At 35.9% G+C, this 72089-nt stretch overlaps 1 protein-coding gene across 1 annotated transcript; it reads right to left on the bottom strand.

Moving 5' to 3' along the window:
- Window positions 1–36521: 36521 nt before the first annotated feature.
- RASSF9 (Ras association domain family member 9) lies at window positions 36522–65059 on the bottom strand. Its single transcript, XM_065743214.1, has 2 exons — window positions 64819–65059; window positions 36522–38914 (listed from the first exon to the last, which is right to left on the bottom strand). The coding sequence occupies exons 1-2, from the start codon at window positions 64863–64865 to the stop codon at window positions 37639–37641; spliced, it is 1323 nt and encodes a 440-aa protein (XP_065599286.1). The 5' UTR covers window positions 64866–65059; the 3' UTR covers window positions 36522–37638.
- Between the last annotated feature and the right edge of the window lie 7030 nt (window positions 65060–72089).

Here is a 72089-nt window from a genome sequence, read left to right as displayed (position 1 = left end):
AAGGTGAGCTCATACCAACATTTAATCTATTGGGAGAATTACCTATTTTGATCAAGATAGCTATGCTATGTTTAATGCATCCCAAAATGCAGATTGCCATCTTGGATGCCAGAGTTTACTACTAACTCACACTAAGTGTACTATTGACAGAATATCATTTTGTGTGAATGAAAATTTATGTAAATATGAAAAATATAGGATAATTGGGCAAGAATATTCCTTTTTTATATTAAACAAAGAGAGTCATGTGGCAATCACAGATCATGTACTGTACCTAACTAAATTACTTAGTCAGTGTTAAAAATGCAAATGTATGGCCACTTAGAATTCTATTCAAAAACAAGTGTTCAAAGAGAAGATCTGATGTGAAAGAGCTGAAAATATTACATAGTTCTAGCAGAATTTTCATCTCCAGATCTCTGTTTCAAATTGTAATCAATAATATCTGAAGACTGAAATGAATTTCTTAGTCCACTCATTCCAGGTGAACATTTGTTAATATCATATTTATTATTCTGAACACAGGATCAAACTGGCTTTGTTCCTAGACTGCATTTTATTGTAAGAAAATGTTTCCTGTAGGATAGGATATGCTTTACCTCTATGAATAGAGCTCTTCATTTGATAGGTATCATTAAATATGATCTCACAAAAAAATGGCAACAGAGGAAAGACTGAAAGATTGCAGTGAAAGTTCAAAAAGAATAGGACTCCATGTAGTTCAATTTAAATAAAGATAAAGATAAGACTTATAGTCAGGATTCCAAATGGTTTCAGGAACAACTATACAAGCAGTAGGATTTGGACAGCTAACAGCGAGGAAAAAGGAGATCATAGGAAATTCGATAGAAATTTCAGCATTCAAAAATAACACAGATAAAATAAAGGATCTGTCTATGCAGTGATATACAGAACTGTGGAGATAGTTTGGAACATTCTAGTGGTTTCTATGCCCCCAGTAAAATCAAATTAGTTTTGATTGGAAGCTGGAAACATTTTATCTTGATCCAAGTGTCCTCCGTCCACCTCCAAATTTAAGGTCAACAAAAAGTCTACAAAAAATTAAAAATAATATGTAGTACTGCTGCTTGCATATGGACAGTCAATGAGGTAAATGTGTTTTGCTGAAATGTTCCACTTACTAAAGCAACAGGTGGAAACCATGTGCAAGCTTTAACTGTTTTTATGTCAGCATTCTCATTACAGAACCACATTCTCTTCCTGAAGTTTCATGTTGTAACTTTATACATCATCTTAATTGACAGAGAGGTTTGGTGTACTCAAAAGATGACTGTGTCCAGGCACAAAAGTTATGTGTCTCTCTATAGTTTAAAGTAGTAGTGTTAAAGGACCGTGTAGATGTATATATAATAGAACTGTCTGCTATATTCAGGACCAAAATACATAGTATATTGAAAGTATAGTACAGGAATCTTTTTATATTAGATTACAAGATCAGCGCAGTAAGTCTTTCTTCCGTGCACACTTCGTTGCATGGTAAATTGTCAGCGCATATTTGAGAAATATTTTTGCAGTTCATTGATTTACATCACTGGTGTAGATGCACTTCAGCTGAGCCCCTTGCCTCATCCCTAATCCCATTATCGCTTCCTTAGGCTCATCTCTAGCAGGCTTGGTTTTATTCTCTTCCCTCTTCACATATAGTTTAAAGCCCACTCTACAAGCCCTGTGAGCTCCTGGACAAGGATCTGTTTCCCCCTTTGAGAGGGGTCCATGTGAGACCCATCACCAGACCTCAGGCCAGGTGAAAACCGCCCCATGATGGAAAAATCCAAAATTCTTGCTTTTGCACCAGTCTCTCAGCCATGTGTTTATAACATGGATTTTTCTGCTCCTCTCAGTGTCCTTCCCTGCCACAGAAGGAATAGAGGAAAATGCTACTTGTATGCATGCTCCATCAACTAACTGTTCCAGTCCCCTGAAAGCATTTTGATAATCCTCAGGCTTCTACCAGTGACCTCATCACTGCCAGCCTGAACTATCAATAAAGGGTAATAATCAGAGGGGTGGATCAGACTGAGGAGTTTTCTAGAAATATCCCTGACCTTCGCCGACTCCTACAGGTAGGGTCAGGCAGACGTACAGGGCCCTTCATTCCTCTCAGAAGGAAGTTGGCTATGACAATCACCCTCCTAATAGTCATCTGTATTGCTTATCTAAATGTCACTCATTCGTTGTGATCAGCTCAACAGTCAGCAGGGAAGAGGTTTTGAGATATGAGAGGCCTGCCAAATATGGGCAGAGGCCCAAATTTCTAAATGACTTTATGTCAGCATGTGGACTTATGCACTTGGCTGAAGATCTGTACTACTGCAAAATACATATTCTAATGATATTTTAGATACCTGAAAGTCTTGGAAGACACTCTGGAGCTCCTTTGCTGATGATAGTTCTATACCATTTACCATAACTGAGAGTCTAAATTTCACTCCAACTTAAGCTTATGTCCCTGGAAAGGTTGAGACTCCCTTCTTGTTATGCAGGTCACTGATAATTAGCTTAAATATGCACTACTAATGATAAACAATAAGCAGCTCCTGTGATTTCCATCTCTAGGAATCATGCCTTTCATATATTGCATATCCTGGTTTTCTGGAAGGTCTAGCATTGATTTACAGCTGTTGATAGTGGAGCATGTTAAATTAAAGAGAGCAGCATTTTCAACCTTAAGGATGAACAGGTGTCTGATGAAAATTTACATTCTCATGAAGGAAAAAAAAGCCCTGAAATTGCACAATGGAATGACAAAATTAGTCCCAATCTTCACCAGCACAACTTCTGAAAGCTTTGTTTATAGATTAGCAGGCTTGTAAGAACTGCTTTTATGCATTAGGAATCACTAAATAATACATCAGGAGATGGCAGTTATTTTTAGCCACCAAAAAGAAATCTCAAAATACAGTGTAGTTGCTCTCAGATAGTTTTCTTTCAGAAAACTGGAAGAAATTAAATATGCTGAAAAGATGCTGAGTTTTTGCCAAGTATTTAAACTTTGGAACTTAGTTGCTAAGATATGAACTGTGATCACTATTTCAGTTGCTTTTGTTACAACTTCTTACATTTCATTTGAAATTTTTTTCAACCAGACCCTAGCAGTCAGATTACTTAGCTATGTACTATGTATTTTTGTCACGTAATTTTTACAGGTAAAATTACCATGCAGTAAAACTTTCCTTCATAGTAATACTAAAAGCTCACACTTATTTTAGGTTTTATTTTTCTCTGAGTTTTGACTGAAAAAAGATGGATAAACAATTATCAATTTTAGTTATAGTTACCAGAAATCACAGTTGTCATAACTGTCTTTTTCCATATAGTCATTTGGTAATTAATCCTAACTCCTTTATTGACTGAATTATTAGAAACTATTTCTCAAATAATTTTTATAGTCCTTGACTGTTCACAGACTGATCACATCAAATATTTGACATTTGATTTTGAGCTTCATCTACACCATGAATTATTGTTCTTATTACTAAAATTTTATTTGCAGTGTTTTAAATAGCATATTGCAGAATAACAAAATTAGTATGATCACTTATATTTACAGTTTTTAAAATTTAGAATTAACTAAAACTTGCACATCATCAACTTTTAATGAGTGACAAAACAATGGATAATATAGGATTCCTTAGAACTCTGTATGAAAAAAAAAGTTTTCTGACAAAAGTAACCTAAATGGGAAAACTTTGACTTAAGTTTGCCTTTTAAATTATTTTTGCAGCTAGGGAAGGAAAGCCAACTTTGAGATTATTTGGGTTTATTTTCTCTTAAAAAAAAAAAAAAAAGAAAAGAAAATTCAAATTATAAGGCATTAGTTCCTTCACTTCAATTTTCTTTGCAAATTTTGAACTTTTGTTTGATTAAAAGCCAAAACAGTAATAAAAGTCTTTTGCCAGAGTGCAGAGTGGTATGTTTTGCCCTAAAACTTCAATTTAAATGATTTTAGCCAGCAGTAGTGAAGAAAATACATCTAAGATGAAAGAATTTGTGCATTTTTTATGTTGTTAGAAGTGTCTTACTGCTATAGCTAATAAAAGATGTATATTTTAGATAATTGATTAGAAGAGTTTAGGTTGGGGGTGGTCAAATAGTTTAACTATGTTTTCACTTTAGTGAAACAGCTTCAGACACACTTCAGCATAGGGAGATTCGAGAATTAAGCATGTGCTTACAAAATATATTAAGCAGGGCCTGAGCTTTTTATGGTACCCGCCCTAGTTTCCCTATCTTCTTAATTTTCTCAGAAGTACTGCATGCCCACAAAGTGTTCTTGTTGAACATTGATTGGTATCATCAGCAACTACAATGCACAATATACTTGCAAATGAAAATGATGAAAGTAAAATTGTACTTTTCTATGTAATTTGCCTTGGGACGTGCTTCTAGGACACTACAGTGCAGACTTTATCATAAAACACTTCAGTGAAGCTAAGGAATGAGCATTAACATTAACTGAAGCATTTTCAAGTATTGCTGTATCACCTCTGCTGATTTCACCAGTACGTATAGGACCAGATAAACAACTATATAAATGTACAGAGCACATAGATAGTATGATACTAGATGCAACAATATCTAACAGTTTTACAAGCTCGTAAAAAATGAGATCATAAATATCCAGATCACTATATCCAGAGGAAAATCATACTGACATGTGAGTGTCATACAAGTGAAAACTCTGTCCTGTCTGCTCTTTACTTGAGCTAACTTACAGTAAATGGCAACTGCAACTCCAGAGTAAAAAGTAATTTTGATAGTGAGTAGTAGGCTCCACTCTACTACTCTCAAGGCACTGACTACACCAGTTTTGCTTGTTCACTAGTGAATTGGATATCTTCTTGTTTTCCAGCTTGAATACCAAGACCAAAATAACAAAAAAAAAACAAAAAAACCAGTCCCATAGTGATTGCTTTGGTGTTAAAGGGAAGCTGGAATGGAACTGCAGTTTCTTCCTCAAAATCCCACAGCAGATACTGTATGTACAATCTTTCAACTGTGAAAGATTACTGTGAAGACTGAAAATATATTTACTTCTGTCAAGTACCTTGTTTAAATAATTATTCTTGCTTTCTCAGAGGGACTCTCTTTAGCTTTCCACAAGCCAAGAGCAAACTATGATCACTGTGTAACAGCCATGACCATTGTGTAGTACATTTTTTTTGTGTGTCTACCTTAAACAGTCAGCATTTAAATATCTGTATGAGAGTTATAATTATGCATGAGATATGGAGCTATGCCCAACACAGAATGCTGAAGAGATTGTATAAATTGACTAATGTTGACTTCTGAATGAGAAATGCACTCCTAGACTTGGGTATAGTAAGTACTTGGACATACACCAGAAAAGATGTTTAGTCTGTATCTACTTTGGGTGGAAGGCTTTGTCAAATAAGAATGCTTCAAAATATCTTTATGATTGGATGAGATGGAAGGGAGAATACATAATTGCTGCAACATAGTTTATGGAACAAGAAGGGAAAGTATATCCGATAGTAGCACATACAAATGAGATATCTAACAGCAAGAGGGATCAGAGAGTGATTACAGTTTACAGAATTTTGCAAGTTGTAGCAGCAAGAAAAGTTAATTGCTTTGAAACATTCAACACATCTATCTGCTGTAAAAAATGAGTAATATTATACACCTGGGGTTTTAGCTCAGTAGTTCACAGAAACAGACTCAATCTATGTTAATCTAATTTAGTTAAATGTCTCAAGCTTTCACTTAGTCCAAAATTCCAATTAATCTAAAAAGCTACAAGATAACATCAAAGTAGGATAAGCTTGGCCAAGATCTAGTTGAACATAATATGAGCTTCACACAGTAAGGAGTCAGTGGCAAACTTACCAGCTACATAATACATGTAAGACTGACAGCCAGACAAATGGAGAATGAGTTGTGGATCTCCTCCTTAGTATACTATTACAAATTCCCAATTTAACTCAGAAAATTGCCAAAAACACTTTGCAAGATTTCTTTCATGAAAATCTCTTATAGAGAGATTAAAAAGAAGTGTGGTGATTGTTAATGAAGATACTGGGTATAGCTGGAAGGAAAGTATTGGAAGGGAAATAAGGATAGGAAAACATTCAAAACTTGCTTAATGAGAAATCTAAAGGCAGAACTAAGGCAGGGATAGAGAAGTAGACTGTTTTATGCGTAGACACCATTATGAAAGAATGAGTGAAAATGAGTGTGAGAAAAGAGGAACAGAGAAGCAATAAATTTTGCAAGCTACCTTAGCATACCAGTAAAAAGAATACATTAGATCATATTGCTACAAACAAAACTTTTATAAATACAAGATGAACATACTGAAGAGAAAACTGACATAGATTACCTCTCTCACAGCTCATTCCTTGAAACTGTTTGATTTTGAACTGGTAGTTTTAGACTATGGAAATACTTCCTTATTCATGGGTTTATAAACTTCCTTTTTGGTTTGAAACCCTTGGATGCCTTCTCTTTTGTCCCTTCTCTTCATCCTCATATGCATGCACCTCCCTGCACTTCATAGGCAAAGTGGAGGCTTGAGGCTGTGGTGGGACTGGGTCTTCTTCAGAAGGCTACCGCAAAGTCAAGAAGGCTAGACCCTGCTGCTTGTTGTCATGGGCACCTGCAACCAAAGAGTGAACAGGAAAGCCACCTGTTCTTCCAGTTCAGTCAGAATAAGCATAGTTGTCACTTCTACTTTCTTCTCTGCAGTCCTTGCCCTATCACTAGTGACCTCTATTATGAGTCATTATCCCTTTTTGCAGTTTTATACTGCTCCTAGATACATTTCTGGTGGAAGTGCACCAACTCCCCTTGTTTGTGGACTTGCTTAGGTTGGTTTCAACACTTCTGTTGCAATTGAAGCTGCTTCAGCATTTTCAGGTAACATAGATATGGGACAGGATGCTAAGTAACAGCTCCTATTTGTACATTCTTTCATGAATCTATTTGGTGTGTGAAGAAGATGATAGCTTGCAAAGAAGGCCAGAAGCTCTCATTTAATTGTTGGAGTCAAAGACAGAAAGCACTATATTTTCTACAGCTCTGTTGAAGGCCACAGAACAGCATTTGTAAAGTCACCTTCGCTCAGAAATCAGCAAACAACATTTTCCACTGCATTCTAAGCTAGAAGTACTCCATTACAGATGTTACAAAAGTAGGATGTCTAGCAGTGCAACTTTAGAAAAAATGTCCCACAGTTAGCATGGACATCTTTAAAGAATGATGGGATCTTGAGATTAGCTGCAATGACATATCCAATTCTTTAGTAATCTGCACTTGAAATTTTGACAAGTGCTGATAAGCAGGGGAAGGAGAGAGGTGGAGCTATCCTTACTGGGTCTTTGTAAATTACTCTCAGCTGTGTTTAAGAATGCTACAGTGTTTAAAGTGTCTTTATAAAGAGGAAATTTGGGAAAGTAACTGAATCATTCACTATGCCCGTCCTGACTGGGAAGTGATCTGGGTAATATGTAACTGGAAATTCTTTGATATGTGAGAAAATTACAAGAGATTTTTTAGGGATCTTTTTATTAATAAAATAAATAGCATTTCTTCTCACTGTAGCCGTTCACCACAACAAGAATTTTTAGTTTGAGTGTTTACAGTACTGCAATACAGACTTATTGTGTAATCTGTTTCCTGCAGAAATAATGGCAGGGGGTTACTAGGCCCAGTTTTCCTTGGCAGCCATAGCAGCGGGAAAGGTGCATCAGAACTGTGTCTTATTGGTCTTGGCTGGAGGGAAATCAAACTGTTTCATTATTGTTGCTGTGCAGCAGCTTTGCTGAACTACCAGGGAATAAAACTGGAAAGCTGCCAATTAAAGGATCTTTTCCTTGTGCTGCTTGTAGATAGCACTGACATGGAGAAGCAGGCCAAGACAAAAAGAGCAGCAGGATGGGAAAAGATGCTGGCAGACACAGCCTTCAAGCAGAGACCATGCCTCTTTCTGGAAATCTGTCTTTGGGTTGTAAAAAAGGCATTAATCACACCAAGATGATCACCAGGGCTCCCTTTGGTCACTTTCAGACTAGGATTTTGTGGAATCTGTGGCCAGAGAGAAGTACTGAAAGAAACATTTTATCAGTCCTAACATCAGAAAATAACACAAAAACAAGAGCCTTGATTTCCATCTCTTCCTGCTGGGATTCACACTACAACGAGCAGGTATTTACATGACATCATCAGATATTAACAAGATATGGACAGAATATCCAGATGATGGTATTCTCTTGGCAAAAAAACATTGATTCAACAACACATACCGTAAACGTAACCGGTAAGTTAAATGGCTTTTAGCTTTCATGCAGGCAGCCTTCATTTTAAACTGAAATTTGCCCAGACTGTTTCAGCTGGCAGTGACATGCCTCTCAGCAGCCTCCTGATCCAGTTGATGGGAAATTTTTCAAACAGCAAAATGCTATTTTCTCTCCTATTATACCCAGATCAAAACAATGGAGTTCTCTGCTCCTGAGGTCATTCATCTGCATTGCAATTTCATTTTCTTCCTGATAGAAAGAAATGGTAAAACTCATACACACAAAAAGTTCTAAAATCCCCAGAGAACTACTTTAGAAAATATGAGATCAAGATCTCTATAGTATGGTCAGTGCTGCACCATAGGAGTTAAGTTAGTTAAGATTTCATTATGGCTTTGGCTATCTCAGATGATTACATAGTTCTGGATTAATTTAAGTAATTCATTTTGAAAATGAATTAACTTTATATTTGGGTTGATTATTTCAGATAGATAAGGTTATTATTTTTTAAGTCCTTTTAAAAAATATTGATTATTTATTCTCTTGTAATTCATGGGGTATATAAAAAAGAGCACTATGAAGCTCTATCACATCTTCCATGGCAAGAACACTATGTATAGTACGCTCCAGTGATCTACATTGATCTTATAACCTTTGTAAATTAAAGTTTGAAATTACTTTTATCAGAATCAGTTGAACTGTTATTAAATTGATTGTATATGCCTGAAAATTGGTCTTTTAGGAAAAAAAAAAAGTCTTTATTTTCACTGAATTTGAAAACAAGACTTATTTAAGAGTTCAAAAACTATTTAAAACTTTTATATTATCTTTGGGAAAAAAGTACTGATGATTAAAAAACAAGTTTAGATTTTAAATTATAATGAGAATTAACAAGTCCAGACACACAAAGTAATTAACATTATCTTTCAAAGGTTGTAAAGAAGCATTGCAATCAGATAGATTTTGTTTGATATAACTTGGTATCTTCCACAGTACTTTAACTGCATAAGAAAAATGCAGTGTTTCTTTTTAGACAAGGCAAGTTCTGAAGTACTAATCTGCTTACAGTAAAATAAAAGAATTTTTTTCATTTTCCAGGTCATAAAGAGGATACATCAGACATTACAAAAACAAAACAAACAAACAAACAAAAAAAACCAGGCTAAATTAGCACTAAAGAGTGATGAGTCATTGGAAGAGAGGATGCCTTCTGTGTTAACTTCTTGCCTCATAGTGGCTTGGCTGAGGAACAAGAGCATGTTAGGCTGGAAAAGGGAAATGTAACATGTTCAATTATGTCATATGCATTTTCCAATGGCACCAACTACTGGGATCTTCCTTGTGTGGAGAACCTCCTAAGAAACCATATTGTGTCAAGCTTGCAAATGGCCCCTGCTGTCAGGAATAGTGGATAACCAAAATATGGTTGTTCTTGACCAGTGGAAATCACACTGAAGAACTATCCAAAAAGAAGCCAAGGTAATTACTCTTTTGTTGTACACCCTGCATGGACAATTAGAGATGGAGGTCACAATTCAAGTCTGTCCTTTATGCCATTAAATCCCAAAATAAGAATGTCACATTAGAGTCACTGTATGTCTAGCCTTTTTTTTTATTATTATTTTAGTTTTCTGTGCAGGTAGGGATAGGCAACATCCACAGCAAATCTTTAAGAACAAGATCTGTCAGTATACCCTTCTGATACTCTTAGACTGAGGGCTGACAATATCACCACCGTCTCTTTCTAACTAGGACTCTAGATGTCAAAGAAAATGATTAAAGTTCCGAAAAATAAAATAAAATAAATTTGAGAATTCTTATTAAATTCTCTGCTCCACTTTAAGAGTCTCTAAATTAGACTACCTCTAAATTCAAGTCTAGCTGCCTTCTGCTTCACTTTCACTAGGAGAAAGCTCCTAGTTTCTGCTGCAATCCAGAGTGGCCTTTCTAAGATTTGACTGGAGAAAGAATTTGCAAAGATAGACTTCATTTCACAATGGTAGAAAAGGTTTTCATCCTAAAATCACCAATTCAGTGAGGCTGAAACACTAGTATGGCTTGCAAACAAATGGCAGGTCCTGGGGGCTTCAGAATGTATTTTTAAAAGAAACATATGCTAATCATGATATGCTCTATATAGCTGAAACTGCAAGATTCACAAGGGAACTTCGTTAGCCCCAGTTCTGAGTAGTGCTAGAACTCTTGGGAGATTCAATAAGCTAGGTGATTATTCATTTATTTATTTATTAAACAGGATTTTTCCTAGTTCAGTCCTCTGGGCTTCCCAGGATTTTTTTTTTTTCATTTCTGTTCTTTTCCATCACTACTTTGCTGTTGCACAGGATATAGTTTGTCATCTAGGAAAAGAGCAGCAGTACTCTCCTCTCTTACTTGAATAGACAGGCAGATCATTAATGCTATACAACAGCCAGCTGAGTACGTCCTGCCTTCTGCAAAATAGACAGGCAACTCATTATTCAAAGGTGAATATATAGGTATGAACATAAAATGTGTCTGAATGATAAACCCAGTGGACCTTATGGAATAAAATTCAGTATTAGTTTGTAAATAACTTGGAATATCATGCCTCAAACTCAATAAAATAATGCTTGCCAATTCATTTTGTTCAGATTCCATTTTAAAATATCACAGAATCATATCATAGAATCATAGAATGGCCTGGGTTGAAAAGGACCTCAAAAATCATTTAGTTTCAACCCCCATGCCATGGGAGGATCGCCAACTACTAGCCCAGGCTGCCCAGAGCCACATCCATCCTTGCCTTGAATGCCTCCAGGGGTGGGGCATCCACAACCTCTCTGGGCAACCTGTTCCAGTGCGTCACCACCCGCTCTTAGGGAAAAACCTAACATCTAACCTGAATCTCCCCTGTCTTAGTTTAAAACCATTCTCGCTTGTTCTATTACTATCAACCCATGTAAACATTTGTTCTCTCTATGGTTTATACATTTCCTTCAAGTACCGGAAGGACACAATGAAGTCTCCCCAGAGATCTCTCAAATCTAAACAAGCCCAGTTCCCTCAACCTTTCTTCATAGGAGAGGAGCTCCATCACTCTGATCATTTTAGTGTCCCTCCTCTGGACCCATTCTAAGAGATCTGTGTCTTTCTTGTGCTGGGGGTCCCAGACCTGGACTCAGTACTCCAGATAGAACCTCAAAGAACTGAGTAGAATGAGACAATCACTTCTGGCTCCATGCTGGCCACTCCTTTTTTAATGCAGCCCAGGATATAGTTGTCCTTCCAGGCTGCAAGCACACACTGCTGGCTCATGTCCAGATTCTCATCCACTAGGACCCCCAAGTCCTTCTCTGCAGGGGTGCTCTCCAGGATTTCTTTCCCCAGTCTGTATAAATACATGGAATTGCCCTGGCCCAAGTGCAACACCGTGTACTTGGCCTTGTTGAACCTCATCAGATTCACATGGGCCTATTTCTCCAGCCTGTCCAGATCCCTCTGGATGGCTTCCCTTCCCTCCAGTGTATCAACTGCACTGCTCAGCTTTGTGTCAGCTGCAAACTTGCTGAGGTTGCACTCAATTCCATTGTCTATGGCATTGACAAATATGTTGAAGAGCACCAGTCTCAAGACTGACCCTTGGGGGACTTCACTTGTGACAGGCCTCCATCCAGATTTAGAACTGTTGGTCACAACCCTTTGGCTGTGACCATCCAACCAGTTCTTAATCCATTGAACAGTCCATCTTTCAAATCCATACCTGTCCAATTAGAGAGAAGGATGTGGTGAGGGATCATATCAAAGGCTCTGCAGAAGTCCTGGTAGATGACATCCGTCACCCTTCCCCTGTCCACCTACGCCAAAACTACATCATAGAAGGCCACCAGATTGATCATGCAAGATCTGCCCTCAGTGAAGCCATGCTGGCTGCCTCGGATCACCTCTTTATCTCGTATGTGCCTTAACATGGTAACTAGGAGGATCTGCTCCGTGATCTTTCCAGGCACAGAGGTGTCTCACCAGCCTGTAGTTCCCTGGATCATCCTTTCTCCCTTTCTTTAAAATGAGAGTCATGTTTCTCTTTTTCCAGTCACTGGAGTTTTCACCCACCAGCCATGATTTTTAAAATATGATGGAGATCACCTCAGCAACCACGTCAGGCTCTTAGAACCCTATGATGCATATCATCTGGTCCCATGGACTTAGATACATTCAGTTTCATGAGGAGGTCTCAGATTTGTTCCTCTATTACAGTGGAATGGAATCTGCTTCTCTCACCCACACCTTGAGGTTCAGATCCTGGCAGACACAGGGAGCCTGAAGGCCACTGAAGACAGGCAAAGCACTTACTGAGCACCTTAGCTTTTTCAGTGTCTGAGGAAGCCAGTTCTCCATCCTCATTTATCAGAGGAGGATACATTGTCTGTTTTGTTTGTTTCTTCCTGTCTACATACCTGTAGAAAAAGATGAATGACTGACAATTTAGTAATGCAGTAGCTATTGTATTCCAGTTTGACTGATAAATTTTTAAGTATAATTTTCACATTCTTTTCCCATTAAGGGGGTATGTTTAGCAAATGGAAATGCAACAGTAGAGAGCAACAGCCAAAAAATGTTAGCAGTGTCACAGGCTCTGTGTAGCATGTAAGTTTGATCTCAAATAGAGAAGCCAAGGGGCAGAAGGAGCTACTGTCCACTCACACGCTGCATTTAAGTCCTAGATCAGCCTCTGTGACAGGAACAAATCCTGAGACACCAAAGCAAACTTACTCCTGGCAGATTTTCAGAGATCAGCCTCAGGGCTCCAGTGATGAATCAGTCCTGCTCCTGATCTGTAAATAAGGACACATGAAAGCTATTCAGGAGTAGGGCATAGTCACTGTGTCTTAACTATCAGGGCTGAGGCCAGAGTGACCAACTGTTCTTTCTTCATTTACCCTGCAAACCTCACTGAGCCCAAGCTGAAGCTCATTTATGTCTCCTGATAAGCTGAAGTACACCCGTGCTGCAGCAGGGAGAATTTGATCTGAAGGCTGTTACCATGGCAGGAGGCAGATGGAGCCTGGCCCCCAGCTCAGGAATGTGAATTCTGGAACCTGTCAAGCCTTTGGTAGTGAGAAATTACCATGTACCCATAGGCCATTAGTCTCATTAATCCAATTCACTTCAACACAAACTGAAGAATTACTCAGCTCTCAGACAGTAAGGTAGATTTTCTGTGTGAGGGAATTAGCAAGACCTACTTCTTTAGAATGATTATAAAACCTACCCAAGGTATTTTAAGTTTCCACATGGCTGCCTCTTCAAATCTTTGTGGGCATTTTGCCATTAAAATTGTCTGCAACAGGAAACCAAACTAAAATCTGTTTGCTAACACTAAGCACTTTTTTTTCTGTACTTATTCTCCAGATGTTATGTGCTCTGTATCTTTCAATCCAAATCCAGTTTAGATTATATGTATTTACTTTATTTATTTGTGAAGAGATGGATAAGCAAGCCACTTGTATGGGGTTTTTATTGTTTTTTGTTTTATTTGTCTGTGTGTGTGTGGGCAGGGGTATTTGGCAATAAAAATAGTGCAGAATTAAATCTCTCTCGTTCATTTTGCTTTCTGTGTGTAAAAAAGATCACACTTTCTATTGATGTTCACTTGAGAATTATGTTGCAGTGTCACACAAGTATTTTCTTGTTTGGTGACTCCAAATTATTTCTCCTCAGCATCCACTACTATATTGATTCACATTCCGTTTCATCAGTCTTTGACAAGTCTCGTTCCCAAGAGTTTTCATCTTTTGCTGTCTTGTCAAGTTCTCACTGACTGTTCTTAGTGTACTTGAAAGGGTGCACTGCAATACAAACTGTTAAAAATAAATATTATATTTGACTGAATATTAAATGGACCTTTCAACAGTAACATGTTGTGATTATGGTAAATTTTCTTTACCATTTATACTGGTTATTTATTCCATTTGAATCTTACTGTTGAAAATATTTTTAATTAAATTTTCCTGCTCAAAATAATTTTAGGTTACTTTGGTAATGAAAAAAAATGACCTAATCGTATTGTTTTCATACCTACCAGGAGTGTAAGACCAGGAAAAGATGTTTTTATTTCACATTGCACTGAATCTAAAGAAAGGACTTGGACAGAAAACCATAAAGTTTGGTAAAATGCAGTGTGTTAGAGCTTTCTAGTCTGGAAAACCTTACCCAGGAATTTGGGTGGATAGAGGAACTATAGTTCACAATAAGAAAGCATCTTAAAGTACTTCACAAAATGAAATTAATAAATGTAAGCTGGTCCACTGAACATAATTTCTAAGCATACATGTTGTAGAGGTCAAAATAATTGTAAAACAGGGCAGGGTTTTTCTATTTATTTACTTTGGTGGAATATTATACTAACAGTAGCGTTTCCCTTCTGCTATGTGTTTGAAGTTTTGTATGAGAGATTTTGGATGATAGTATTGTTGAAAAAGTTTGTCCCATGAGTTGCAGGTAACCGAAACTACTGTTATGTTTACATCTACGCTGAAATAAATGATGGCGTTTCCTGCTTTATATTACGTAAAATCCAGCCATTGTTAATCAAAGGAAACTTCTTTCTCTGGTATCTCACATGAGATCTGATCAGAACATTTCAGAGCGTTGCTAAAGTTGGTGACAGTCCTTTTTGATAGATTTCCTCAGGGTTTCTTGGGAACGTTAGTCTTCAACAAGTTACCTCTGCAAAGGCTGCAGAGCTCAGGGATGGCTGGGCAACCCCTTATGGCTCTCAGGCTCTAGTGTTTTTCTCTGAGGCCCCTCAACTCACAGCTCATGTGAGTAGAGAGCTAGAGAGCAGCTCGAGCACTCTGATGTGAAAGTGACTCATGCATACTAGCTCTTCTTAATATAATCAAAGGTACTAATGTACAATAAATGCCAACTTTAAACCACCTTTTTGAGAAGATGGTATCTTAGCCATTTACCTCTATATTTGCACAGGCAATCAGTATCTTGCAACCCAGAATTAGGAAACTGCATGTGCTACTTCTCACTCATACACAAGTTTTGTCACAGGAAGGGCAGAGTGGTCTAAATAAAATCTATGGACTTTCCAGGGATTCTTCCATTTAACACAGATGAAAACCCAATTGTAAACATTGATTTTTTTTTTCTTTTGATTAAGTTACTACAATCAGAACATAAATTTATGATAATGGCAACTCAAAACAAAACAAAAAGTCATACAGCACAACATTTAAGTTGACTGTCAACTTTAAGGCATCACAAAATTGTATGAATCTCAAATAAGACGTTAGATATAAGCAAAATAATTATTTGCATCTAATACTGCTGTCAAGTAAGAAATAATGAACTGTGAGGGTAATTCTAAGGTACATATTAAGAATAATAACTGTTAAACTGTGGATTGTTTTTGACAATGATGTCGTTATTGAATAATTTAAATGCATGATCTCATATCCGGTTTTATTTAATTTTAAATAACTTAGTCAGAATTCATTTCATATGGGATTCCATTCTCATCTTGTTATTGATTTCTTTCTAATTCAGCTTTTTCTTCTTATTGTGCTGACCTCTCTTTTCTGTTAGTAAATTTACATCCACAACATTTTCATAGTCCTCTTCCTTTCAACATTTCACTGTAGCAGCAATATGTAATATGCAGGACTGATGAAATATTATATATTACATGCAATAAATAAATAAAACCAGCAGAATTTCGTTACCAAAGTATTTTTGTTTTGTTTTGTTTTTCACAGCTAAATGATAGGATCTGAATGCTGTTTATTTTATTTTATTTTATTTTATTTTATTTTATTTTATTTTATTTTATTTTATTTTATTCTTTTTTTTTTTTTTTTAATCAGATGCCCTGGTGGCTGGCTTTTAGAACATTTGAAAACAAACAAACAAACAATTAGGGTCTACAGCAGAAAGCAGTACAAAGGGTCTACAGGAAGAAAACGCAGTCTCAGAGGAGAGATTATAACTCTAAACACCTTTCCCAACTGAAGATTGTTAAACTTGCTTCGTTTTTCCTTGCCTTCTATTTAAGACCTCATCAACATATTTCTGTTTTTTGTTATATATATATAATTTCTTTTTTCAATCTCCATTCCTTTTTGTTCTTGAGAAATAAGCAAGATTAGCCAGGCTTCTAAAAAAAAATTTGAATCCCTCTCTACATGGTATACTTTCAGAGTGATATTATTAAAATGGCTTCCCCATTTTCAAAATTAAATTTGAATTGTTTTACATCTTGCACAACTGATGGAAACAATTTTTTGTTTGATAAATTTTGTTTTTGTGGGCTTTTCTTCTTCATTAGAAGGTATATTAAATAAGAACTATACTCAAGCCTATATTAAAATCTAGGTAAGTATCAATTTCTCATAGAGAAAATGAGAAATATTCAAAGGTAGCTGTTTTCTCCAGACAATTCATGCATTTAATACTTTCTCTGTTGTACTATCCTAAAATTAGTAGCTTCCAAAAGACAGGATCACAGCATGCTTTTCATAGCTCTACTCATCTCATTGGTCTGCCTATACTTTATTACCTGTAGATCAATTAGAAAACTACTTGGAAATTAGATTTCTTGTATGATCTTACAGGACTTGACTCTTAGAGGTAGTAGAACATGTAGTGAAAGTGAAGTTAACTGGATATCTTAGCACCCAGTAGTTCAGGATCTAATTTCCATCAATTTAGGTCCCTAAATGCCATTCAGGATAAGGGCCATAAATCCTTGAAAAATTATCTTTTACTGACACCTAAAAGGTTTCATTTGTAGGACTTTACTGTGAGATATCTTCTTTCAAGTTTCCTGTACTCACTAGCAACTTATACTCTGTTTTTCACATTTTACATTTTACTGTATATAGTAATTTACAAGAAATTGCATATAGCATTAGTTTCTGCCTTTTAAAATTGTCAGTATTAACTCTTCCATCTGTTTGTACATCTCACACTGGACCTCCTTTTTTGTTTAGAGAAATGAATTTCAGAACCCTGCTTGGCATCAGTCAGTGTTACAAAAGTCCTCTATTAATGCTCATGCCTAGCAGGCTGAAAGGAAGGTGCCTCTTGAGTATCTGTGACAGATCATGTACTCTTTGCCTAATGACACTGCAGTAAATGTCCTGCAGAGTAAGATATGAGATAGATTCTTATGTGGTTTTGACTGTTTTGTATTACTGACATTTCTTCCATGTGATGTTTTCTGAATATGATGTAATAAAGGATGTTCCACTAACAAGTGCCATCAAAATTAATTATTCATCTTTATTTGTTACTTAGCAAGGCTTTCCATAAAAGATAAAAGAAATATTATTGTTTCTTCTGTATACTATACTGCAGAAAAGAGCAGTATCTATTTCCATTATGAATCACTGAATTAGAAGGCAACATTAGCCCTTACAAGTGTAAGAGAGGCGTGTGTCCTCCTGTATGGAAGAAGATAGATTCAGAATGCTGGCAATATGAGAAGATTGTGATGTCTGGGAAAAAGCTTCGGGGCAAAAAAATTGGGTGGAGAGAAGAGGGAGGGAATCACCTGAGGATCACTTTATAGCAGTGAACAGGCATGGCTCTAGGTTATTTGAACTATTCTATTTAATTGTATCACAGAAACAAATGACAACTCTAAAATTGTCCCAGAAAAAGCACTGCTGTCTCAACAGTGGTAGCACTGTTGGGAGTAATTTTCAAAGTGAGCACTTTTGAATTTCAATAGGGCAGTTCCACAGAAGAGAATTACAACCCTGCACATTGTGTAACTTTGGACCAGATACCTTATGACAGGAGTTAGGAAAATAATAGAACAAGAGACCAACTATGAAGGTGCTGGCAATGAAAAACAGATCAGTCCTTTAAACAGAAGGTCTGTGTAAAAAGAGAATAGTCCTTTAAAAAAGCAAGAAGGACATCTGTGTGTACTAAAAAAAAATAATAATATGAAAGCATGTGAAATCATCTGGTCAGTTTATAGTAAGTAGAAATTCAGTAATCCTGATGACTGAGAAAATTGAATAGAAAATGAATTTGTAATTTATCTAATATAATTAGGTCAGATTAACCTGGAAGCAATTTTATTTGTCAGAAAGGTATCAACCAATATTTTGCTGGGGAGAGTTCTGGAGAGAATTGTGTTTTGATTAATGAGAAACTGAAGCACTACAACAAGCAGCAGGAGCTTTGAGCTCTGTTCTGATATTAATTACACCATTATGAATAAGACTAACCTTGCTAATGAGTTTTTCAGTGCAAAAATCAGATCACAAATGAGATACTCAAATTTCAGATCTTCCTGGAAGAGGTCAGGAGTGAGTAGAAAGTAAAAACTTATTCTTTAAAATAATGATATTTGAAGAGTCATTACAAAATTTGAAAACAAAAACAAAAACAAGAAACAAACAAACAAATGAAAAAAAACACCTATTATTCCCAAAGGGCATCAGAGAAATGAAATTTCTTAACATGAAGAACATTGTTAGATTGTTGCTTCCGTGGTCACATAATTTACTTTTCATGATAGCAATTATAGCATATTAACTTACACAAGTGTTAAATGGGGTAATGTGATAGAAACAAATGATGTTGGTTTGTTGTTGTTATGCTTTTGGGATATACACATCTCTATATTTACATTAGAAAGCAACAAAATTGCCAGGGGGATAGGGCTCACAGGATGATCTTCTAGGTAAATATGGCCAAAATCCATAGATAATACAGGTAGAGATCTCATCACTGCCCTGGAAAGGGAGAAATTTTTAGCTTTGTTGTCCATGTTTGTGTCCCAGGTTACAGTTTGGGAAATAGTATCTGTACAGAAAGTTGTAGGACTTGAATGACTTCACAGTACACTCCTGAAAAGGTGATTCCATCTACACAATCCACAAGGCTCACAAAAATCTCCCTTTGGTTTCACAAACTTTGAACAGCCTGTGTCACAATCCTACAGTAAGTTGCTAGTATCTTTTTTTTTTTCCATCTTCATCATTCTTTTTCCTGATATTTGTTATTTCTAAGGGGATTTGCACACTAGTCATATTGCCAAAGGCTACTAGACTGTAACTTGCCCTGTACAAGAATTTCAAAAATATTTTAGTCCCTAGAAAAACATCAAAACATCCTTCGTGGTCTTCGGAAAAACAAATGAATTTAAAAAAAAGAAAAAAGTTAATGTTCCTCTTTCTCATGCTAGTTTGAACATATACATAAAATGCTTACAACCTGAAATGCTTCTATCCATTACAGCCACAACAAAGAACACTGCTTTTTCAAATGAGTGGAAAGTCATTTTAAGCATTACATACAAAAATACCTACTTTATCAGCTTTATCCATTTTCAGTGACATTGGAAGTCCTGCATGTGACCACATTAGAGAAACTTTGAAGAGGAATTTCACACATTTCATTGTGTACATTCTTAAAATGGAAGTCAAAATAGTAAATGCATATAATATATTCATGTTCATTGTAATAAGAGAGATCTTCTCATTTGTAATTGCTGCCCAATCCACGAAAGCATTTTTAGCATGTGCTTGCTTGCTTACTATATTCCAAAGTTTTAACATTAATACTCCCACTGGGATTTTTACCATTGACTTCAAAGAGAACCAGATTAGGATTTATAAAGATTTGGCTAGTACTGCTGCTTGTTATTAAAGACTTTCTTTTATGTTGCATAAAACTTTGCCAGACTTTAACTATTTAGGCTGGAATTCCATCTGCTTTGTAGCTGCCTCAGGCTGAACTCTTCTGGAAAACTCCAAACAAAACTATTCTATTATTTTCAAGAGCAAGGACTGACTAGGCAAGATTATAGGAAATCAATGAATGTGACTGGGACTGGGAATGTCTGGAAGAGGAAGCTTGGCCTGACAGTGACAGTAGAAATCTACAATGACTAGGAAAATTTAAGAGGGAGAATCTAGAGATCTATGTAAGAAAAGGACAAACCTGAGCAACTGGGAATAAAGCCTTACAGACAGAACAATATGGCTGAGAGAAGAAACCATGAGTGGGAAAGACACAGAGCTGGGACATGGGTGATAGGTTAAAGAAGCAACAAAGAATGGGCAATAATAATAGAACATCCTGTGCTATTGCAGCATCATCTTTGGAGCTCAGAGCAGAGCTTTGAGTACTGCAACCTCATTGTTCATTCCTCCTGTAGGCAAATAGCTATAAAAGCCACTAGCAAAACTTATCATTTTCCTCTACTGCTAGTCCATGCAGAGGACAAAATTTCCTAGTCCTTCCTTAGACCTCATTATTTTACACATTCTGAAATCCTTTCTTTTATTCTATTTTATTCAATGTAATTCCTACTGCTATTTCTTTTTTCTAGAGAGGAACACTAGTTATGTATTGAAGAGAGATCACTGCCACCATAATCACCACAATGATTGACAACTAAATACTATTGGACAAGGCCAATGGCATCCTGGCTTGTAACAGAAATAGCGTAGCCAACAGGAGAAGTGATCATCCCTCTATATTCAGCCCTGATGAGGCCACATGTTCAGCGTTCAGTTTTGGGCCCCTGACTACAGGAAAGACATGGAGGGCATGGGGTATGTTCAGAGAAGGGCAGTGAAGCTGGTGGAGGGGTCTGAAGCACAAGACTTATAAGGAACAGCTGAGGGAGCTGGGATTATTTAGTCTAGAGAAGAGGAGGTTCAAGGGTGACCATATCTTCCTACTTAAAGGGAGGTTGTGGTAAAGTGGGTGTCAGCCTCTTCTCCCATGTAACTAGGAATAGGACTAGAGCATATGGCCTCAAGTTACACCAGGGGGATTCAGATTGGATGTAAGGAAATCATTCTTCTCCAAGAGAGTGTTCAAGTGCTGGAATGGGCTGCCCAGGGAGGTGATGGAGTCACTGACTCTGGAGGTGTTCAGGAAACGTTTAGATGTTGTACTGAGGGACATGAGCTAGTGGGAAGTATTGGTGATAGGTGGATGGTTGGACTGAGTCATCTTAAGGGTCTTTTCCAACTTTGGTGATTGATTCTATGATTCTATTTGGAAATCAAAGAGAAGATCTCAGAAACCTAATTTGAGATCACAACCCTGCCTCTACCTAGAACCTCCTACTGTGAAAAGTGTATGTCTGATTTATTTGCTTCCAACTTGCATATTATGTTCTCTCTCAGAGTGAGAGGGTCAGGTCGATTCATAAAGAAGACAGGTGAGTACTATTCCTCTTGGTGAGGAGATCATGGACACAACGGAAGCTGAAAGACTGAAGAGAAAAGCAGAAACAAAATGAAGGACAACAAGAAACCAGGAGCACAGGTCACCGTAAAGATCACAGAATGGACAGACATGCATCTAAGACAGTGGAAAGGGAAAATATCTGGGAAATAGTATGAGTTATTTCATTCGTTACATGATCGACTGATAGCAGGCCAGGACCTGCCATCAGCAACATGGTATACAAAGGAAATGGAGCCTTTTCATTTCTCTTCTGTTTCTATTTTATTTGGTGAGGTTGCATTGAGTTTGTGCTTTCACTGGATTTATATTTTATATTTATTTGTTTGAAAGCCTTGGCAAGCACAAAATAAGCAAAAGGTTAGGTAGAGTTGGCTGAAAAATCTGCTAATCTTGGGTACTGACATGACAATGAATTGAACTTGTCAAGGGCAACCAATGATTTTGAACTCATTTCTTTCTGAACAGAAGGAGATTCCATAGGAAGACTGATTGACTTATTTTCTCCCTGGCAAACAGTGTAATTGTACCAAATTCCTAGCCATAGAATCATAAAATGATAGAATCACCAAGGCTTGAAATGATCACCTAGTCCATCCACCTACCACCAGTATTTCTCCAATAAACTGTGTCCCTTAGTAGAACATCTAAAAATTTATTGAATACTTCTAGGGATGGGCCTTGTGCTCTACATCATGTGCTGTGTCTGCAGCATTGTAGCTGCATTGCTCTTTTCCACTGACAACTGGAGGTCTAATTTAAGGAGATTCTAAGAAATCAATGAAATGCAAATAAAATCAATGGAAATCAGAATTTTGAACTTGTCATCGAGGACTATATGTTAATGCTATGAGTCAGGTTCTAAAGAATTCTTGTTAAACACACAATATAAACTGATATGTTTGACTTCAAGCTTTTTGTGCTTGGTCTTCTCTTTTCCTCTTCCCAGAGTGGCTTACAACAGAAGAATTGTGAGTCTTTGCAAATCACTTGTGAATTCCATGGGTGCTTCCCACAGTAAAATCCAGGACTTAATAATTTTTGTAATTATCTGAACAGAATACAGTGCATCGAGCAGAAGATCACAAAGGGAGCAAGGAGAAAATAATATCTGAAACTATGGTCCATTATGAGATAAGTACTTTTCCTGCACTGAACAAAGGAGGATCTTGCTGAAAAATAATATATGTTAATGTGGTTGTGGTGCCTGCATATTATAATGCCTGAAATCAAAAGAATATAATTCATTTTGTGACAGGAAACTAATCCTGTCATTTCAGTGCTTGATGTAGAAGTTAAATAATATATTTTTAAAGTACTTTTCTTGGATAATGTTAAAAAAAAGCTATGATTCTGTAAACTCTATGTGGAAACCCTTTGTGTTACTAGAACAAGTATGAGAAATATAGGCTGCTATTTAAATAACGGAAATGTTAATGACTGAATGGCTGTGTTTATTTGTTTTGTATATAAGTTATCATTTAACATAATATTTCTGCTTAAAACGTATAAGATACTTTAACTTTTAATTATTTGTTTATTTGTTTGTTTATTCTAATCTGGATGTCTTTATAGATGACTCTATACATACACAATTCTTCAAATCCCAGAAAACTGTTGTTGATCTATTTCCCATCACCTTTGTCTATAGATTGGAAGGAAAAAGTAATCTAGAAAAAAAGTAGATTTAAAAACCTCTAGTCCTGGCAACAGCTATGAATGGGAGCTGGTATAAAATAACCTGAATGGGAGCTGGCACAAAATAGAGATGTAGTAATTTCATTACTTTGCCATTGACTGACAGTCTAAGTGATACTGGCCAACTCAGTTCTCTTCTTCTGCCTTGTTTTACCTTGAAAATAGCAATACTAACACATTTCAAAAGATACTGGAAGACCTCAAGATGAAAAGCTTTCCTGAAAGCTTCTACTGAAATGTAGTAAAACTGCTGCTGAATATTATCTTAAAATGTAGGCATTCAAATTTTCACTTCCATCCATCCTCCCCAACATTCACCTACACAGAATTTTTGCACATTCAAAAATATGTTCATGAATTTGTCCCCACACCCATGTGGGTTAAATAGCTTCTGCAGTACATAATGACAGAAGAACTCAACTCTTCTAGCAGATGCTTGAATAATGTGCCTTTTCAGTTCAGATGTATATGAGAAGGAATAGTTTCAGAACGCATTCCCTAGAGTCACAACTCCATAGAGTCAAGTCACAGTCAAGTGACAATGACAGTAACACTGGAAGTTTTGTGTCTTGCTTTTGCTTTGAAACTGTTTCAAGACATGATCCATCAGTGATAGCAAAAGCCACGAGACCCTATTATATTTAAGAGCTACGGCAGACTCTATGACACTTGTTACCACAGCAGGAAACTCTTGAGTATGCCCTAGATGAAGTATCTTAAGGCAGAAAATTCAAAGTGAAACCTATTTGTAGGTCATACATACAGCACATCTTTTGCAGTGGGAAACTAAGTAGTTTCACAAATAAAATAGCAAGCCTGTTGCATGACTCAGCGCATCTGGCAAAAAGCCAGATATTACTTTTGGAAAAATGACTGTGAATATTGAAAAACTTTTGTGCAACAATGCCTTTGGCATGAGGAAGCAATGACTGTCATTTTACTCTGTGTATGACTGACACTAGATGCATAGCTTTCCTGCAGCCTGTGCTTAGCCACAGTGCAGATGCTGGACTCCATGCATGGGGAAAGGCCAGTTTGAGGCCTAGAAAAAGGCTATATGAGGGAGTCTCTTTTTCCTATCAGACAGGGGAACTGAAATTTTCTTTGCACAGAAGTCTCTGTCAATGTTTCCCAGCCTCTTGAGAGCCCAGGGAGGCTATTTTTAGAGAAATAAATCCATGTACATCATTTTTATTCTACCTTCCTCTCCCACACCTTCTTGTTAGAAAGAGGGAATGGACAGAATTTCATTGATAATACTTCCTCCATTCCTAACCATTTCTTCTTCACTGTTAAAAATCTGCTCCCAACCAAAGAGTACAACAGAAGCCTGCTCTGCTGGAGACCCATATAAATGATCCAGATTTTGTAATAATTGCACACTCCAGCAATAGTCCTGTGAACTCTTGCTTCTGAAAGGAACAATTCCATCCTTGTAAATCATCAGGTATCTTAATTGGAGAGTATAGCCAAAGAAGGATCTTGACACTTGAGATGCAGGTGAAATAATATGAATTGCAGTAGATACGCTAACCTGAGCAATCTCTTGTTTATGGTGTCATTCAGGCATGGCTACAATAAAATGTCTATCTACAGATGGCAGATTAAAAAAATCTTAATATATTGACAAACCAATAATTTGTCTAATATGAAAAAATAAGACTTTTTTCTCTTTTATAGATTGACTGTGACCATTCTGATAGCACAGAATCTTTAATTACATCATATTCTGACAACACAGAATGGAAGAAACATCAGTAACATATGAAGTGGTCATTAGACAATTAATCATTTTACCCAGCAAAGAGTTTGAAGAGAGTAGCAAATGAAGAAGCCAGGCAGACATTAAACTATAAGTGAGTTTTTGCCAGTATCTTACTTACTGTTTTTACTTATTTCCCTTGGGTAAAACCTTTTTATTAGAAGTTTCTATTTCCATAACCAGTTCTAAATAGTTATTCCTGAATCTGTTTTCTCTCTAGCACTTCCTCCCAGTGATATATTTATAATATAACTTATGCTCCTTTACTCTTTTGCCTGGCAGCAATAGCTGGCTATGAATGACTTCAATGTCAGTGTTCCTGAGAAATTTTACACTTCTAAGTCTCATGCAAATTATTGACATTTATTTTAAAAATCTATGCAAATACAGGGAACTCACTATTAAAAGAAAAAATAAAAAGGAGGAAAAAAAGTTATGAGGGTTTTCAATTTGTAAAAGGACATCCATAACATTATCCTGGCAATGACACAAAAATTTCATAGAAAACTTGTCTTGAACTACTAGCATTCCAAACTGGGACGTTATGTTTACACTGCAAAACACAAGATGCTTCCACAAAGAAAAAGAAAATATTGCTTCTTTATGCTTGTAGCGTTACAGTTCATTCATCATCACTGTACTTGATGCATCAGCTCTAAAATTGCTTTAGCCATTAATCTTCAGCATAATCTTTGCTGAAAATTGTGCCCTACCTATTTGAGAACTACGTGTTCCAAATTCCTTGCCAATTATGTGAAGTCAGATCACTATTTTCACTTTTCCAACCCTGGAGCAATTCTTCCTAATTTTTAATGCCTTAAGGCTTTTGTAGGCCTCATGGTACAGTTGGATTCCTGAGTACATCAAGTTTTAAGAGACTATCAAAGCAACAATTCCAGTTCTTTTGTTCTCTATTTGTCTGTTCCCAAGATCATTGTATCACTTGCCAAGTTAGGTGAAGAAATGTGTACTTAACTTCATAGATAAGAATGTCATGCAATGCCATGTGAAATAGCTATTCCTTTAAGGGCTAAATTGAGCTTAAATTGCAGATGTTCTTATGCTTTTACATGTAATTTGATGCTCAGCATAAGTATGTATATTCAGAGATCAACACAGTTCTGCAGGGAACTAGTCTGTTTTCAAATAACTTTATTTAATAAATGGCTACTTGAAAAATTACTTTTCAGAGGCTGCTATCAGAAAAGCACATTTTAAGCAATAGTTTGTTATCTCTTTTATATAGTAAATTATCAAATTCCCATAACAACAAATGGAGTTTGCAATTAGATGGCTTCTCATATAGGACCATCTGAATTTTATTAATTGATGCCTATGCTGAAATTAAATCTCAAGAATGCTTTGTAGCATTCTACTTTCTTTGCTCTCTAAATTAGATCTTTTTTTTTTCTATCATTCAGATTAAATGCAATTGTACTGAAAATTTCTTTAAATGAACTACCATTATATTGAACACTTCAAGTGCTAGAACTTCTACCATACAATAAGGAAAGAAATTAATTCTCAGTCTGTTCTTTTTAGTGACTATTTTCCATCACTTGTAGCCCCATTAGGGCTCTTAAACCATGATTTTTGAATGTTAACATTTTATGGTTCTGTGACAGGAAGTTATCAAACACTACACAGTTCTCATTCTTTACCACTTTTTCTAGTTCTGAAATGTACATGATTTCCAACCATGACCAGCTTGTACTGCACAGCTAGCTGGAAGGAAGTTAGTGCAGATCAACAGAGGAATTAATTGGAGAATGGATGGAAGACCTTTTTATCTACATTTTTCTGTGCTGGGTACATCAGAAGGATCCATTGTGTGCAAAATTCTGGAAACTTTCTGAAATAGATAAAAACTCCCTTTTTTCTCTGCTGACACAAGGTATTATTATTATTAGTAGTAGTAGTAGTAGTAATAATAATAATAATAATAGATATTTATTTTCTTTCTGCGCAAGCACAGGAGTCTGGATAAATAGTTTGTGATGTCACTAAAAAGATCTAAGAAAAAATGTTCTCACTTTTGTTCAAAGTACATGTAATGCACATTTTATTTTTCAGTCTTGCAAACAGCTCATTAGAATACTAAGTTATTTAACTGGAAGTGCAAACCTAACATAACATTCTGTTGGTGTTCCTGATGATTTACGGTGAATGTATAAAGAAAAAAAATGTACAAGTAATCTTTGCAGGTGTTGTTTTATAGCACCAAGTTAAAGACACTGCAGACACTGTAACTGCAGAAGGTTTAAATATACTAAGCACAGATTCCAAATCTAATAAAACAAAAACAAGCCTGATTTTTAGAAGTTTAATTCATATAATCACATGCAGCAAAACTGTCCCAAACCTAGACATAAAGAGCGAATAGAAAATTAAGAATTAAAATTGAATTAATTTGGAAATTTGCAATTTATTCTTAAAAAGGATGTGGCATGCAGCTAAAAATAATGCAGAAGAAGCAGACGATAGAATTTATACCTTTCAGCTATGGTATTTCCCTTCTTTTGCACAGATGAAGAAAATTGAAATTTACTTCCTTTTTTTTTAAATATATATTTAAATTTATTTTCTCTTTGCATTCATTCATTTTCCCCATCTTCTTACTTTTTATAAGGTGTCACACACAGTGTTTCCACTTTTAGACATGTGGTAGCATTACAATTTTAAGAGAGGAAAATATGAAAGATTTACTGTGTGCAAAGCTGTAGATACTAGATGACAGAATCTAGATAGGAACAAAGGTCACAACATTACTAGCTTGATATATCCAAACCTAATTCTGTTTATTCGTTGGCTCTGATAGAATTCACAACTTTGAATGAGACAGTCTTTCTGAGCCTAGTTTCTCACTTGTAAGAGGATGATTTTGCATCTGTTTAGACAGTCATTGTGCTAGCAGGTGAATTTCTACATAGTTAACATTAGAGGTGTAGGCAATATCTTAAATTGCAAGGTGGGAGAGCATTAAAGAATTCCCACCTTGTGGTTAATTTTGGTTTTAAATTAGTGTGATGAATGTTTGTTTGTTTTTGAACTGGTAGGCATGGTGATGGCTGTATCCAAGTCCAGGGACATGACATAACTCCAGAACAAGCAGATTTGCCTGTTCTAAAAACAGTAGTGCTTTTATTACAAGGAAAATATTTTAGGGCAGTTTTTCAGGCCTCCTCTTTCCTTTCATCATTTTTTGACAAGGTTTTGTTTCTAAGAAGCTGTAAATTTTGAAGGCAGCTTTTAAGACATAAAGATCATCTGTCTTGATCTTTGCTTAACACAGGCCATAAAAACTCACCAATAATTCTTATAGTAGAAATATCATCTTCCCGTCCTATGTAAGTGAATACTGTCAAGTTCAATAATTTGTGTTTTACTAGAGCATAAAAACATCCTGTCTCAATTTAAAGGAATCCTAGAGATGATATATTTCCTTCTTCTTGACAATGGATGATTACTATCACTGCAGAACATTTGTTTCTAATTTTCCTTTTTAACCAGAAACAAATCTGAGGCGGCCATATGATATGGGTGAATATGGCCTGAGAGTTTGTCACACCCACAACAAGGGAGAAAATACTCTATATCTGGGTGTATGCCTTTGCTCTGCTAGCTTTTTATAACTATGTTTTAAGGGTTTTTATTTTTAGTTATGATTGGCTCCTCTTCAACTTTCACTTTACTTCTATCCTGTTTCATGCTTAACCACACAAGTTCACCTCTCTCTCAGATTTCACAAAAGCTGGCTCAGACCACAGAAAAAGTGAGGCTGAAATTATCTGACATGTCACGGGATGTAACAGTCAGTTGTGTGATGATGGTGTTTCCTGCTCATATAAGATTATGTGTTGGGAGAATAGCTATGGCAGCACAGTTCAATTGTGAGATTCACAGTTACCTGACTTGTGAGCCAAGCATCTGCCAAGCATAAACTACCAGCTTCTGCATAACTCACACTGGGACCTCCACTTCTAAATGCAACTGATCATATCTAAACCTGACTAAACTGACAGTATCAGGCGCATGGGATTGTGGAGGAGAATCTCAGCACAATGAATGCCAGAAATACCAGCACTGTAGAAGGAAAACTTGAAATGAGAGGAAGATGCATACGAATGCGTGATTCATAACAAGCCCATTCCCAGTGTATTTCCATACTTTGTTGTCTCAAGGAGAAAAAAAAAAGCAACCACGCCCTCAAGGAAATTCTAGAGATTGAGTTTCCCTATGGTCTTTATTAGTCAGTGATTTTACATCCACAGTACCAGACTTTCTGTATTTGGTAAAATCATGCAGTTGCCATTAATACACTTCATAAAGTTGATAAAATTTCTGTCTCAGTACTGTAGTCACCACTAACAATCTGAGGTGTCTAGAGCTGTTTGCATTAATTGCAGGTCAAAGTGCTCCTTGAGGAGAGTCATGGCCTAAAAAGATGGAAAATCAGATATGAATAGGTAAAGTAGCGATACAAACAAACTGGAAGACAATAACAACGTATTAGTTAATGAAGTAGTGTATAAAAACTATATTATCATTAAAAAAAACGAATGTAAAGAATGATAAAAAATGAAAATTTTCCAAAATTTTCAAAATGCCAGGTATCTGGATACTCTTTTGATGGAAACATTTTTTGCATACTAATCTGCTGTTCTGTTGTTGTTCAATAAACTTAGGTGTGAAGATTTTTTTTTGAGGCCAATCTGTAGGTTAAAACTACAGAATTACCGAGGCAAGAATTGAAAGACTTTAACAAGACCTCCTCACCATAACATCACATTAAAGATCATAAAAATTTGTTGGTTTTGAAATAGCTTATTGTATTTGATCAAAAATAGCAGAATTTTTTTCAGGCATTGTTCTACAAGTCTACATCAAGAATTCTATTCCCTTCCTCACTCCTGAAAGCAGAGACTCCCATGTATTCACAAAATTCAAGAAGTTAGCAATCAGATTGCAGTTCATAATGCATTCTCTTTCCGAGGTTCAGTTGTAGAAAAACACTTTATTTTCAGCAGATGCTGTGCAATTATTGGCTTCTATGCCATACTAATATATAAGTAATCTCTCTTTCCTGAAGCTCATAGAATTGTACAGCAGTGAAACAGTTACGGAAGCACAGGACTTGGTCTTTTTCTGAATGCCTATGTTGCATAACTCAAATATTGACATAACTACAAACACTCAGTCTGTAATTTTAGACATCAAAACCAAATATATGAATTTTGTCTTAGAAAAGAATGCTGAAACCAGCTATAATATAGAAGTGACTGATCTTTATAGAAGAGAATTGTACAACTTTTCTTAAAAACACTTGTGCTAAAATTTATTTATATCTCCCAGATTTTACTAAGAAATTATAAACAACTGAACACCTTCTTATTAATACAATCCTTCCCAAAGAATAAGAGGGTCTAAATGTATAGGACTCAATTGTTTGCCTAGCAAAATAATAACTCAGATGGAAAAAAATTACAGTCCTCAACATTACGTTACAAGGAAGGTTCTGATTTTTGTGGTTATCAGCAATAACAGTTTCACAGCTATTTCAAGCTTTCACATTTAAACATACCAGAACATTTTAGTAAACATTAGCTAATCTATGTATTGTTGATCTATTATTCTAGAAATGTATTACTCCACAGTATAGCCTTAGGTTTATGATTGACTTGCCCCTTTTTGACATGAAAAGATCAGAAAAGGAATAGTATCAGTTTATAATTTTGCTTTCAGAATTCAGTGTAGCTATAAACAATATAGGAACTACTTCAATCAAATCATGCCTATGCTGTATAAAAGAATCTTCTAATCCATTCAAAGTAAAAAGTAGAATGAAATAAAGGGCAATTTAACATATGTAAACTGTTAGACTAATAGACTTGGTGAACTGGAATTTAATCAGAAATCTTTAAGAAAATTTGCATATCTATTTTATGAATATTTTGTGCAAATTAAAATCTGAAGCAACAGCAGTGTAGCTGTTTAATCTGCAGCTTAATACAAATGTATGCACTCGGAAGTCAGAGCATGAAATAAAGCAGATCCAGTGCAAAATAGGAATAAGCATAAAATAAAAGAGCAATATCTTAGAATCATAGAATCAAAGAATCATCATAGAATCAGAGTCATAGAATGCCTTAGATTGGAAGAGACCTTAAAGATCATCTAGCTCCAAACCCCTTGGCTATGGGTAGGGTTGCCAACCACTAAGTTAGGCAATAGATCAGTTTGCCCAGGACCCTATTCAGTCTGGCATTGAACATCTCCATGGACCTACATGTAACCACAGCTTCTCTGGGAAACCTGTTCCATGGCCTCATCATCCTCTAAGGAAAGAAGTTTATCCTAATATCTATTCTAAATCTTTTAGTTAAAAACATTCCCACTTGTCTTATCACTATCAGAGCATGCTGAAAGTCAGCCTCCTTCCTGTTTATAAGCCCTCTGTAAGTACTGGGAAGCCAAAATGAGGTCTCCCTGAATCGTACACTTCTCCAAGCTAAATAAGCCCAAATCCCACCACCTTTCTTAACAGGTGAAGCATTCCAGCCCTCAGATCTACTTCGTGGCCCTCCTCTGGACCCACTTCAACAGCACCATGCCTTTCTTGTTCTGGGGGCTTCAGGCTTGGACGCAGTACTCCAGGTATGACCTCACAAGGGCAGAGCAGAAGCAAACAACCTCCGTCTCTCTGCTGGCCATCCCTCTTTTGATGCAGCCCAGAAAAGAGTAGGTCTTCCAGGCTGCAGGCACACACTGCTAGTTCATGTCAAACACTTCATCCACCAGAATCCTTAATTACTGTCTTCAATGAGTTCTTCTCCCAGTCTGTGTACATACTTGGGGTTGCCCTGACCCATGTGCAGCACCTTGCACTAGGCCTTGTTGAAACTTACCAGATTTGTCTGAGTCCACTTTTCAAGCCTGTGGAGGTTCCTTTGGGTGACATTCCCACCTCCTGCACCACTCAGCTTGATGTCATCAGCAAAATTGAAGACACTTTTTATTGGAAAATTTCTAAAGAAAATCTGATCTAACCAACTGAATAACTCGGAAAAAAAAATGCAGACATGAACATAAATGAGGAAAATGGCAAAACAAGCTTTATGTTCACAGTCAGTGACAACCTGTAAAAGAATTAAAATTACTGTGCACACTTGGAATTTTTCTGTCTGTATAGTCTAATATGAAAAGATTCTGCACTTCTAGGTCATGTATGACAAAAGATCTCTAAATCAAATCTAAATGAATGCCTAGCAAAAACTCTGAATACAGGTGAAAGGGAATTAACAGTCTCACACAAATAATTCTTTCCTCCTATAATCTGTAATGGAAATACTGACATATACCATCCTCAGGACTGCACTGGTAAAGTGCTCAGATACTTCTGTATACTATTCCAGTGCCTTTCATTGTGGAATAGCATAAATTCTGTATCACAGAAAGTAACTGCATAGCTTTCTCCAGGTAATGTTATATAATCCATCCAACCTCAACACTTTGATCAAACTGATAAAAGTTCACTGACATTGAACTTTTTGTATCAGATAAGCTTTTTATTGTCTCTCTAACTGGATCCTAACAAGATGATCCCCGTACTGATCCTCTCTCCTCCATAAAAAGGTAATTTCCTGAAAAATACTTGCCAGTGAATGGATTGAAGTTCAGAAATCAAGTTTTCAAATATTCAGGTGAATTAAAATCTCATCCAACAGCCTAGTCAAGTAAACTATGCAGACAGTCATCACATATGCAGAAAGACTACATCTCCTACCCTTATACAGGATTCAGCTGACAAAGCAAGCACAGCCAAGTGTTTCTGCCATTCTTACTGAAAATATTTTTGAAAAAACTATGATCATTTTTTCTTTTGATGAATCACTTATGCAAAAAACCTCGAATTCCAGATGAATAAGGTAGAAAACTAGTATGAAATTTAGATTTGAAGGTTTGGAATTTCAATGTGGTTATTTATTTATTTATTTATTTTCTGAAAAACAAACGTAGCATAAAATGTAAGCACTTTTTTCATAATTCAGAAAAAGTGAAACACTGCCCAAACTTAACAATAAGTTCTTATTTGGAAATATTTCCTGTGTGAAACAGTAAGGCTTGTAAAACACTATAAATAGCTCCTGCTGAAATTAGTGACTGGTCCAGCTGAACCTGATCTCTTGGAAAAAGCAGCCATAAATCTTATTCAAAAAAATCAATCTGCAAGCATCACTTGGAAAAATCTATGTTTGATGTAAGGCATATAAATGAAATATTAGAATCTGGTGAGTATTAGGGAAAAAAAAAAAAAAACAACCCTTCCTCTGTGTATTTTATATACCAGCAACACTCTCTCTGTGAGATAATAATTTCAGTCAAAAGGTTTTAAGAAAAGACTATGACACTTTTATATAGTGCAAAATTGTCTGAGTTTCATTTTAAAATAAAAAAAAATGCAAACCGAAACAAAAATGAACTTCTGAATGAGACTATTACATTTTATAAAACCACGTAACTGAGAAAACAAAATATTAAAAAATTAACTATCCTCATTTAAAGAAACTTCAGGAAGAAAGTTTTCACATATGGAAAAAAATACATTATGGACACCTTAAATGTAGTCATATTAGTTCTGAAGTGTTTATGTTGTCAAATAGAGACAAGAGAAAGCCAGTGATAAGCAATTTATTTTCAGAATTTATAAAATGTCAAGTAATTGAGTTGCTTTTTTTCAAATGCTGTAGAAAAAAATACCCTGAAGGATAAACACCTCAGCTCTAGGAAAGGAAAATATTATGCATATAATAATGATTAGCATGCAACTGTTAGTAGAAAAGAGTAATTTATGTTCATGCTTACTAAACTTGCAAAACCAGAAGAGATGATCTAAGGGATGTTTAGAAGGCCTTTCTTTATGTATGTTCCACTTGCACTATTAATGAAAATATTTATCAAACAAGGAATACTTATATATTATTAAAGAACCTATAATAAAGATCAATCACAAATAAAATAATTCAAATTACTATTTGTTTTAAACTATAGATGTATTTTGCTGAATTAAGTTCATGAATCTAGACTTCTGTCCATCCAATGCAATGAACACAATTAAGCAATCAGAATGATATGATTTTGTAATAATGATTTGTTACATTATATCTGTTTATGTCTTTATGCCATTGGAAATATGCAAAAATAACAAATGATGATTCTGGGCATGTAGAGAAATGAAAAGCCTATTAATCTTAGCAGCCTAAAGCTGCAAGTTGAAATACACAGACATGAGAGTTTCAATCTGTCATTATCGTATAATAGAATGTCTTCTGTCAGCAGTCTGTGTATATGTTTGGAGCATAATGCAGCCAGTAAAAGAATCCTTGAATGCACAATCTGAAGGTAAAGATATGATCTTTTAGTTAGAAGTGATACAAGTACCTGGGGATTGCTCAGTTTTCTCAGGGAAATAAAACAACAAAACAAAAACAACAAACGAAACCCACAATAATTTTGTCATAACGCTATAATTTTTAAGTATATAAATGGATGGAAAATACTTTAAATGTATGTACTATAAAATCATAATTATGTTTTGTATTTGTATTGTAAATTAGAGAGTCATCATCAAGGGATTGAAGCAGGTAATTAAATTGACTCATCTGCTTTCATCAAATTTGTAAAAGTACATAGTAAGTCATGCAGAAACATGAAGTTTGGGTTTGTACTTTATTACAGGGAAATTACTATGGAGGTACTATTTAGATATGTAGGAGCCAGTGCATTTTGTATTAGCAAAGTCCATTAATTTCAGTACTCAGATAACAGTCACTGAAGACCTTTGCTTAGGTACATACTGGGAATTAACCTATCCCAACTCTAAAACAACCAGGCTGAGTCTGATACCTATTCACTTCAGTATTTCTTCCACTCTGAAGAAATAACCATTTATTTCAAAACCCTTTAGTATGTGTGAGTGTAACAAAACACACTTCTGTTCATTTCACTTTGGCATTTCACATTTTCTCTCTAGACAGATAGAAAGGGAACTGGCATGAAAGAATGACAGGAAATGAACCCAAATATTTGTTTTTGCACTTTCTTTGAGGAATAAAAAAAGCTGTGTACAGTTGATGCAAAGTAATGAAGATAAAGGATCATACATTTTACTTTAGCACACTAAAAAATGGTTGAACAAATATATGAAAAGTGAAGAAGCAGATAAGCAATAAAGCATGCATACTTCATCATTGTACATTTATCTAATTCAAGAAATAAACTAGTTTTCATGAGATATCAAAGTATAAGATTCAAAACACTGTGAATTTTGTTAATTTATTTTATTAAGAAATATTCTCTCAACCTATTTCTTTCCTATTTTCTTCTTAAAGCACAATAGTACTCAAGATCTACAAATTGCAGGGGATATACAGTCAGGCACATACTGTGGATGAAGATGATGTGAAAATCAGTACAAATTCCTATGAGTAGTATAAATCTGGTAGAGTGTGAGTGGAAATTAGGTCCCACATAGGTATTGTACTGGCATAACATACATAACATAACTGCATAGTTATGTATATTCTTCTGCTTGAACTTTTATCCCCTAAGTGTGTGTGTATATATATATATATATACATATATATATATATATATACAAAGACTCAGTAGAAATAACTACTAGCTACATTCACAAGAACTCAGAGAATACCTTAGCCTACTCTCAGCATTCAAAGCTCTGTTTTCTACTTGTCAAAGTGATATCACAGAGTTTAAAAGATTCTGAGTTGCGTTAATAAATTATTACAAAGATCTGATGCATATTTGAGTTTCCATCAAGAGATGATGAACCTAAATATGACATACTATTCTTGAAGTATTCAAATAACATTGTATGATAAAAACACAAAATATATTAAGGTAACTACCACATATTTCTGGAATAGAAACTCTATATTATCTAGGACTCAAAAATTAAAAAAAAAAAATAGAAAGAAAAGAATACAAAAATTAGCTTTTTAGCTTTTTTTTTCTCCCTCTCTCTTCCTGAATGAAATACATGCTAATCAGCAGTCCTGACACTTCTGTCATTCCAAAATAGAGTTGTTTGACAAACAACTACTTCTCTCTTAACAGAATTAAAGTACAGGAAAAGAAAGCAGTGCATCTGAAAGTATCTTACATTTATACTATCCAGGTATTGCCCTTTCATTTACTTTGTATGCCTTTTCTTTGCAGACTATGTTTGAACTCTGTTGGAGTTAACTTCATTTAGTAACTATTTCTCCATTCAATTCATTTAATCAGGTTTACATTATATTTTCAAAAGCATTATACAAATTGATCTGCAAAATATAAACATAGCAACCCTCAGTGTGCAACCCAGAAATTATTCAGTGTCCTCTTTGTCAGCAGTCTCTAGCTCAGAGTTAGAAACTTTGTTCAGTAACTGAGAAGACTTATATACCTAATTTTGAATTTTCAGCATTCATTGGTGAAGTATTTCAGCTTAATTACTACATTCTAACTGAAATAATTTGACTTAACCACATAATTATAAAAATCTTTTGTTTCCTTTTTTCTGCTTCCTGTTTTCCATTATTGTTCCCTTTGTGGCCCAATATTTAATTAGATATATAACGTGGACCAGCTGTAGTTGTATCCTAAAATCCTTATATCAAGGAGATAACAATTACATGTCTGTATCCCTGCTCCAAACCAGTATCAGACAGAATTTGACAACCTATCTGCTATCTGAGAAGCATAACTACCTGACTGTTGGGAACCAGTAGTCAAAAATGTCTGGTTCCTGCCTGTCGCTTGTGTTATGTTTGATTTCATAGTCATGATCTAAGGAGGCCCAAGTCACTAGATCCTACTGTTGAGATAAGCAGGAGACAGCCTTCCTGAAAATGCCCCTGGGGCTAGGTGTGAGTTTGGGATTTATCAACTTGCAGAAGCAGGAGGCAAGTAGTTCTGACATGCCCTCTGGCAGAAATTGTGTCCATACAGCATCACCACGGCAACTGCAGAGTAAGAGCAGAAGAGTGGGAGTTTCAAGGACTTTACCAGCAGTTGGATGCTGCTGAAAGAAAACAGAAATTAACGATCTTTGTATGTTCATTTTTAAAGTGGGACTTAAGTGTTTCGGAAACTATCATCCTAGTAATTCAAAACTGAGTTGTGTCATATAAACGAAACTGTTTTTTTTGTTTGTTTTATAGCATCATAAATATTAATTTTAATTTAAGAGTCCATATGCTTAATTGTATATTCCTTTAAAGCAGCTTAAAGCCAAGGAAACTCCTGCTGAATAAAGCCACTATAACAGAGCAGAAAATCAAGCTCTTCATCTAATCTCTAATTCACTTTCCCAAAAAGTTAAGAGAGTTGTAGAGGTGGACTTAAAGATTAGGTCAAATCTACAGGCTTTTGGTCCAAACAAGTCAGAATGCTCCTGTTCACTGAGAATCAATATTACAACTAAACAGTCTGTCCTAGTTTACCAAAACCTATGCATCTATTAGCTGTGAATGCATAAGACTGCTTTGAAGCATATAGACACAGTTTACTTTGCTAGAGTTGTGCTACATTTTTAACATATTGAAGGGATGAACTTTCAAGACAAGGCTTGCCTATTCGTTTTAGTGTCCTCCAAAAAATGATTTCTCATAAATGCATGACTGTTTTCAACTATGTTGATAACAGTACCATGTCCCCAGAAGTTATTTCAGAGTCCTGACTGTGTGTAGAACTGATTCCAGTGTCAGAGTCAGTATCATTTATGTCCAAATTAGTCACTCTATGAATGAAATCAGGAACTGCAATGCTGTTAGTGGAGATGCCACTGCCCTTAGGTGGCTCTTCATTTGATGGAAGCCTTACTTCAATGTTGTCTTTAACATGTAGTAAATTAAATTCTTCTGTAAGAAGTTCGTATTCTTTTTCCTTCTTTTGAAGCAGTGAGTCTCTGTAGGTAAGTTCTTTCTGAATGCAGCTCAGGTATGAATTGATTTTCAGACCATCTTTCATACTTTTTTCCAACTCATACTTTACATTGTCCAAATCTGAGTTTTCCAGTTGAGCATTAGTAGCCCCTTCTGTATGTACAACCTCTCCATTTTTTTCAGAGCATATACCATGAACCTCTTTTTCTATTTCAGCACACAGCTTTTCGATTAATTGTTTGTGATGTTTTAATCTCTCCTCAACCTGTAAAATTCCCTCACTTTTGCTGAAATATTCATGCATCTCTTTTGGATCATCTACCCTACTCCCTTGCTGCTCAGCCTCACTTGGATTGATCATTAAATAGGAGTCTTGCACGTAATTTTCTCCATCGTTGGCAACGCGGTCTAAATGGAATTTTGCTTCGCATTTTTCGATTTCCATATCAAGTTCCTTCATTCTAAGGACTTGTTGATGAATTGTATGATCTTGAGATATGATTAAATGAATCAGTGTCTCCATATTATCTCTATCTTGCTGAACACTGTCCTGTTTAAGTTTGGCAAGTTTCCGGAAAGTCTTCCTAACAATTTTCTTTTGCTTGTCAATTGGCAACATCTTCATGTAATTTGCTGGACTGAGTTCCCACTGCTTTTCTATGTTTTGTACTACCTTAGCTTCAGCTGTTTTCCACAATGGAAATGAAAGAAAAGCATCTGACTTTACCAACACAAAGTGTAAATTGGGCTGCTCTTCTCCCCAGGCTTTCCAAAGTCTCAGAATCTTTGTCAAAGGAGGAAGGACTCGCTCGGAGCCTCTCCATTTTTCTACAATACAGTAATCACCAGGTTTTCCAAAGAGGACTTTTTTCTCTCCAAATGTTGCTTGATGTTCCTCAAGCAAAGCCTGAATCACTTCTGCGCATGTTGTACGCTTTGTCAGGCCACATACAATCTTCTCTTCTTGGCAAACCCACACCACAATCTCTCGTTCATTTGAAGCCATGTCTTTGCTGGAAGATCTAGATTAAAAAAAAAAAAAAAAAAGACCAAATTTAAATAACATTTAAATGGCAGATAATTTATTAACAACCACCAGAGTTCTGCTATAACTAATACACTGAAAAATTTCTGTAGTCTTGTACAATACAATATACTTGTTTAAATTACAGGAAAATATGCTTTTGGAATTAGCAACAGAAAAATATATCAATTTCAACTACTGCTCTAACCTTACTACTAGTCTAGATAAATGTTAATTGCCATAGAAATGTCACATCTGTTTTTTGTAAACTTAACAAGTGTTCATTAATAATAAGTAAGAAAATGTGTCTGTCTACATTACCATTCCAAGCTATCCTAAGGTAACATAACTTTCAGATCCATGTATCTGTTCTTATCACATAAATATTGCACAAACTTTTTAAATATCTTACTCTCATCCAGGCTTCTAAAGGGAAGAATCTTGCTGCTAACTATACACTGATACGGGTTTGAAAATGAGAAAAGATAACAGAACACTATTTAAAAGAGCTTGATGTCAAGACAGATCTATAAGTTGGGCATGTTGGCTGCACTCCACAGCTTGGTGTCATCTGCAAACTTGCTGAGGGTGCACTTGATCCCACAGTTGATGTCAATGATGAAGATTTTAATATCATTTCCAGTCCTGACTCCTGAAGGACACCACTTGTCACTGATCTCCACCCACACAGTGTGCCACTGTCCACTAATCCTTGGGTACGATCTTACAACCAGTTTGTCATTTGTTGAGTGGTCCATCCATGTTGTCCATATATTTCCAATTTAGAGAGAAGGATGCTTTGTGAGACCATGTCAAAGACCTTACTAAAGTCCAGATCGATCCCATCAGTGCCTCTTCTATCATCCACTGATGCAGTTATACCATCATAGAAAGTCAGGCAAGACTTGGTGATATAATTAATGTATATAAGTAACTATATTTCTTTATTTTATATGTATTTTTATTAAAGCATAAAAAAGAGGGCAAAAAATGCATAAAATTAGTGGGCTATTATGTCTTATTTTTTTAAGCTAATGTATCAATATCTGCTTCAGATGAAGTGGCTGCAATTCTTAGTGGGTTCTCAAGGTGCTCATCAGAAGTTTTTGATGAAATTTTACTCTTCTGATGCTTCATCCTTGAAAATAATTGACCTTAAATCCCCAAAAGTGATGATATTAATTAAACGTGATTGTGAAGCAAAAGATACTTTTCTCTGGTATGACAGGTCTAGTAGATAGATCAAAATTTTCTTTATGTTGAATGTCCAATTGCAACTCTACATTTGGTTTGAAAACATACAGTAAATGTATCATCTCAACTAAAAAAAATATGTTTCTGTGAGCTTTCTGAGACTATAAGTTTGTCAGCATATCATGAGTATTCTGCATATTTCTTCCTCAGTGAATGTTAATTTATTCAATTGTTTCATGAAATAACACAAGCCCAATTTTAATAATATTAAAACTTATGTGTCTGCTCAATAATAAAAAATGTGTGTCTTCACACATACACACACGTTCACAGATTGAAATATATATAATACACATGGGTTTCAATTGAACTGAATGTGTTTGGTGGTCCCAAGAAGAGGAGTTAGCCCTGTACTGTACCCTTTCTTCCACAATGTACTGCTGTTGCCTGTAGTCTGTGCTTGAGCTGTGCATAACTCACCCATTCAAAATATAAATCACCTAATATTAAAAGATTACGTTCCTTTGGGGCCACATTACTAGATGTCCAAGTGTTCATGCAGCCTGTACTCATGGGTTGGACATGCCTGCTTTGGAGCTTACATTTATGTTTGTCCCCATCTGAGTAGTTCTAGACCACCATGGGCTATATGCTCAGTGACACAAGGTCAATGGAGAAAATTTAGCTAAAAGGAAAGGAGGATGTGATGTCTTGCTGCATGTTTGGATGTGGTGATTAGGCCTCTTGCCTAATGATAAAATAACTAGCTCTCTGAGGAAATACATATTTCTTTGGATTTTCTGGCATCACTTCCTGTTCTTTTGAATAAATGAGGTTTAATCCAGTCTGACAAGGAAGCCTAAAAATGATAATGACAATTTCCACAATACCCTAAGGGCTCAATACCACATTTTTTTTTTCTATCTAGAGCTACTTATTCACTACATTTATAGTTTTTTTCATATATATATATATTTTTTTGAGATCTACTAGGAATGGAGTTTTACTTAGGTTAAAAAGATTAATAGGTTATAACCTGTAATCATTAGAGCAATACAACTTATTTCTTTTCTCTTAAATATTATACAAGACAGAAGAAAAACTGAAGTCCATTAAATTGAACTATGATTGACTCAGCACCAGGTGCCACTCTAACCAGGAGGTAATAATCCTCAAGAGTCAGGAGACTGCAAATGAATACTAATAAAACCCACAAGAGTGATTTCATTAATAGTGTCATACAGGAGAACTCTGTCCAATTGCAGTGCTTCAAGTCTTAGAATATTCTTCTTTAAAATCTGTATTTTGTTAGATAGCTCTGAGTGATAAACTAGTATTCAGAAGAATAATGCATTTTTCCTACACTATTTAAAAAAAATTAAAAGGAATTATCACATATAGAAAATGGCAAAATGAATTTAAAAAATATAAAAATAGTGTTTCAAACGATGTTCCCTACTAATATATAAATAATTGACCTAAAAATAAAAATATATGAATTTCATTTTTAAAAAGTACTGACAGAAAAATAAAAAATGCAATAAGTGCTAAAATTTTCAGAAATACTAGATTGGGGGCATTGAGGCAGTAAGTTCAGAATAGGTTTTTTTTGTTGGTTTTCTTTATCAGTAAATACATTCTAGAGAATGTACATCATTTAGGGCTTTTACCATTCTTCTGAGAGTCACACGATTTGCACATGGAAATTCTTCCAATTTTTTCTCATTCTTGTTTTTGTTGATTGATAAATTGTCTCTTCCTTGGTATTTTCAGTGTGTAAGAGATTATTTGAGTTACACTGAAGTTTACTTTCTCTTTTACTCCTGTAGCCTTTAAAGTTTGTCTATGAAGACATTTTCTCTTTATTATATTTGTAAATCTTCTGAGAAAAAAAAAATTAAAACCCATAGATACCTCATTGCATTTGTGTACTTATGTTGTACACATTTTTTATACGGACTTGTTGCTGACTCCAGCAGGAGTTCAGCGTGCTTCTGATGGAAAGATATCATTTATTGAAAAGCAATTTCTACAAAACCTTTGCAAACTATACTGAAATACAGATACAAAATACAGAGCATTTAGATTGTTATTTCCAATAGTCTTCTAGCTGCTCATCCTCAACTCCCTATCCCCAGTATTTTTTCAGTTACAGTGCACTTGTCCAGCCAGACTCTACATTCAGCTTTCTTTGGAAGGATTTTTCTTTACTTGTTCAAATACAATTATATATAATTATATATTTAAAATACTGAAGTCCATAACTATTAGTAGCATCAGAGGAATGGAAAATTTATACACATACAAAAAGAACTCAAGTAGCTTATACATATGTATATATACTTGTACATGTGTGCATATAACACATATACATCTTGTAATTATACTCCTTTTGCAGAAAAGGAGAGAAGAAAAAAATCTGAACACTATTTTAATTCAGGGATCAAAATAGGTCTGTAAAGTGCAAATTCTGTCATCATTTTTTCCATGTTTGTTACAACATATCCTGATTTTAATTCAGCAGCATTCATGTATTTTAATTATGCTTTTTAATCTCAAATGAACTACTGTGTCATTTATAATCTTACAGTACTATGAAATTCTAATATATTTTAAAAAATCAAACGTGTTCATTATTATCTTCCAGAAAAAAGTAGTAAACTGATGTGACATACCATGGTCCTTTTAAGTAAAATTAATTATGTAATTCTTTATTATATTTAATCCAATTTATGATCCCTCTTCCCCAAAATGAAATTCCAGCATGTCTGTCATAGTGTAACAATTATGAAAGACATGTTTTAGGATGCAAGAAGATTCTAATTCCAGGAATCACTGTTTATTAGTGTTTCTTTATGGAAAATGAAGAGCAGATTCTGTATATATTAAGTGGATTTCATCTCACGTAGACATCCAGAAGTTAAGCCAATATAAATTTGCTATCAAAGCTCCTTGTCATGAAGAAAGAGTAGACCTTCACATGCTAAACCTTATAAGATTTTGGTATGAAACTACAAATGAAACTCTTTCTCTCTTTCATTAACTACAAGAGATCTATGTGGTCACCTTCAACTAAATTCCTCATTTTCAGGTAGCTAAATACACATGAAAATAATCCAATCATACTCTAGTTCATTGTTCAAGAGAAATGTAAAAAATGTAGAATGATTCCTGTAATTTTTCCTGAAATTTAATATTAAAAATAACAATATTCAGCAACAAGATCTTCTTTTAGAGGGTTATATAAAGAGGCAAACTTTCTCATATTTACTGATTCCTTGCCCTTCACATCCTGCAGTTTTGTAAAGGAAAGGAACTGTCATTTTTTAATAACCCATCAATTAGTCAGTAGCAGCTGTTTATCTAGTTAAAATGTTGGGCTTTCTCAAAGAACAGTTTTAGTAACATCTACTTCAAAACTAGCTGAGCAACTTCTTTATTTTTTTAAAGTTTATTGTAGTTGCTGTAAACAGTTTTCAAAGCATTTGAATTATATATCTTTAAACTGATCACTGAAATGTTTTGTCTAACTATCCATGATTTTAAGGTCTTGGTGACAGTGGTAGTATGCAGATCTTTCTTTCTTTCTCTTTCTTTTCTTCTTTCTTTTCTTTTCTTTTCTTTTCTTTTCTTTTCTTTTCTTTTCTTTTCTTTTCTTTTCTTTTCTTTTCTTTTCTTTTCTTTTCTTTTTTCTTTTCTTTTCTTTTCTTTTCTTTTCTTTTCTTTTCTTATCTTTTATCTTTTCTTTTCTTTTCTTTTCTTTTCTTTTCTTTTCTTTTCTTTTCTTTTCTTTTCTTTTCTTTTCTTTTCTTTTCTTATCTTTTATCTTTTCTTTCTTTCTTTCTTTCTTTCTTTCTTTCTTTCTTTCTTTCTTTCTTTCTTTCTTTCTTTCTTTCTTTCTTTCTTTCTTTCTTTCTCTTTCTCTCTTTCTCTTTCTCTCTTTCTCTCTCTCTTTCTCTTTTCTTCCTTTCTTTCTTTCTTTCTTTCTTTCTTTCTTTCTTTCTTTCTTTCTTTCTTTCTTTCTTTCTTTCTTTCTTTCTTTCTTTCTTTCTTTCTTTCTTTCTTTCTTTCTTTCTTTCTTTCTTTCTTTCTTTCTTTCTTTCTTTCTTTCTTTCTTTCTTTTTCTTTCCTTTTCTTCTTCCTTCCTCCCTCCCTCCCTCCCTCTCTCCCTCCCATCCTCCCTTCCTTTCTTCCTCCCTTCCTTCCTCTTCCTTCCTTCCTTCCTAATTCCTTCCGAATTCCTTCCTTCCATCTTTCTTCCATCAGAATCACTTATTGTGCAGAAACAGATGAGAATTTAAAATTAATAACGGTCAAAAGTACATTTCCATTCTTTCTTGTTTGTTTGGACTTTTAGTTTTATGCCTTCTACTTTTTGCTTCTCCTCATTACCATCCAAAAAATACATTAATCATATTACAGACCTCACACAAAATCTTTATTGTGTCAGCAGAAGCTGATTGTGTCATGTCAGGTATACACTTCATTAATTTAATATTCAGGCCTAGGGGAAGAAAAGTCATACATTCCAGCAGCATATAGACAAAATAAAAACACATGCTTCTGTTGCACAGAGTCAAAATATGAAATAACTTAAGCACTTCACTAAAGAGATGACAGGCACAAAAGAAAAAACACGCATATCCAAAACGTATTTCTTTTCCCTCTTGAAAATGTTTACACCTTTACTAAATACGGAACACACAGCTTTACAAGCATTCAAGCCAATCAAATAAGGAATTTCCTCTTTTTGGAATTATACCTTTATGCTAAAATGCTCATTTGTCCTTACTAATTTCACTTTATGCTGGGTCTGGATTGCTTACTCATTATATTGATAAAAGCTTAATACAGTGTTGCTAAAATATCAATGGCACACACAAACATAATTTTTTGTTCACTGAGAAAAAATAAACCTACAGATACAATTATTCTTTTCCTTTACTACAATAAATTCTTTTCATACTTTCACATCAAAATAAAATGGAATTTCTTTCAGAATATTTCTAATTTTTATCTACTTGTCCCAAGAAACTAAACTAACTGAGTAACTCAAAAGTATATAGGTAATGGCTAGAAATTTCAAAACATTTTTGTGAGCCCCTTACTGCCACTAATGCTTAATTCTTTACTAATTTTAAATCAGTATGACAAATTTCCTACACAAAAGCTTTTTTCGTAGTATAATTTGATTATAGTTAAGATCAAAAATGGTATTAGGTGGATCCTCTCAGTCATTGAAATCATTTATATGGGGTATTAGGTGGATCCTCTCAGTCATTGAAATCATTTATATGGTATAAAAATCTGCAGGTGAACATAACTGACACACAAAAGAAGATAATAATTATTTGCTGGAAAATGCATAAAATTGTTAATAATTTAAAAAAATTACTAAAGATTTCATTTTGGAAAGTTGTGTGAAATAGCTGAGTTTATTTTTTTTATTTTTTTTTAATTTTTTTTCCACCAATTTATTAGTTAAATAGTATTTTATAATCTTAATTTTCAACTATGAAAGAGCTTTTACCTATTATGTGTGATTTTAAGTAGTGTCAATCAGATGCCATGATGCTGTATCTGTCAGAAAGTACAAACGCTTGTAGGTTGGAGTATTATTACACTTAGTGTCATAATGCCACATTTTTTTCTTTCATCATTGCATCTGCTGGTGGCACATAAACTCTAATTCTGTATGTCAGAAATACAGCTACTAGCAGATGACAGATGATGACAAAACTAGTTTAGCCTGTTTTAGTGTAGAAAATGAATCTGATTTTATACTTTTGAGATTTTTTCTTGCCTTTTTTTTTATGCTATGCTTCTACAAATATATTTCAACATACACAACACCCAGAAAGCTAAACAACGCAACTCAGCTATCAACTGCAATACGAAAATGACAAGAAACCAACAGAACTATTACTTATTAAGTCTCCTACAAATAGTATAAACTACCTAAACAGTGTACATACCGTCCAACCTCCAGCAAATCATATGATAATTTATCATTGCCTGGCTGCTCTGAAAGGGTCCTTAGGTAGTTTGAGCTCTCTGATAGATGTGCATTTATCATGACCTCCACAGGGCAAAACTTAGACACTTATGTGAAACAAAACTCAACATTTTGTCTAGATACCACCTAGAAAAATTCACTTTTTCAGCTGGCAAATCAAAAGAAATTATGTAACAGAAGATAAATAACAATCTTTAGAAACAACTCTCTTGCTGCCTACCAGGTTCTTAGAGTTGAGTCCTTGCTTAAAGCCTTAGTGCCTGCCATCTCAACACTTTTCTGGATTCCAGAAAGATCCGCAGAGCCCTCTAAGAAGCAGGATGTGCCAGCATTAGACAGGATCAGGCAGGGCTATTCTGCCCACATCTCTCAGCAGGCTCTCCTGTCTCCAATTGCATGATTCTAGCTCCTTGCCAAGGACCTTCTGTGTCTTCTCTGTTGCTTGCCATGCTGAACAATGGGGAAGGACCTCTTGGCCAAGCAGGCTCAGACACCGAGACACATGCTCTCTTTTGAAAAGTACATGATCTGAAAGTAAAATATACTAAGAAAACAAGACACAATTGCCACAAGGGCATGTAATAACCTGGTGTTTTCAAGGGCCTTTGAGTATACAGCTGGGACATGCAAATCTGCCCATCTGGATTCAGACAAGTGTGCTATGGTCTTCTCTTTGGTACCCTTAAGTGTTTTCTCAGAGTGCAAAGCATTAGGGAGTACATGTCTTATTTGGGCACTTGCTAATAAAGCTTATCACCTCTGTGCCTCAGATCTAAGCCATAACTACAAAACAATATGAAAGCTTTTAATTATATTTACTTGTTGGAAGTAAGAAGAGGTAATACTACAGAGACACCTCTTTGATACAACCATCTGTATTGGACACGTGCTATACTTGTCATCTGAGCACTTCTAAAACATTTCTGTGTGCAGGTATGTAAGAACTAAGTACCTTATCAGTCTCTACATGACATTTAGAAATGGTAACTTAACTGCTCTTATTATTCAAAATCTCAGTAGATTACTTTATACATAAAAAATATTCATGAAGCGATGAACAATAATTATGAATATATATACGTATATATTTAGGCTATGTGGTATATTTATTGATGAGATTTGTGACAAACCTAATGGTGTCATGTATTGCAGTGCTTCCTCGTCTGCAACTCTTAACTTAATTGGATCAAAAAGGATTTTTAAGAATGTGATTTTAAATATTGAGTCAATTGAGAATAGACAGCCCATATGGAATCAGAGGCCAGTTTTTCAACATTTGGGAAACGAATAATATTGAAAATTCACACAAAGTTTATTAAAAACCATCCAAGTTTAATCCAATTTTTTGCTCAACTTTCTATCACCTTCTGGAGTTATTCAGAAAGAAAGAAAGAAAGGACAAATCCTACACCCAGTATACCTCCTGACTAAATAGATTGTTACATGCTACTGAGTTTCCTAAGGGCAGCAATGAGGAAGTATCTCCCCTCTCACCACTCAGGGAAGCTGGTATTACTCCAAAGCCTTAGGTGTTCAAGACAGCATATTAACTAACAGAATTGCCACTCCCCTTCACCTATTCAAACAAACAAAAATATTTATTTTAGAAATATTAACTTGATGTTGCACAGTTGTATCCATACCATGTAGGAGGCAAACATTTCTTATATGAGGTGCCAGAATCTTGTTCCTTCTCTTTTGCATGATACTAAAGCAATTGCAGTATCTAGCTAAAATGTATATTGGCAAGGAACACTTCAACAAAGATAATAATAGTTTAAAAAACCTCATTATAGGTAGTTAGTGCAATCCTGATACTGCAAGAATGCTCAGAAAGAACATGACAGAACTTGTGAAAGAAAAATAATAATTTCAGAATAGATAAATCTCTCTTTACCATCTGCTTCTGTATCTATTAAATGTTGTTTTATGATAGAGCTTCCTTCTTTAAAAAAAATGCAGAGAGGCACTTATTAAAAACAGAATAGGAAACTAGGCATCTTCATATTCATGTGATTTTTTTCAAACATATGCATATACATGATCGTTTGGATGCTCTAATTGTAATATTTCAGATATATGAAATAAGAAAATGATTTAAATAAAGGCCACTTAAATCAGCTTTGTACAACATGCTTCTCTCACTACCAATTCATGTACATTTTGCAATTCCTTTTTAAATGTGTAAATTTTTAACTCAGTAAGATTTCTAGAGTCGGGAAGCCTGTATGAACATTTTAATTAGCAACAGCTGCTGAGAATTATGTTCTATCAAAATTATCATTTTTGCAATTAAAACTATAACTATTTCCTTACTCCCTTCTTCAGAGGAATGTCATCACCTCATTTTTGCTTCTTTACAAAATTACACACATTATAATTCATCAATGATCCATGGTAGAAATTTCTGCTCATCTAAACATTTTACACTATATTAGAGTTGTATGACAGCTAAGTAACTTCAAATTTGTATGAGACAGTACTGTTTTGTTATAGCTAGATAACATAAAATTTATGATAGCTTCAAATTAAAAGTTCTGCAACATAATTGCTTTATTGTAAGGAAGTCATTCACAACAGAATTCCTCCTGACTTCCTCAAACTTTGGTGAATCTCTCATGAGAAACTGTGTTCCTCATTCTAATAACTGTACTCCTTGGGACAGAGGTACCTAAATGGGGATCAATATATGAGAAAAATAAAAAAAGGAAAAAACACATCAACTCATACTACCTAAAACTGATATGAAAGAAATAAAAGCATCCCACAAGAAGGACCAACAAGGACTGAAAATAATAATATTAGATAAGTGGATGGATAGCAGTGTTTATGCTACAGAAAAGTATGTGCCAAAATGTCACACTAACTTGGAATAATAAAAAACAAAGAAATAAAAGAAACTGTAAGAGGAATTATCTACCTTGCAATAGATACAGAAGATGATACTGTGGGAGAAAAGAAGGTTTACTAATGACACAGTAACTCCAGTAACTCTGACAGATAATACTTTGCACGATCTCCTTTGCAAATTCTAAAGGCAGATTTTCATCAGTTAGCCAAAAGCTCTGTGTACTTCCTTTTGCTTATTAGTTCTACCCAATATCATATTTACTTTGCAATGACTTATCTAGAGACAAGTGCAGATGAAGACTGCATCTGCCACTGCCTTTTTCTTCAGTCTTACCTCTGAAAGCATTTTCTCTCCCCGAGGGTACACATTCCTATAAACTATGCTTCAAATCTGCCTTCCTGTCAGACAAATCATCCTTTATGCATTGCATATTCAAAGTCATAAGATCGCTAAGTGGATATTATTCAAAAAATGTTCGGAATTTCAGTGTGTAACTTGCTGTGTTCACAAAATGTCATGGCAGGTAATGTGCTTATTGTATTGGGTCCATATTTGTGATGGCCTGACACAGCCGAGGCTTGAGAACAGAACAGACCTAGTTATCTACCAAAATATTTTCCAAGATGAGCAACAATAGTATTAACAATTTGCTTTGCTGAGAAAGCATGCTTTGATGTGTCTATTGTAACTGCTACTGAGGAAACAGCTGTCATACAGGAATGGCAAATCCATGAGAATCTCCAGAGCCAAAACAAACACTGACATATCCAGTGGAAACCATTTGTTACACCATGAGGGGGGGAACAGGAAATAAGGCATTTTCAAATTCCTCAGTGTTAGTAAACAACATGCAAACTTCAGGAACAGCAATACAGTAAATGTTGTATTTTGATTTTGAGCAGTGGGTAGTTCTTACTAATTAATAAGTGAAGATGCCAGGTTGTTTTGTTTTTTTTTTTTTTAGCTACATGAAAATTCTGCTGTGTTGACAAAATGACTCTCTGGATAGATCAGATTTACATGTTTGTGTATACTGAAGCACAGATAATACTATAGAAGCTTTAAGAGGCTTTTATTAAAAAATGTACAGAATGTGTCTAAAATTCTATCCCTTTACAGAAGAAATGCGTATAGTTAATTTAAAACAAAAGCTTCAAAATGACAAAGTTAAGAGCTGCTATTACAGTAGAAATATAGTTAATCTAACTTCTCCCTTTAGAATTTTTTGAAACTGTCTTTTAGAATCACCTTGGTTGTTTATAAGATTGTGACATTAAAAGAAATGAGGGGAATTCCAGGAGCTGTAGGCGCTATTTTTGTTATTGTTGTTCTACGAAATTCTGTTCAGCTCCTATTGAAAAGCTGATGTATACTATATCCCCCCTGGGGTTTGTTGACAGCTTTCCCAGTGAATAAATAAACAAAGCATTATGAGGCTGGGCTCGGACTGCCAGAACATGAACAAAGTGCACTATACACAGACCAGTGATTCTAAAGTAAGCTGGGATTGTTCAGTCTGGGAGAAGAGGGAGCTCAGGGGAGACCTTATCGCTCTCAATAACTACCTGAAGAGAGGTTGTAGTGAGCTGGGGGTCGGCCTCTTCCCTTTGTGTAACTAGTGATAAAACAAGAAGGAATGGACTCAAGTTGCGCCAGGGGAGGTTCAGGCTGGATGTTAGGAAATACAACTTTTCCAAAAGAGTGGTCAGGCACTGGAATGGTCTGCCTGGGAGGTTTTGGAGTCACCAACCCTGGAGGTGTTCAAGGAACATTTAGACGCTATGTTGAGGGATGTGGTTTACTGAGAACTGTTGGTGATAGGTGGACAGCTAGACTGGATGATCTTGTAGGACTTTTCCAACCTTGGTGATCCTATGATTCTATGAACAAGATGCAGACAAGTAAATGGTAAGATTTCATACCACCTTTCTGATAGTCCCTGGGCTAAAGGAGACTGTAATACCTACCATCTTATAAACGCTTAAACACAGAGTATAGCTCAAGCAATTCTACTCACAGTGGCACCACATGGAACATACACTAACCTCATTTGTAGTATAAGAAAACAAAGTCCTGATGGACTTGGGTTTATTTTCACCGATTTCTCAAGTTGAACTGATGCTCTTCTGTCCCTTACAGTCTTATCTTACTATTTTAGGTAAGTGATCATCCTAAATACTATTTTTACAACAAAGTTCTTTTTTTTTTATGTTAGCAACTGAAAGATGTAGAATTTCATAAAGTATTGTAGGTAATCTGATGACTACCTGTGAAATATACATATTTTTGAGTACCATGAGGTAAGTTATATGGTATCAGTGAGAGTAGATATCAATGCCTCTCCTGCAACAGCAAGCCTTTGGATCTGCTCAACCATCCTATCAAACATCATGCCTGGTTATTTAAAAATCTAAACTATTTTGTATTATAAAAATATAGGCCCCATATATCTTTTATTTTTATTTATTTTTTTCCCCAAAAGAGACAAAGTCCAATTACATTAGCAGACAGAAATCTGCTATTTTCTGTATTTTCTTTTTTAACTTTGTGACTTCTAATAATTTTTGAATTTATATATATATATATAGATATATGCACATATACACACATAGATTGCTCCAAAGGTAATGCCTCCTACTTATTTCCATGGAAACTAAATCAGATATGAAGAACACGGTAACACAGAGCAAATTCTCAGTTACAGAACGATGCTTAAAACATTATCACCACCATTTTTGACAGCAATGTACAAGAGCCTGCATCCTGCACTTATAAAAATCTGCACCAATGGAGACAACAGCTGCTATGGCGATGTTTTAGGAAAATGTTACCCACACAATCCATTTTTCACTGGCCCCAACAGATGGAAGTCAGAAATACAGAAGGTGTAGTAGGACAGTTCAGCCAAAATTGGCAATGTGCTCCATGGTCTTCAAACTGGTATGGGGCCTGGCATTCTCATGCTTCAAAAGAAAGGCTGTTTTCCTCTCCGGACTGACTCTGGAAATTTGAGCCTTCAGTTTAGTCAGAGTTGCAGTGCAGTGGTCAGAATTTACAGTTTGTTAGGGTTCCAGGAAATCTAGAAATTTCCTATCCCAAATCCAGAAGTTTTGTACCCAAAAAGGCAGTATACATTCTTTTACCTACTGAGAGCTGCATCTTGAACATTTTAATCATGAGGGAATTTACATATCACCACTCCATGGACTGCTGTTTTGACTTGGGTTCATAGTGGTGACATCGCATCTTGTCACCGGTAGTAATGCGATTCAGGAAGCTGTCACCTTATATTGGTTCAATAGGTCCTGACAAACTAGCACATGTTGTTCTTTCTGTTCTTGTGAAGCATTTGTGTAACCCACCCAGTGCAAACTTTATCATGTTCCAGTGCTGCCACCATCATTTCCAATGCATTGAAGCTGATATTCAGCTGTGTACACTGTCCCCTGGTCATAATCTACCAGTTCACACAGTTGAGTGACAGCTGTGCACGGCCATACAGAACACAGCTTGTATTTCATGTCACCATCATCACAGCTGAAATGTATCACCCAGTGCCCCTCTGTGCTCACATCCACAGTTTCGTCTCCATAAACAATTCAGCAAGAGTCAATGAACATCAGTGGGTGCAGGTATATTTTCATGGAGGAATTCAGTAACACACCTCTGCTTTATGTGCATCTTCAAGTCAAATGTTTTGTCAGTCTGTCCCTCTGCTGCCATCTGTTGCACAGCAACAAAGTGTAACAGAATATTGGTTGAAAGGTTCAACCTCTGCCATCCCACCACCAACATCTGCCTCAGACATTGTGAGAGAGAATTACTTTTGGAGTAGACATGATATTTATATCTTGATCCATCTATCTATCTATTATATATATATATATATATATATATATTACAGTTTGCCAGGACTTTGAATAGGGTTCAATTTTCTTTTGTTTAATTACAATACATTTTTACAGACTGTAAAACCATTTTGAAATTATACTGTATGATTTTCTCCATTTGATTTAATTTCATTAAAGTACACTGAAAACGTTGCCTCAAAAGGGATTCTATCAGGAACTCATTATAACCATTTTTTTTTTCAAATTTCTTTCTTGAATTTTTTGAAATTTAATTCAATTACAAATGTGTTCCATTACTTACAGTATTTGAATGGTTGAAAGGTAAAAAGATGAGCTGACAAAGTGGACTCTTAATATTAAAAGAGCTAAATTGAGTACTAGATACATAATTATACTAGCAAAAAGAGTGGACATGGATTTTTGAAAAGAAATCTGAAGCAGTTTTGTTCCTGTTAACAATCTGGGAGATTTTTGCAGCTTATGCTTTCAAGTAATTTTCTAAAATTACCTATCAATGAATGCTTTAATATGTAGTCAGTCAGAGACAGGCTGATAGGGTCTCTGAAAAATCTCTTCATCCTCTCTGAAGAAGCTACTGAACAAATAAATTGTTAACCTTAGTAGCTGCCCTAGTGATGGATATGTTAAAGATAGCAAAGGGACTTGCAAAACTAGTTCTAGACAGTTAAGCAAGAGATGGGAAAGGCAATGAGGGAGGAACTGCTTTCTGGAAGCAAGGTCAATGCTAGATCATAAAGATCAAGAGGAAATTGCCTGCTCTAATGTAACAAAGTGTAGGTGAAGAATACCAAAGATTGCCGTCTGATTGCACACAAAGCATTTTAGCTGAGAGAAGATGAAGGAAGTTGACTCCAGTGGAAGAATGTTCCATGATTCAGATAAAAAAAAAAAAAAAGCCATGTGAATCCTAAAATATTTGACTGGTCATGATTAAAGCCCAAAGTTTCTTCCAGAACCTCAGGAAACTGAGACGATGAGTACAAGGTTTTGTTTTTTTTTACTTAAATGTTTTTTTAAAACTTTGTCATAAGTTCAATTTTCTTTTCTTAGGTAAATTTAAGAAAAATAGATTTATGAATACTCACATAAATATTCTCTGGTACCCAGATGGGTTCACTTCACTCTAAATCAAATGACTTAAGATTAATTAGGTCATAAAGATAAGGGCCTTGTTAAACTGTTTGAGATAACAAATCTGAATGTGACTGAACACTTTAAGAAAAAAAAAAAGCATTCAAATAGTTCATGAAACTGAAGAGATGTCACACACAAAAATGTCTGTGACCAAAGACTAAGGCAGATCTAAGAAACTGTGGAGCCACTTTTGCAACATGATCCCATGGCAGAATAGTCATTATCCCAAGAGATCTATGACACCAAAATGACACCGCAAAGTATATGTTGTCTTCAAATCATGGAAAGTCAAACTTAGTCAACATTCAAATTAATCTTATGTTTCTTTAGTTCACATATCCAAACATCTTTTCAGCTTGGGATTTTTTCAACATATGATCAGTGTAGATATCTTTATAGCTTAAAGAGGGTAACAAGTTTAATTCCGACTATACACGACAGAAGTGGAATGGATACCCAGTGATAGCCACCTGAGAAAACATCTCTGAGGTGTTTGGAGAAATATACATGTACTGAATTTTTACATGGCATATTCACATACTGTTTGTCACTTCTGATTTTAAAAGAGTCTTGTAGGCACCAAGTTTTGTAATATATTGATGCATACATATTCAATCTGCAGAAATGTCTTTCTGTAGATATGAATAAATATATGATGGGGTGGACAATATTATTATTGAACGTGAGATGCAGTGGATACAAGTTAATTCAGTAATAAGGTGTGTGACAGTATACTTTTTAGCTACAGAAATGAATTACACAGTGACATACAGCCTAAACACTCATATACACATTTATATACTAAATATGGACCCATCATGCACAAACACTTTCATAAAAAGAAGTATGTTCAAGATATACTCAAACTTTTGGAAGCACTGTTGAAGTTTTCCATGTCATTTAGTTCAATCAAGACAAATTCAATTCAACATACCCACAGCTAGGTCCCTCCCTTACGTTGGTCCCCATCTGACTGAATGCATATAAACAACAGTACTCCAGTTTTTCCAATAATAGAAAACACTGAGACAGAACTTCCCTCACAAATACATATTAAGGCTGTCAGTGCAGGTATCTCACAGAGGTGTTCTGGCCATTGGGGAACTTGGCTGCACATTGTGTGTGCTGGTCAGTATTGCTGGATATGAATTCACAGCTCAAAAAGATGAAAGGCTTCTTCTTTTTTTCTTCTTAATTGTGGAAGAGTGTGAGTGTGTTACATAGCAAGAGAGTTTTCTAGATGGGTGTTAGGTATGATGATAGTGCAGGTGGCTGGAAAATGCTGCCAGTCAAAATGTTACTACTGTGAGTTTTATTAATAATTTCATGGACATCAGAATATTTTAATGCTAGCCTACAGTGAGATCTAAGTATCAAAGCATCTTTCATCAATCTAACCTTAATTACGTATTCTGGTTCAGTATCTGTCTATTCTATATATTCTGTCCTATGCATGGTACTACCTTTTACAAAAGACAGCTTTAAATTATTTTTTTTACTATACCTTCTATCATTAGATATCCAACTGCTTCATAAGTGGACACATTACTTAATTTATCTTCTCATTCACTCCTAGGGAGAGAAGAGTACAAAGCTCAAAAAGAATTAAGCCAAACTACTCATTTGTTTTAGCTCTGAGAACAGTTAACTGAACTGGTAGCTATAGAGATCTCTAAAGCAAGACATTCCTAACTTTCCTCTGCTCAGCTCTTGTGCAAAACATATTACAGGATATGGAATTATAAAACGAGGAACATGCAATGAGTAACCACTTTTGTAAGCTGCGGTTTATGTGACTTGCCCAGAATCATGAAGGAATTTTGTGGCAGGAGTAAGGAACAGCATCCATGCTATTTGTACAGTTCTCCCTTAATCATACATTACCCATCTGTAATTCACCTCTCTATTCACTATTCCCTTTTTAATTACTAAAATGAATGGTACAAAAGATGACTAAATAGATGTGCTACAATGTCTGCGCATGCTCCGTGAAGACCTTCCCTTTGAAAGTGATTGGGGTGGAGCTCAGCTCATCTCACTTTAGCTATGTAAAGTGTAGATGTGTAGTCAAAGACAATTTTTTGACCTTCCTCTGTAATCACTGGCATAAGATAGGCACCTCCAAAGGGTGATTAATCCTATACTAAAATAGATGTCTGCATGAATTACCCTCTGGAAGCGTATACATTAAAATATATATTAACTACAAAGAGTACTGAGATGAATAGATACGTAAATGTTCAATGGCTAAAGTTGACTAAGTTGAAATTCACCCTTTTGCTTTACCGAGTACTTGAATCTCATGGACAGTCTTACACTCAGTAGAGTATTGTGACCATCCACATACATGCAGTAACAAGTTTGCACTTCCAAAAATAACTCATCAGATCTTTGACAACTGCAACACCCTGCATGAGTAAACAAATGTGTTTGGTTATCTACCAAGACCTTAAGGTACTAGAATTCTAGAGAAGTACAGTAAAGTCAATAGCAAACCTAAATTTTTGTTAAGAGACTTGATTTGTTAAAACAGAATACTGACAGCAAAGTGGCCCTGAGAGAAACAGGCAATAATCAAGTTGAACAAGTACACTTAGTGCCCAGGCAATCAGTACAGAGAAAATCTGTCAACAGGTATTGTCCAAGTGAAACAACAGTTTAGTAAATCAATTTGCTAATTATAAAGCCAACAGAAACAAGAGCAGCTGACTGTGCTTCAGTGTCAATATCCAAAGCATTCAAGTATGTTCAGTCATGGATTCCTCATGCTATCTTCCTGCTGCTTTCTGGTCAAACAGTACATCTGCCCAAATCCTGAGATAACACTGATGGACTAACCCATTCCAGAGAGATACAGCACACATAGATATCTGAATTTGATGTCTTCCTATGACAAATGATGCACAGAATATGTTATCAAAACAGTGCCCTAACTTTTTCTCTTAAAATTTTTGTCATATAAAGTGTTATAACAATGGAAACTACCTTCAGTAAGACAATGTTATTCTGAATTTAGAGAAGGTTAGGGATAAGAAACTGACATATTTTCCATGGATGAAGGAGTATGCAAACACAGAGTAAATTGCAGGTTCAAGACACAAGGACAGATTGTCTTAAAAAAATTAGTACTCTTCAATCAACTAATTATTCCACTGATGTCATGCATCCTTACAAGTTAAATTAAGGTAAACATATCTGACCAAAACAAAATTTACACAATATATTATACATTTTTATAAGTCTGATTTAGCCCTGAACAAGAGAATGTTATTCTTCTCCATATTTAATATAACCTAGTTACTTTTGTTTTATTAAAATGAGAGACATATAAATGTATTATGCTAGTCCAGAGAGATGATTTTTTTCCATTACAATAGGAAATGCATAACTCAGAATTCTTTACATTAATAAAGTGGAGAATAAAGAAAGCAGATTAATGAAATTGACACATTTTACCGTCAAAATAGAAGGCTGGTATTTACGTACTTATTTAATACCAAATACCTCTGCATAAATGTATTTCTTATCACTGCTAGACAACTAAAAAAAGTGGAATGAACAAGTGAATAAACAAAAAATTAGGAAAACAAGATTTACATCACCTCCAAGTTTACAACATGCACTGACAGCCTGGTTTCCTACTTCTAATACTAGGGCTCAAAAATGTGATGGTTCAAGTTGACAGATGTAAACATGCTCACGTAGACAAATGATTGAAAATGTTAGTGAATTAGAAACACATCTTTAAATAATAAGATTTGAGAGATCTGCCAAACTTGCTGCAGAAAAATTTCTTTTGGGTACAGTGTCTTTTCTTCCTCTCTTCATGATATCAAGATTTAAGTTCTGTAGCTGTAAAAGTATGATTACAGGACAATTTTGTTATCATTACCAGTGAAGACCTAACATTCTGAGTTTTATTTCAAAAGTTACTTTCCTTTTCTTCACCTCACAAAACCATGTCACTCCCCACAAGATATAGTAAATCTTATTCAAAATTTTAGACTCCTGAAAATTCCTAAGTGAGTCACATGAAATGAAATCTAAAAAGTCCATTATATATTCTTGCTTCTTTGTGTGGCAGCCAGGTCTAGTGGACTGTACAAGGATTAGAAACAAGGAACTCCCAGATTTTATTCATACCTCTCCCACTACCTTGCTTTAATATCCTACACTTCTACAGAATTTTTCACTGTCTAGTCATGTCCTACTTATTCTCCTGAGGCATGCAAGCATTACCATCTAAATTACAGCTGAGGAAAACTAAGTATGCTTATCAGTTGTCTGAGGTCATAAACAAGCTGGTATCATTATAGCTATTACAACACGTGCTCCTTAAGTGTATTTCTGGATAGGCCAAGACAGGAAAAGGCAACCAGTGAGTGATTTTGGTGACTCTTTGAGGCGAGATCCAGAAAGGCGCTCAGTACTTTCAAAAACAAATTGTATTTTCAGTAAAAGCCTCCAAAATCTGCAACTTCCTCAATTAGTAATTAGATTTCAGTTTTTATATGTATGTGTAACATACATGCATGAGAAATCACCTATGAAAATTTCTAATTTTTTACTGCAAGAATTTGGGAGTTCCATAGAAAATGTACAGTCCTGGGAGGTAAAAAGCCATCACCAGCATTTGTATGCCAACTATACAGCACTCCGTTTTATTAATGAGAGATATAGGCATGAAATAGATGATACAAATTAGACCAGTTGCAAACTGATCTTACAGAAATTTTCAGATAATTCTGCATGATAATTGTCTATAAGATAGTATCTTACGTACCTGAGAATTACAGTGAACTGCATTTGCTTATTATCTAAATTCTGAGGAGGAGGATTCTGATATTTGTTTAACAGATAAACTTAGTCAACTATTTTTCCCTTTAATTTAATTTTGTTGGTCATTCTTTCTTTTTGTTCATCATCCTGAACTCATTTTATTCTGTTGTGTTCTGTGTAATACTTGTTGAATTGCTAGCATGATAACACTGGGGAAGAAGATGGAAAGCCAAGGTCTGTAGAGTAACATAACACATAAGAGAAACAGTAGAAGTGATGATAACTCAGTTATCTATGCACACAGATGGGGAACAACATGTCCAAAGTTCATTCTAATGTTTCATTTGATGTGTGGTCTTATGTAAAATCTGTATCCTGCACCATATTTTTGTTACTATTATTTTTTATATAAATATTAAGATAAAAGTTAGAAGAACTAATTCATGTCTGTACATCATTTATTATATTAAGGTTTATGAATAATAATTTTTAAGACCATAATTTTAAGTTATTATTATCTATCATATAAACTCCCAAAATTTAAGATTTTCTCAACCTTAGTGATTACCTTTGTAAGTCAATCAAAATGTTCTACTGTGAGACTATCACTGATTTTTATTAATTAAAACTTTAAAAAGTAATTCCTCATCCCTAGAAACACATTTCCCTATTGAAATCATCACATTTAGCTAATTTCTCTTTTTCTTGTACTGAAAATACTCATTTTTCATTATCAACATACACAATTATCACTGCCTACCAAGTTTTTCTTCTGTATTACTATAAACATGTTTCTTTATCTGAAGTGTGCTTTCTCAGCCTGTAAACAGCATTAGTGTTTCAAATTAGTTCCAACTTAACCTAAGTAAAGCTCTTTCCTTAGATGGTGTAGTATTACACACTTCTATTAGTCATTTTATTTACTCCACAGGAATGAAATTGCTGTCTGCCCTCCTGGAATAGTAGATAATTAACTCTTTAGAAATAAGGTTAGCTTTTTGCTAGACAAAAAGCTTTTCCTGAAAGTGAACAAATATGTACGAAGATTACTAGAAAATGTATGCTACCATTTTGACCCCTGAGACAAAGCTGACAAGCCAGAGCAGAAAATTAATTACAATTTATGAACTTCAGTTAAAAAAAACAACTTGTTTGATGTCTTACTAATACATTTCTGTCTTAAATAAAACTGAAAACAAGTAGAAGCTAATATTCCAGCATTATCAAACAAGTACCAGCTTTTAAATTTACAAATTCAAAACAGATAACACAATTTATCCTGAACAAACTTTTGTCCACTGTCCCTCCCACCCCGCTTCCCCCTCACTCAAACATACATACCAAATGTCCTGTAGTTTTGATCAAAAAGCACATTTATGGCTTCATATAGACTTCTCTAGAAATGCTCATCAAAGTGAAGTATTAGACATCTCACACTGATACCATAAGACTTACAGTGTAGGTCACAAGCAATTCATTCAAACAAGTAGCTGATCTCCAACATCATGTTCAGCCCAATCGAAGTGCTGAGCAATTTCAGTTTTGCTTCATCGAGTCTTAAAATGTACAGCAGTGTAAAGAAATAGAGAGCTTCAGAGTAATACCATGCTAACTAGGTATGATGCAAAATTACTGGAGGGAGGAAGGAAGGGAGGGAACATGATAATGGTAGGTCAGTATCACATAGATGAAGTCTCTAATCTAATTCATTATCCTACATTGTAATAGAAATCCTCAGAGAATAATGTTACTCTCACTGGGGAAGGCCCTCTGACTTTCAGGACAGGAAGAACTCTGCATCTATATGAATGAATAGATATCTATGGTCCTTCTTTCTACATCTGAGCCCCAGACTAGATGGTTAAAGAGAGGAAAACAAGAAGAGTAGACAAAGTAAATGACTGCATCCTAAACAGAAACATTATGCTATGTGCTGTGACAACAAGACTTTGATGGTAAAAGGTGGAAAAAAGAAATCAGTAAGGAAACACAAAAGCAATAAATACATTTAAATAATAACAGATTTATAATACAACTATATCATCATCAAACAGTACCGTGGGTTCATATGTGTTGTATGTCAACAGAGCATACTAATAGTTGTGGTAAACTCAGGACCAGCATGAATTACTCTGGCAAAAGTGTTTCTCAAGCTTTTTGTGCCTAACAGAATAGCCCTGCAGCATCAAGGACAACTATGCAAAGAAAAGAGATTCTCTGTATGCACTTCCTTTTGGAACTCTACAACCCTGGCCAACAGCTTGCATGGAGAAGTAGGGCTCTAGCAAGTTTGAGTAAGGTCTATGTGAAAAATTCCATAGTGGGGTCACTCATTGGTGTGAGATCACTGGGTAGATAAGACAATGATAGATGCAGATATCCTTGATATGATGGGTAAAGTTTCAAATTGACCCACTTCTAGAAGTGACCAAATCTAGCACCTGAGGGTAAAGAAGTCCTAATGCTACAGAAAATCAATGGGGCACAGATTCATCTTCTACTTAGCAACCAGAAAACTGCTTACAATGTGAAACACTGGTAAATAAACACAAAGCACTTCGTATTCATTGCTCATATTAGGATAGAGGTCTGTTTTGTCTCTGTGCAGTGTAATGTGTTAGTTCAATACCAGACCTTATCTGCAAAGAGCTAATACTTTATGTACCTCGGTCTTTGGCTAAGCATTTAATCACATCACACACTTTCAAAGAATAGTGCCTTTAAGATGTCTGCATAAAAAATTACCCACTTGAGTTTATTCATGTTGCTGAAGTTTATTCCTGCAGGAAACTTCCCCTTTTTTTATTGTCTTAGCCTGTCCCTACTGAACAGAGTTGGAATTCGTAGGTGGGTGGGGCATGGCCTTGCTACCTTTTGGACGTATTGTTCTCCAGGGGACAATGTCAACAAGTACATACACGCTCTAGGGACTATAATTATTTCTTGATGCCATTGAAAACTGAAGAACAGACTCCTTACAACTCCTGGAAAAGATATCAAGACATCACCCTCTGGCCAAGAAAACTATGCTGGGGCTACATTCCTAGTGGCTACTCCTCTGAAATCAAACAAAGGCTGAATGGTTACCTAGGCATTGTCATCGTCTCTTTACTGAGGTAGATTTTAGTCCAAGAGAGTAACATCCACAGATCTTCCAAATGCTAGAAGCAGTTCAGCATAGGTTTTGTCTTCCTGAAATAAATTTCAGTTTCTTTCTTTGAAGGCTTATAGCATCACAGCCAGCATCCCCCTGCTTTCTGATGAAATACCTCTTACACGCAGATAAAATTAGAGTAAACTCTTTTTTAAACTCTGAGTTCTCTGAATTAGAGACTGACATTTTATGACCTGGATGTGAAGAGTCTACTGCAAAACAGAGCTCTGAACGTGTACTGGAACCTCTAGGCAATGCTGCAAGACAAGCACTAATTACAGAGGTGTCATCTTGTTATCTGAGCAAATGACTGTAACTCCTTCATTTTCCTTCTGGTTCTTGTTCCAACTACCTTTGCTGCCTTCACTAAGCCATTTAACTTAGCTTTATCTCCTCCTACTGCAAACAGAATTTACTTCTCATTTGTTTATCTCCAGGTGCTATATTTGCATGTAGCTAATGTTCATTGTGTACTTTTAGAGAAAATAGAGTGGAAGGAGTGAGGAGAGGAGGGTGTTTGCTCTTCCTGTACTTCCCCTTTACTTGGTAGCTTTTCTCTTACAACAGCTTTTTTGAAGACATTGACAAGCACTAGACCCATTAATCAAAACAATAGATTAAATGTGTATCTATACAGGTATCTCTTTTCAATCCCTCTTTACAGGTAGACAAACTAAGGGAAGGTAATGGGCCACAAGTTCTGTGTCCCAGCTACTGCTCTTGATTTTAAACTCAACTGACATCTTTTTCATGGTTTCCAACGAGTTGGCAAAGAGACTATAATTATAATGAAAAAAAAATTATTTCACAGTTCTTCAGTCATATCACACGATCTATTTATAGACAGAATAAGTAAAGTTCAATTCTCAAAAGTCAGTATCAGAAGTTAGTGTTAAATATGCCAAAATTTAAGTATTTGAAAAGAAAATAGCAAGTTTTCAGAATTATGCATTTTACATTTTTCTTTATTTAATTCCCTCTTAACTGCTCACCACCACCTCTGTGGTCACAAGACTTTCAAAGTTTCAGCCCCTTCTTATTCTTATTACCACAACAGCTCTTTGCACATAATTTTTTTTTTGAGGGGGGCTAAGGTGGATGAAAAATGAGAAGAAAATGCTAGTTGTTCACTGTAATGGTTTATTGGTATTTGAATTTTTATTGGCTCTTAAAAGTTTTGGATTATGAGTTTCTTTTCCTGAGGAATAGAATATCACGTCAGCAAACACAGTGAGATTGATGCAATTAGTCTAAAGGTATTTTACAAGTCCAAAAGAGAAACAGATTCATTGCTGAACAGTGTGAAACTGTGCTTTGTGATTTAGTAAAGTTATTCAGGTAATTGATGTCAGTTGCAAAACTTCTATTTAAATGGCAGTAAATTTACAGCTTTATGTAAAAGCAATTTCATATAAAAGTTCACCTACACCTTTCTGAATTATCTGAACATTGAACAGTTGTATAAAAAGTATTTCAAAATATTTCTCTTTCTGAATCTACTAGCAAAATACAACTGATAAGAAGTAACCTACAGTATCAATGACTCTAAAATAGCATCTTACTTTTTAAACCTCAACTGTTGCAGTACTTCTGATTTATACTCCATAAAGTACATGAATATTATCACACAGTGCCACTATGAGAACAACTTTCAGTTTATCAACTGGGAAATTGAAAAGCCAAAACCTGACTTTGGAAAAAAAAAAAACAAACCTCAGGACATTATGATGCTGCTTTTTAGGACCAAATCGTGTTCTCTCAGGAAAAGACTTTCCCCAGTGCACCCCTAAATACGAGCCAAATTCCAGTGGAGAGCACCAGTCAAACCAGGAAGAGATTACAATTGATTTCCGAGTTTCTCACTGAGCCAAAATTTTGCTGCTCTTTCTGTGCAAACTTAGCTAGGACGGGTTCAGCCACTCTGAATTCCACGGGGTCTAAAGCAGCGCGTTCACTCCAAGCAAAGTCACTCTTAAAAACTTTAGTGGCATCCTAGCTCTTAAAATGATTACATAACTCCACACGAGGCTATTTCTTTTTTTCCTTTCTGTAGTTCGTGCATGTGGCATGTGGAAGCACGCACAACACGAGGAGCAAAGTCCCTTACAAAAAAAAAAAAAAGCTCCCCATCAGCCAACCCAGTGACCACAGCTGTCACCTGGCACATTTTTCCAGGCAAAAAAAAAAAAAAAAATTAAAAAAAAAAAGGTATTCAAGTTCGGCTCTGTTGAAAGATTAACAAATAATAATAATGCTCACCCCTTGCCAACGCTGGATGATCGGGCTCTCCTGTCTTCCAGACTTACAACTAGAACGCGACGCGGGTGAAGGGACGGGGCTCATCCTCAGCGACTCTTCCCTCCCCAGCGAAGGGAAGAGTCGATGCGGAGGGGCCCGGCGCGGTTCGGCCCTCCCGTGAGAAACTCGGGAAGTTTTTCCCCACTCGAGTGGAAGACTCCAGGTTCCCCCGACCCCCACCTCCCCAAGGACCCGCACTGGGGGCCGCCAGAGCCAGCCTCGCCTCCCAGACCCGGCCCGGCCTCACCTTGTTAACACGGGGGAACTTCAAATGTTCGCACTGGCGTGGGTTCAAAGTCAGATAAAGCTACGTTCCCTTTGCTGAAAATGCTTCCCGGGACTCAAACGTGCCGGACCCGGGAGGAGAGACCGATGGGGGAATGCGACCGAGAGCCCCTTCCCCCGCGCTCTCCGCCCCGCTGCCTCCGGCCCGGCTCCCTGCCGCAGGTGAGCCCCGAAGTTAAAGCTCCCGGCTTTCCGTGGGACCGGAGCGACACATCCGTCCCACAGAACCAAAAAACAAACAAACAGACAAAAAAAAAGTGTAAAAGAACTCAATCCCTTACCCCCTTCTTTTTTCCTCCGCGTACACAAGCAATGTTACCTGTTTTTATGCCGAGTTTTTAATAAATTCCTTCCAAAGGGAGCCATGATCCCAGCGGCAGAAGCATAACATCAGCGATCCCCAAACAATTCGAGGGTGTTCCCTTCTCCCCTATATTTTTCCCTGAGCGCCTTCCAGCTTGTTAATAGTCACCGAGCGTAGCGATGAGCTGGAAGTTGTGCAATTTACTGCTAACTTTGAACTCCAGCTTGTTGCTGCTGCTGCACCTTTGGAGTCCTGCCCAGCTGCAGTCTTGAAGGAGGCGTTCAGGAGCAGGAAAAAGAAAGAAAGGGGGGGTTGGAGAGGGGGGGGTGACGACGACGACGACACAGGGAATACGCACTTGCTGTTGTGATGTGAAGTTATGCACAGAGCTAGCTTTCAGCCTCGTCGCCCTCAGGGCAACAGCCAGCAAATGGGAGAGAAGGGGTTTTGCTCTGGTGGGGAACTCTGCAAAAAAAAAAAAAAAAAAAAAAAAAAGAAAGAAAGAAAAAAGGAACAACACACAACAAAAGGATTGAAAACTTTCCCCGGGAGGCTCCAGCCACTTCAGGTCAAGTCGTTCGGCTAAACATCAGCGTTAATGAAGGACTGGCAACAGTTGCCACACCAGTTCTCAGTACATAATAACCTGCCTTTTCAGATCAAGGAGCAGTACCTCTTTACAGGGTGTTGTACAAGTAATGGGAAGATGAAGGGAGAAAGCTAGACCTCCGTGGCCCCTCATCTCTCCCCAGATTTTGAAGTATCTATATGCATGAAAGAATTTACAGACCTCCGTGTGGCTGAACGGGCTATCCGACAAACTCTGTAAGTGTGGCCTAGCAGAGAAACAAGCGAGGCAGCAGCACGAAACTTTCAGCTCGTATTTGAACGTTGCAGGTTCTTTTATGTTATTATTTTGAGCTGGCTTCGCCAAAAGGGAAATTAATGCACACTATAGTTCCTGTCTGCTGGAACCCTCTGGGAACAAGGGATTCATAGTAAAGTTCCAAAAGGAAAACGATTGTGTTTTTTTTTTATTATTATTATTTTTTTATTTTCTCCCCCACTTCAACTTCATCTGGAGCACAGCCTGGGAAGGAGGAACAATTTCACCCCAAAGACTGATGACGGTAGATGAGGGTTCTGGAACAGGATGCCCCCAGCACAGCACACTCTCATCCTCTACTTTGTACAGTTATTTTAACAGGTACATATTAGATGTGAATTTCTATTTTTCTATTTGTATCTTCTATTCTTTGCTCTTATTTCTTTGCCATCTTCTCCTTTATATTTTTTTTTTCTTCCACATATCACAGGGCAAATTCTTTATGCGGCTGACTAAATGTGCAACATAATAGGGTACTGAATTATTAACTGAGGTGATGATGGCGCTGGGGTGGGGAAGAATGATTGGATACTAGGTAGCCAGACTGAGGACTTATCTGAAAAAGACCTTTTTCTTTCTTTCTTTTTCTTTTTTTTTTTTTTTCCCCTTAAATTCCCCTTTCTTCCCTCAGTCAAGATATTCACAGCAGAACAAAGCAAGGGCCCATTCCATGGGTTACCTATTACTGGCGGTGCTGGGAATGCCCCACATATTTTCAGTTCAGTACCAAGTCTCTAAATTCTCTGAGCTGTGACTACAAAGAGAGGGACCAAAGTCTCTTAAAAGCCAATCATCCAAATAACACAAACATAAGGAAGCAGAAATGAAACTTGCAGATTTTTTTTTATCTTGCTGCCAGGGCAGATTTTAAACAGTCTGCTTTTGGCATTATGAATATAAGCCCAAACACATTAAGTCTGTAGAAGTCTTTCCTTTTTCTTTCTCAGGTTGCATGTACCATGAGGAGGGGACTTTCTCGCATATAAAGGACAGGGAAATTATTTCAGTCCCTAACAGAAGTTCAAGGCATACTTGGCATAAAAACCAAATCAGCCTAAGATTTCCTGGAGAATGATTAATATTCAAATAACTATTTTTCTCAGCAGAGGTAAAACAAAATAGCTTTATCTGTAGAATAATATTCATTTTTTTTCTTAATTACAAAAAATAAATGAGAACTTGGCTATATATATGTAGTTGTTCTTATTACTCTAGAATAGCCTTCTCATAATTTTAATTTATTGAAATATTAAAATACAATGTAAATTGTTCCTCTTCAACCAGAAAATGCAAAATACTTTAAAACCAAGTTTATCTAATGTGGGAACTGGCTCTCTTTATGCAAGTCAGTCATAATGCTGCATTCATGTATCTGTGCAACGAATTGTAAGAATGACTCCAGCACTAAGAAGCAGATATTTGTCCCACAGCTGAGGGAGAAGAGGAAGTTCCTACTCACAATTAAGCTAACCAGAACCAGGAATAAAGTGAGTGACTGTAAGATAAAGGAGAGAATCCTAAGAATGAGGAATATTGCTTTTTCAAAACAATACAAAACAAAACCAAAGCCCAAAACCAACCACCACCAACAGCAAGAATAACAACAAAAAAACAAAGTAAGAAAGAAATGAAATAACATACAAGACATTTAGTAAATCATAAAATAAGTGAATACATACTGTTTCACTTCAATTAACCTATAGAATGCCAGATGCAACTATCATGAAGAACAAAAGGACTTACTGAGCTTATACAAATACATGTACATAAACATAAGAAAATGCAATAGAAAGGAAATGAAATTCTGTTCTTCAACTCATAAACCAAATTCCGACTGGAGTAGCGAGCAGCCAAACTTGTCAGAGGGACAGGTTAATTTTGCAGCCAGTGTTGACACAACAGTTTAGTTAGCTTGCTCTTAAACTTCCAAAGCGCCTCAGACTTTCCGCATTTGTATGTACATGTCTTTAGTTTTCTTTAAACTGCAGTTCTGATCTTCCAAGAACATTGGGCCAACATTCCAGACCAGGGCCCTTCCCAGTATGCTATAGGGACACAAAAAAAAAAAAAAAGCCACAGCTCCACAGCTCAAGTCTTGAGCACAATCAGCTTCTAATCATTTGCTGTTCATGTGAAAAGTAAAAGGCAAATGGCTAGTAACATCCCATTTTTAACTCATGAGCTGCTCTGCTCAGCCAAATCATACAGTATCTCTCCCTTGGGTGGAGTAAGGAATTAAAGAGAGTTCAGTTTGCAGTTATAGGTGTTTCGTGTTTTTTTTTTTTTTTAAACACCCCATAAAATGTATACATAGTGGCCTTAAAATCCTAAGAAAGACTAGTCAACAATTCACTCTGATATTTATTGGAGAAAGAAAAGGAGCTGTAGACATTAGAATATCATATTGCTGCATACATAAGCTTAATGAACAATAAATCTGGATAAAAATCTTTGGTGCTTGATCAGAAAGCTTAAGGTTAATAAACTAAATAGTTTATTTTGCCATGATCCAAAGTTGCTCTCAGTAAACATTTTACTCTTTCCTTTGGTAAAAACACTGCAGCACAGAGATGTGCAATCTAGCTTTAACCATATCAGTCTACAGGTATAACTTAAGAGAATGCAAAGAGCCAAATTATTTTTTTCCTGCAACAAAGTACAGATGTGCTACTGCTCCCCCCTTCCCATTTTTCCCTTGTAACCACCACTTGGTTCCAGCACCTATCTCACATATTCTCTGGGACCTCATCCAATCTCCTGGAAAGCTGAAGTAATTCCAACCCAGCAGCAAGAGTTTGCTCTGTCTGTTTTGGACTGATTGATGCTGTGAGTTGGCTTACTTCAGGATCAAACAAGATCAGTCAGACAGTATAATTTCCAAAGCTGATGAAGGGAGGAGTTGAATCAGAAGCAGGACAAGAAGAAGGAAAGAGACGGAGCAAAGTAAAAGAAGCAATCAAAAAGAAAGGGAAGGCACGAGACCTCCTCCCTCTTTGACTATGTGGTAGGACAGCTTGGCAGCTCAGAGTGGATTCACATGAAATGACTTCATCTAACCTAATGTGTTGCTGCCATAAAAAGATTGGAGATCTCTTTCCCATGACACTGGGCAGATTCCTGACCATTTCCTTGTGTCAGATCTGGTTGTCAGCAGGCATTGGGCTTACATCATTTCACTTTTTAAATGAATGGAAAACTGATCTGATGCAGGAAAGTTTTTTGCAGTGCTAACTAGTTAAATTGGCTTACTGAGGTGTCTGACAATTGTCAGCAATAGCATGCAAGGAGGTAAAATGGACCAAGTTGCCAAGCAATGTAGGATGAGAACTTCCCATCTGAGCAAAGCTCAGCAGCTGTATTGGCTCAGCCAAATTGTGGGAATTCATTCTGACTGCAGCAGTGAGCACATCCATGGAAGCAGCAAAAGCTCCCTTAGAAACAGAATAAATTACCCATTCCTCACTCAAGATTACTATGCATAGTCTGCTTCTAGTAACCTGTTAGCCTCATTTTACAACATCATAAATACTTCTGTCTGCTTTAAGTGCGGTCAAGTGTATGAATATGTGACACTAGACTAAATGTTCTACCCCAATAGGGTAAGAGGGAAAGCTCAGTGCTGGGATTCTAACTGGCTTAAATGGAGGAAGCTGGGTGATATATCCTCAGAGAGCTCATGGATTTGTGCTTTTCATCTTACTTGAGAAAATTTGCAAGAGACCCGTAAGTCTGGTGGCTGATGATGAACTGACGGATAAAGACCATACTGATGACCTCAGCTCAGTTGGTTAAAGAAAAAACAACTATTCAGGATGAAATCAGAAACGAAGCTGAAAAACTCATTATGACACTGTAAACATCCATTCTGAGTCTACAATTTGAATATACTAGGTACCCCAACTGAAAAAGAATGAGTAGTATAAGGAATAGGGGAACAGCTAATGACAGTGAGAGTTTTAAAATACAGAATAGCTTAATATATGATGAGAAATCTATTAACAATAAGATTCTTCAATCTGAAAAATTGTGAACGTCTTATCACTATGACAGCAGTCTGCACTATGGAGAAAAAATAGAAATAGTGATTTCAGACAGTGTAAATACGAGGGCCTGCAGAAAGAAATAATCAGAGAGCAAGGTTATAATACTTTAGTTGCTCCAAAACTAATGCCTTATATTTATTTTCATGGAAACTACAACAGATAAAAAGAACACAATAGCACTATCTGATGGAGCAAATTTTCACCTACAAAACGCTATTTTTCAACATAGTCACTAGTATTAGCTATGCATTTTTTTGCCAGTGATGAACAAGAGCCTGCACCAATGGAGATGACCCACTGCTTCATGGCTACTATGAAGGTGGCAGTGCTAGGAAATTGTTACCCATGCAGTCCGTCTTTCATCAGCCCAAACAGGTAGAAGTCAGAAAGCACTAAATCTGGATTATACAGTGGGTGTTTTAGGACAGCCCAATAAAGACTAGCAATGTGTTCCACTGTGTTCTTACTGCTATGGAGCCTGGCATTATTGTGTTGCAAAAAAAAAGAGTGTCTTCACTGGCCTGACTCTAGAAGTTTTAGTCTTCAGCTTAGTCTGTGTCAATGTAGTGGTTAGAGTTGATGGTTTGTCCAGGTTCCAGGAAATCCAGGATCACCCTTTTCCTATCCCAAAAGACAGTGTACATCACTTTACCTGTTGAGGCTGTAGCCTGAACTTTTTCTTCAGTGGGATATTCACATGGACTCCATGGACTGCCATTTTCATGCTGGTTCATAGTGGTTATACCACATCCCACCACCGCCAATGATGTGATCCAGTAAACTGTCACCTTCAGTCTTGTACTGGCTCAATAGGTTCTGCATACGATGTTCTTTCTGATCCTGTCTGAGCATTCATGACAACCCACTTGGTGCTAACTTTGTCATATTCCAACATTTCCACCATTGTTTCCAATTCACTGAAGGTGATATTCATCTCTATACACAGTTCCCTGTTCATAAACCACTGATTTGCATGGATAAGCTGATTTAGATGCTTTTTATGTCATGGTTTGACGGCTGTGCATTGCCTCTGCTATCACCACTGATGAAATGTACCACCTCCATCTCACTGGGCTAACATCCATGTTTTGATCTCCACCCAGATTCAGGAAGTGTCAATGAATGTCAAAGGATGAATTCAAAAAGCAAGGAGAAAGGCTAGGAAGAACAACATTGCTACTAGAGGTCAAAAAAATCACAATTTTTTTAAGCTTTTATCTCTATACATTTGTTTCCTATTTTTTTTTGTTGTTATTCCCTAGCAGTCACAGGCATAGCCCTTCTGCATTCCCTAGCAGCCACAGGCATAGCCCTCACTACAAGAAATCTTGTAAGTTACAAACTGCAGATTGGATCCAACTGGTGCATTACCTCAGCCACCGTGTCCTTTGTAAAGTGCTTCCATGTAAGGATTTCCCTTACTTTAATACAACATTAAACAAAACAGACAGTTCACCCCTCTGTAAGTAGGTTTTTATTTATTACTTCAGATATAGTACTAGTTTTACATTCTACAAGTCCCAGGTACTCCTTACCGTAAACATCATTCATTCTCAAAGCAGAGAGCAACTCCCCAGATGTGGAGACAAACTCTGTCTCTGCAGGACTTCCAGTCAGCACACTGTTCATCCAATCCCAAATCTCTTTCTTGAGAAAGAAAGGTACTGAGTTGATGTCCTGTGATTCAATTGACCATTTCTTTCAATTTACAGCACTCTTCTCCCTTCTATGTTCTCACTTTTTCTGTAATGGTGTAAGTGTTTGTCATTTTGGCACCTGAACAGTCTGCAATAAGAGTTGAAGGAAATTAGTCGAACATTGAGGTATACAAACGAAAAACATGTCTATAGTAGGACTATTAAATATAATGGAGTAAACAAGTTAAATATAATGGACTAAACAGGTTTTCAGCTCCAAATGTATTGAAACTGCTGATTACCTGATGTAGGGAGTAAAATGACTACCTCATATTTGCCTTGTTTTTACCCTAGAAATCTACAAGTGAAGGATGAGTATCAGAGATAGAATGTGACACTGGTGAGGCATTTGGTAAAGTAGGCCGGTTCTTCTGTTAATGATTGGGCATAACAAAACAATTGCTCCTTATGATCTTTTTTTCTCCAGCAGCCTATTAGATCTTTTCTCTTCACACTATAATTTTGATTAAAATGTGTTAAGAGACATGAGTTAAATTCTCAGCTCTTCCAGAACTGCACAATAATCATGGAAACATCAGATAGAGCTAAATGATCCATCTAATACCCTCCTTTACTTTTTTTTTTTAATCCTCTTATGAAATTTATAATTACTTTTTGCAGCAGTTCATATGGCATGCTACAATAGTGTTTTGTCATTAT

Source organism: Cyrtonyx montezumae, unplaced genomic scaffold (assembly GCF_038088225.1).
Source record: "Cyrtonyx montezumae isolate F1298 unplaced genomic scaffold, pur_monq_1.0 scaffold_3, whole genome shotgun sequence".
Lineage (NCBI taxonomy): Eukaryota > Metazoa > Chordata > Aves > Galliformes > Odontophoridae > Cyrtonyx > Cyrtonyx montezumae.
The sequence above is the reverse complement of the archived record's forward strand: the minus strand, read 5'-3'. Positions and strand labels throughout refer to the sequence as shown.

Excerpts from the sequence above, each read along its gene's own strand:
- RASSF9 (XM_065743214.1), bottom strand. The coding sequence starts at position 64,865 with ATGGCTCCCTTTGGAAGGAATTTATTAAAAACTCGGCATAAAAACAG. Across the intron at positions 38,915-64,818 it reads AAAACTCGGCATAAAAACAG|ATCTTCCAGCAAAGACATGG; the intron begins GTAACATTGCTT and ends TTTTTAATCTAG.